The sequence below is a fragment of the Lolium rigidum genome, chromosome 6 (genome assembly GCF_022539505.1).
Source record: "Lolium rigidum isolate FL_2022 chromosome 6, APGP_CSIRO_Lrig_0.1, whole genome shotgun sequence".
Taxonomy (NCBI): domain Eukaryota; kingdom Viridiplantae; phylum Streptophyta; class Magnoliopsida; order Poales; family Poaceae; genus Lolium; species Lolium rigidum.
The window spans coordinates 85,943,357-86,015,445 of NC_061513.1; the positions used below are offsets into that span (position 1 = coordinate 85,943,357).

Consider the following 72,089-nt stretch of genomic DNA (forward strand, 5'->3'; position numbering starts at 1 on the left):
GGATTGGGCCACTCGCTGCAATTATTTCTCTCGCATTTTACTTACTCGTACTTTATTTATTTGCTATATCAAAACCCCCTGAATACTTGTCTGTGAGCATTTACGGTGAATCCTTCATCGAAACTGCTTGTCAACACCTTCTGCTCCTCGTTGGGTTCGACACTCTTATTTATCGAAAGTACTATGATACACCCCCTATACTTGTGGGTCATCAGACCCTCCCCTACATGCCTCCACCGGCGGCACCACCAGCGCTCTCAGTCTCGGCGAAGAAGGCCGGGAGCACTGGCCGTCGATGGGAGGGGGCCGTGGTGGTGAAGAACCCCCTCCAAACTCCTTCTCGGAGGTGTAGATACCCTCCCCCGGCGTGCGACCCTGCTAAACTGCATCCGAAGGAGCAACATCAGCGTCGTGGGTCACTGGAGGGAGGGCGCTCGGGGGCGCCACAACATCCACTCCACCCAGGGACGCGTCAGGCCCGGCGGTGCCGACCCGCATCACCAACCGGGGGGGCGAGGTGGAAGAAGAGCCCCCTCGACCGACGGAGATGGTGGTAGCCACCACCTCCACCTCCTCCCGAGGTAGCGTAGGTGACGGGGACGAAGGCTGTCGAGGGGGTTGGGGCGAGAAGACCCCCTCACCCAGCCATATCCCCGCCAGTGTGCCGCTGTGGAAGAGGTGAAGACGAAACCATCGAAGGAGTCGCAGCCCTCCTAGCTGCCGCGGGTGAGATGCGGCCCATGGTCCAAATCCGCCCTCGCGCCGGTCTATCCGACCTAGAGTGCTCAGCAACCGCAGAAACACGAGGAGAAGGTAAAGCCGAAGACTGGCCCTCCAGCGCGGGGCTAATCGCCCGCAACTTCTTCACTGCCTCAATATCATGTGGAGTCTGCGGGTTGGGATTAAAAGGCGTAACCGCATAAACTGATGCCACCGTGCTAGTTGTGCCTGGCGCCAAGGTGCTAGGTCCTGCCTGCTGTGACTGACTAGACACGGTGTCCTGTCCCAACCTAGTCTCAGAAGTATCCATCACATCATCATCACCCTCAGCCACACCATCCCTTCCCTCACCAGAAACATCCTTCCTCACCCAGATCAGAGGTACAAAATCAGGCTCAGGTACATAATCTCCTGGCTCCCTGCGAAAACGAAACTCGAAGACCTTGAACTTGACCACAACATCTGCTTTAGCAATGGGACGTGTCTCATCAGATGGGTCTCCAAGAACCCCGGCCTGCAACATAGCCACCTGAATCCGTACAGTCGCCCTGCGCCTCAGACTCGTCAGATCAAGATCCACTGTCTTGCCCACGAGAGAGCCAATTGCCCAAAGCCCAAGAAAGTGTCGGAGGGTATGCGGGACACCTTCTACATGCAGCCATACCTTTTCTAACTCTGCCTTATGGGGTATCTCGCTCTCTTTTTTAGACTACTGATTTTGTGAATGTTAGATCGGCTTTCGTAAACCAGGCGCCTGTATTCTACGTTTTTAGCAAAATTTCACAAAATAAATTCTACCAGAAATACAAAAACAATCGACCCATAAACCCCTCATGGACTATCCGATCATGATCAAAAAACCAGCCCAACCTAGATACCCCATACCGCATAGCAGTAGTCCCCAACCAGCGATGCACGCCTCATACCGGCCCACCGTGTTCGTCGCTCAGAGCTACGGCGATACTCACAGCCAGCAACGCCAACCATCACCATAGTGAGCGGTAAGGACGCTCATGACTTTCACTAGTACCTAATAGTTTACCGCTCGCGTGCGGATTTTAGCTACTAGTCGTGTGTGCGGATCCGCTAGTGATACCTCGTCAGTGGTAACTAGTAAGGGTTACTTGTCGCGTCCAAACATGGCAAGTGGCTAGTAGGCTACTTACCGGTCACGTGCTGTCATGGCACGCTGACGATAAGTTCAGTGGCAGCACGTTGCCCGCACACTGCCAGCGCAGTGCCCGCATGTTGCCAGTACTTCTTAAACTGCCCAACTATACGGCTACCTACGATCAAACAGTACCAAATATACATAACCATGATGATACAATTATACCAGTGACCAAACCATTATTTGATCTCAAATGTTAGAACAGAAGATCACAAGCTAGTTACTAATCTAAACTAAAATCACATAGATGAGAAATGCAGCCACGATGAGCAGCATGAGGACGAAGGTGGTTTTCATCCGGTTCGTCCTCATCTCTCTCCTCTCTCCAGCAGTTGGCGTGTTGTGGTGTGGCCTACAGATGGCGGTGATGTTCGTGGGTGGCGGCACAGCGAGGAGAGTGCTCAGAGTCTTTCTCCCCAACCGTGACTTCCGGTATCCATGCGTGCTCGAAGCGTTCTACTCCGACAGGTCTGTCGCCCTTCGATTCAGGGCGAGAAAGCAGGGAGCTTTCTTTGGAGGTGAAAGGAATGGTGCTTGAGTATTTTGCTTGGTCTCGGAAGGTTGAAGATGGCCCGAGTCACTCAATAGCAGTCTTCTTCACCAACTTCGATGCCTTCTCAGACGGATCGCAAGGCTCGAAAACAGAAACAAAGGTTAAGCTGTGTTTCATTTCTTCTCCTATATGCTTGTTGTTTTTCGTCTCCTGTTAAACTTGTCGTTAATGATCTTATTAATTTAAGACAGAGCTACGACCTTGTGTTTAAAACCAGCAGTCCCTGATATTTAGCTTTTTTTTAGAGTACCCGACATTTTGATTTTTTTTAGGGATACACGACATTTAGTGTGTTCGATAATAATCCTACAAAGAAAAAAAAAAGTCTTTTAACTCTGGAGTCAGACATATCTGATTGGTCTGGCCCATATAAATGCCCAAGCGGACAAGCCCAACTAGCCGCGGCTACCTTGATCCCCAAATACGGCCAAACCATGGTGCTGCCGTGTCTCGAGTTCCCCTAGAATCCCAAATCTCCTAAGTTCCCACGGCGGGGCAGGGCGAGGCGCAGCTGGAGCGACGATCCACGTGGGAGGTCTCACCGGCAGGTGGCGTGCTGCGTGCATCAGCTCGGTTTCTCACCTGGATTCTGTTTCTTCTTCGCCAAGCAGCTCAAATTGTCATCTTTCTGAATTCCCACGGCGGCGCAGGGCGAGGCGAAGTGACAGTCCGCGCCGGAGGGGCGGCGGCGTGTTGCGTGTATCTCATCTTGATTCTGTTAGTTCTTCGCCAACCATCTCAATTTGTCATATTTGCTGCACCATCTACGAATGGACGATGCATCCCGTTGGGCGTGTCTCTACCCAGACTTGGTTCGGCTGATTGGGTGGCGGGTGCTGGCCGGAGATCTGCTCGATTACGTGCGCTTCCGCGCCGTCTGTCCACTCTGGCGCTCCAGCACCGTCTGCCCACTTGGCCGCGGCCTCGTCGACGAGCGCTTCCACCCGCGGCTGTGGGTGCTGCTGCCCGAGGGCCGCGCGCTCTTCCCCGGCCACAGCGAGCTCCACGGGTACGTCCGCTTCTTCAACCTCTCCACGGGCCTCTCCGTGCGCGCACGCCTCCCGCTGTTCGAGGACCACCGCATTCTCGACTCGGTTGACGGCCTCGTCCTCCTGCTACAGGAACGAGACGGCGCCATCCGCCTTCTCCACCCCTTCACCGGCGACATCGCCGAGCTCCCGCCTCTCTCAACCCTCGTCAGTGACTTTGCGGCCAAGTCTAAGCTGTCTTCCATATGGGATCTGTCGGATTTCAGGAAAATCAGTGCTACCTCCGTCAGCGTGAGCTCGGATGGACTCATCACGGTCATGATTCTTCTTTCAATGATGGGCCACGTGGCCTTTGCTACCACCTCCGGCGGCATTGACCGGCAATGGAGTGTCTCAAGCTGGAGCCTTTCACCCATGTGGAGGTCAGTGTCGTTCCAAGGAAGGCTGTACATATTGCAGCGTTCCGGTTATAACAGTAGTAACCCACAGATTCTCCAGATCGACCCTCCACACCATGATAAGGAAATCCTATCGCCACCAAAGTTGATTGCCACATGCCCAGGCAAAATCCAGCCTCCATACCACCTGGTACAATGTGACTCGGATGTTCTGGCTATCGGTTGTAGTGACAAACCTAATTCTTTGCACCTGTTAGTTTACAGATTAGCTGACCTTATCCTAAACAAATTTACCCCAGTAGAGAGCATTGGGGGAAATGTTCTATTTGCCAATATCGAAAGGAGTCTGAGTGTGAGCGCTAGGGCGCTCCCTACCATTGTTGGCGACACCATTGTAAAACTCAAACCCAGGGACATACATCTTGGGGAGTACCACCTCAAGGGTGGCACATGGTTGAGGACAACCGATGAATCTACTTGTGGTCTTGAACCGTCCCCTGGTAACCTCATTCATCGTATCTTCTGGTGCCATCATAATCGGTGAGCTAATTGTTCTTTCTAACCTGCTTGTTTCTAAATAAAGACTATTGTGTTGCTTGATGAAACAATTATTTCCCCACTTATGGCTGCAGGGACAACAAACAAACTTATTTTCTAGGGGACTCTACCCCTAGGTTAGTGAGGAGAAACTGGAGAGATGAGGTACATAGTCCCTTGTAACAACCAATATATGCAATAAAGAGACAACTTGCACTCATGAGGATAGCACTCATTTTTTGAACTCTTATAAAAATAATTGCATTTGTGAGGGAAACTTAACAATCTAAAATGGACATATTTCTCTTTATTCTGAATGTCCTAAAAAATGTATTTAAGCAAAATTCAAACACAAATGTTTATATTTTACTAGTAAAATGCCCGTGCGTTGCCACGGGTGACAAAACAGATTATGAAGCAGAACAATGGTTGAAATTTAAATAAATCATTATTGCAATTATTCATGCCAATTCTACCTCTGTAGCACAAACAAATAACATTCTGCCACCAAAGATTGGTACTTCCTTCATCCTAAAATAGATAACTTAGTTTTGTCTTCATAGGTACTCCCTCCATTCTAAAATAAATTACTTAGTTTTATCTATACTCAAAAATATATATACATATTTTAGTTATACATATGTATATCTATATAAATTGAGTTACTTATTTCAGGACAAAGGGAGTACATAATATTTCCGAACCCACTAAATTTATTCTTACGATAGATTTCACTTTGTGTCAAGTTGGATGGTGAAAACCAGTGAGATCATATATATAGTAGGACAAGTGACCTCACATAAATAGAATGAATGGAATTACAACACTGTGTTTAGACATTAGCACTCTATTCAAAATATTCATATTTATATAGTACTATACATATATCATACATGTTAAAGGACATGTAAATATCTTGTCCAGTAGAAGCATTCCCCCATCACCCCAGTCGCTCCTCCCTTAAGATTCAAGCTTCAAGCCTTCGAAGCCCCTTTAGCCAGCATCTCGCCTGCCTCGAGAATGCAGTTCTAAAGATGCGTAGAGTCAGAGTTGCTTGCCTTCCTTTTAGAAAATGATTATATACTATAACTGAATAAAAACATTGCTCATAAGTTCATAAATAAAACACCACTTGAAAGCATACACATTATTCCTAAGACACTATCAAAAAACTTGCGGACTATAGCAAATCCAATACCATGTGAAAGAAGACACTACTATTCTCTACATAATTAAATTCGTTTCAGCAATCTAAATGGTTGGAATAGAGAAATCTGATAGTTATACTGTACAAATTATCAACAATGTCATCCAAGCGCCTCATCACTTCCGTGTACATCTCCAGCTTGTCACGGGACAACAAGGCATGTAAAAGATCATTTGACTTCATTTGACTTTGATGCACATTGCAAGTAGAATAGGAGTTTTTTTCACAAACAGCAATGCAATTTCTAGTGTCAAATTCCTATCAAATGCTTCATTCAGTGGTACAGGACCATCATGCGCTTTATTTTCTCAGGGCAGGAGGGAATCAAAGGTGTAAGCAGTATATAAAATACATGCTTCCTCCTAAAAAAATTTCATGCTTCCTCTAACCTTCTAGCATGTTCATGTATGCAGTATATAAAGTACATTCTTGCTGCAATTTTGTAGACAAAAGCACATGCAATTTTGTGGCTCATGTGGAGCTCTACAGAGCATTTGCTATCATCGAAAGCAGTACCACACTTAGCTAGTTCATCAGCCACATTGATAAATAAGGTCCACTAAATAAGCTAACCAAAGTAGCAAATTACTAATGCATCTGCCATGCAAATGCATAACTGAATGAGCATTATCCCATGCTTCCCAATTATAACAGAAGAGATATATATATATGCTATTCTAAACTGAAGTCACTAAAGTGGGCAAAATAAGAGCTAGAAAATAGTGTACTATCTAAAATAGGTACTGAAAGTAGCTAAACATTTGCTAGATTGATAAAAGTGCAGATGTAACATCAACGATCTGGACTAAGCATTTGAGATAAATTGCATATTTATATGAGTAATTTATCTAGATCATAGATTCAAGGATACAAAGTTTCTTGCCTGGTGAGGGACTTTAGTGACATGCATATCGCTAGGACGGTAGTGCGCTGCCGCCGCTGCATTAGTCTCACGGGACATCCCCTCCTATATTGTTACAGATCCAAGTTCACCTGTTTTAGTATCACGATTAGGTGACCATGATAGCAAGTTAACAACCATGCACTCCACAAAAGTGGATAAGATGTAGCATTACGACAATATAAATGTGCAGGGAGGCTAGTACATCATTTGGAAAGCAAAAAAAAGAAGAACAAACTCATGTCAGTGTGGAGGTCTTAAATTGTGTACAAATGTTTCAAGCTTCAGTTGACAGACATAATATACAATTATTAAAGGTTATTAAGGGTTATCGGAAAGTTTCCGCTTCGCTGCACATCATATCTTGATCCTGGTACTTTAGATTGCATAAGACACATATACAATTAATTGAATAACAAATACTAATATTATCCATCTTATTGCGGAGAAAAAGAAGAATATCCTTCAAAGTTAAACAAGTATCACTTCATTGATGCTCACCAAATTAACTAAAGTTCACCCCGGCTAAAATATTACTGTCAGACGATGGATGAGAGAACCCAAGGACGACAAAAAATCTTGACGTATTGGTTTACGTGAGGAGGAACATATTTATTCTTTTTAAGTAGTGTAGAAGACATTTTTAGCAGTTGCCTGCTATCCCCCCTCCACCCTCATCCATAGCATATATAATTTAAAGAGTAGATGCACAAGATTTTGTGCACTGACCACCAGTAAACATTTTGAATAGCCACACTCCTAACTTAGCTCACTTAATAGCACTCAACATATGAAGTGATCAGAGACAACAAACCTTTGAGAATCATTCTTGTGTTGTTATGGTTGTGGCTTCCACATGCATGTTCACTATCCGAAGAATTGACAAAACCGCCCCAGAGCTGCCCCTTCCGTTCATGTGCCACCCGTTGTGTCGCATGCGCCTTGTATCCCCTTTTGTACTTGCTCGCACCTTTTCAGAAGATTTGTACTCTAAATAACAATAGGAAAGAGATCTGAAGATCTAAAGTACACTAATTGGAAGGATAAAGAAATATTTACTTCAAATCAAATTAGCTAGCTAAGGCTACAACAATCACGATCTAGCATGGATCTAACAACCAGCAAAGAACATTTGAGGAAAGGAAAATTGAGAAGCTGGCAAGCTGCAGACCACTTACTCGCTAGTGATGAAAGAGACAACTATGAAACAGTCAAACACACCCGCATGATCTCCATAAATCATTGTTATCTGCCTATCTATGTGATGGTACAAAGGAAGCATGGTAACTGTACAGAATATGAGTAATCATATGCTATTTAGAGTTTCTGTCAACATACATCCATGCTTATTCTACTGAATGTGCTGAAATGGATGATTTGGTTCCAAAACACCGAATCAACAACAATGTTTCATTACTGCCATAGTATGCTATACTTTTGAAAGACCGAACCATGTTTATCCGCATGAAGAATAATGTATTAACAAAACTCAAGCAATACATATTTGTGTGACACAATCTCATCTCACGCTAATGATATATTTGATCATGGTTACACTATATTACACAAAGAGGAGGCTGAATCTAGAGCTGAGTTGGCTCTCTCGTAGGTCAAAGCTTATGGTCCATAGCCTTCCAAGCTTCAAGCATTACATCCCTTTTCCCCTTCCCCAATGCTCCTACATCCATCCCGGCGTGTAACACAGATATATCAGTCCACTGAATGATATCGGCACCCGCAGCACCAACTCCCTAGCACCGCCCATCCAAGAATCGTTGCCAGGAATTTAAAGTTTTAAACGCACGTGTTTTAGTGCTTTTGCGTTCCCTAATTAGGGTGTGGTTTTGATATGTATTTAGCTGGTCATGACCAAACCACTGAATGATCCCATGTATCCGTTTAGTTCCCATGTGCTAATTCCTGCCACTACTTCTCATCTTCTTTTAATTATTCCACCTGATCAACCAGTCTATCCATCTATTCTAGCACTACGCCCCATAGTGCTTGCTTCCCATCCAATCTATTCCTTCTAAATGCATACATCACATCTACTTGCAATGGAAAAGGCCAACAAACTTCAATGTGTCAATTCATCAAATAGCCACAAGTAAACAATAATAAATCTATTATGCATATATGGAACAGGATCAACATGATTTGCGATGTATATACTGAAAATTGCAAGCAATTTTTTAGGAGATGGCTACCTTGTGAGAAGAGAATTTATGGAAACAGGAGCAGATCCTGGATGGAACTGCAGAGAAGACGACCACGCATCCAGGTTGCCTGCGTGTAGCCAGATCGGCACGCCGGCTGCAACGACTTCTTCGTCGTCAGTACCATCGCCACTGTCCCGATGGTGGTGACCAAATCGGCATCCCACACCAAGATCAATCCTTCCGTTGCCCTAGTATTTCACCGTGAGGAGGAGGTATGTACCGCTGATGCATGGGCTTGTCCATGGTGGTGGCTGGGCCTGGATCCATGGCGGTGGAGAGCTAGGACCTGGGATCCATGGTGGTGGCTGGACCTGGATCCATGGCGGTGGAGAGCTGGGACATGGGATGCATGGTGGCGGCTGGCCGCGGATCCATGGAGGCAGGAAGCATGGGTGGTTGCATCGGGGATTCCCGCCGGCGACCGCTGCGTCTTGCAGCAGCCGAGGATTAAGGCGAGCCGATCCGAACGAGCGGTGAAGACACGAGCTCGAGGAACCCAGGCAGTCCACGACCGAGGAACAGGAGGCGGCTGCGGGAAGTTGGCGATCGGGGATGGCTCGGGCGTTCTCGGACACGGCAGTCCTGTTCCACCGGCCGGATGAGGTGGCCGGAGATCGACGCAGTGGCGGGTGGAGGGGTTGAGGCGTGATGTAGCCCCGCCGCCAATGTCATGATGTTACGGGGAGAGATCAAAGAACCGCAGGTTTCATTGGGCCTGGCCCATGTGGACGACGGACGAGGAAGCGCAATGAACGACGAAGCAATTGACGTATTGCGGTGGATGGCAGAATAAGGAACCAGTTTAGTCTTTTTAAGTAGTATATATACTAGGACATTTGCCCGTGCGTTGCCACGGGATAACAAGAATAAGACATTAATCGCATAAAAAAGACATTGATCAGAACAGATGATCGAAACTGAAAAGACCGAGACCGAACCCGAAAAGACCGAGACCAAAATGACCAATAAAGAAATTGGGTAGAAAAAGACATTGGTGGACAAAACAACCGAAGACCGAAACCGAAAAGACCGTGACCGAACCTGAAAAGACCGAGGCCAAAATGACCAATAAAGAAATTGGTTAGAAAATTTTATAGACCGAATTTAGTTTGGTCAATTCGGTCATTTCTTCCAAGTAACCTAATAGACTGAATTTTACGTGAGACTATCCCGATCTTTACAATTGTGTGATGTGCGTGAGATATGATATTCTTGAATGTTGATCAAACTTCTCTAAGATTGTTACATTTTTTAAGATTGTTCAACATTTATTCCCGCCAATTGATGATAATATATGCAATTAAAAACATCAAAAATACATCTAAAATGTTGCCAACTTCTTACTAAATAATATCTAATATTTATGTTGACAACATTGACTATGATGTTCCGTCATGACCGAACCCGAACCCGAATTATTGGGTACCCGAATTTGTCGGGTAGTAAAACAAGCAAGTATATTTCGGTCTTCATTTTTTATGACCGAACTCAAAATAGACCGAAATACGAATACCGAATTGTCGATCATGACCGAATGCCCACCCCTAAGGGATAAGGAGGCGATGTTGTGATGAACAAATTCCTTCCTAATTTTGCATACGTTTTGGGTTGTTTGAAATAATGAAAACATACGTCTAAATTTTGAAAAAACAATTGTGAGTACCCGCTGCAAGTTTTTTTTGGAACAAACACATGGACTTTATGATTCATCGTACGAAAATGTATGTGTGTTGCTACGGGTCTAAATCCTGAGCCTGACTTGTTCTTCCTACCCTTCACGCCCATTCAACAACGGGTCTAAATCCCAAGCCCGACTTCGCATATTGTAATACTGTCCCTAAACTCTTTGAAAATGTCTTATTCATGTATTTAAAACTAATAGTAATAAATATTATAATCCACTGCAAAGATAAATCTAATGAAAAGGCTTTAATGAAGTACAAGAAGAATTTCATGTTGACACCTATTATCAACCAGAGGCGGGCATATTGTATGGCACAAAAATAGTAAACAGTAGTAATGAAACTATATATTACCTATGTTTCAAAAATGTATGCCTTTTTAGGAATCCAGCTTCCTAAAAGGTTTACATTTCAAAAGGAGGTAGTATAGTGCTTACTAATGTAGTATGATGCTCTCGAATTAAAAAAATAAGTTGGCAATCATCACCGCGCCGACAACTCGCTCCCAACCTCCCGGCAGCACCGGAGGCCGCGCCGGCAGACACCACAGCTCTCCCCCAACCTCCTGGCAGCACCGGAGGCCACACCAGCAGTTCGTCCCCAATATCTCGGCTGCATAGGTCGATAAGGAGAGCTCTAGCAACTCATCCCCAACCACCCAGGCTATGCATCGCCTTTCTGATCAACGACATCACCTTCTTGCCGCCTCCTAGCGAGCCGTGATCTCCAGCAAGCACCACCACGGCGACCTATATCTCCAATAGCAGTAAAATGACCTAGCTTCCCTAGCAGCAACTCAAAATCGTCAGCAAGAATTGCACAATCATTCTTTGACTTCAACTCTGCACACCTTAAAGCCAAACCATCAACACCTTGGCACCAGGATTCATTGTTGGATCAGGGCAACGGAATTAAACCCTTTCGGGCAAGACAACATAAATCAAGTAAAAAATAATTAGAATGGTGGAACTGGCTTGTTGACTAAAACAACATAAGGAATCGAAGATTTTCAGATCATTAAATGCATACCTTGTCAACCTTAATACCAAGCATGATATTCTGGTCCTTCAAGTAGTCAACAAATGTCTTGCCATCTGTAGTTCACTGGTAAAGAATCTCCTCATCAATTGCTAGGATCCCAAGCCCAGAGGAAGCAACAGTGCTGCAAGTGGTGAAGATTTAGATTTGCAGTCATAGACCCAAAAAAAGGCATGGTTCATTTACTTTCAGATAGCAACAACAATACTCCATTTACTTTCAATACAGTAGACCTTGATTTTATTCTACCACCAAATATATATCTCATGTTGTAAAAGTGCAGGCTGAACTACTAAAATTGCAGGGAGTACTAAAAAATGGCTACAGTAAAAAACAAGTATATAACTGAACCTCGCTTCGTAAATTGTGGAAGCATGGCTCATAGTTACTCGCTCAAGCAGTTGCCTTCCACTTGATTCAATGGCTACACCATTGGAAGCTGCATCCCAAAGCAAATCAGTCAATGAATTCTTGAAACGAGTATTAAATATTATTGAGTTAAATAAGTGCAGAGAACAAACACAGAGTAAAAGTAATTGCAGGCTGGCATAACTGAATAATGAAAATCAACCATGACAAGACAAGTACAGACAACAAAAATGTTACTCCATTCCGAAAAAGATTTTTCTATCATAGGAACACATTTGCAGTTTAATCTTCAGGTCCAATGGTATTTCACAATCTAATAGAGAAATTTTTATGAAAAATGAGAATGGGTTCAGAAAACAACAGTAACAACACTCGTTAGCAGTTAAGTAGTGTAACTTTATTCCACAAAAGAGGGCTGCCCTAGCTTTATTGCTGGTTCGAATAGCGATTAGCTTGAATAAATATGCATGGTTTCTTTTGCTAAACAGGTGTAGTACTGGACATAATCAGTAAAAGGTGGAGATGAAATTGCTGATACACACGTCGACAAGAAGAACTCTTCTTCTTGAGCTTCTCCTGCTACTCCTGGTCCTCCGCCGCGTAACTCCAATCTAATGAAGCAGTCATCAGGACGCATCAATCATAACATACCACACAAAGGGAAAAGACGGAGGGAATTTTGGGAAGCAGCGTAGCACTGAGGATGGAATCGGAACCGTACCAGATCGACCACCTTGAAGACAGCCTTGTCGTACTTGTCCTTGGCCTCATCCGACAGCGCCTGCGATAGCAACAAGCTTAGGTTTGTTCCGCGCAACAGATGAGCGAGCAAGCAGAGCAGGCGGCGAGAGGGTGAGAAGAGTACCTTGGCGAATACCTTGGCGGTGCCGATCTGCGTGCCGAAGAAGTGCACGACCCATTGGAGGCCGTTTTGGTAGTCCCCGCCGGCCACAACCATGATTGGAGCTTGTCCCTAACGTTGGATCGACAGATCAAGCCCTTACGCAGCAGATCCGGCCGCCGGAGGAGCAAAAGATGCCATTTTGATCTCAACCTCCATGCGCAGACGACGCGGCAGATTTGCTGGCCAGCACAGACGACACAAGCAGGCGAGTTAGCGCCGTCATGTGGCGTGCGAGGGAGAGGGCGCCATCGTCGTGAGAAAGAGTGCGCCGTCGCGAGGGAGGGAGAGGGCATCGTCGTCGTCGCGAAGGAGGAGTTGGTGCAGCAGGTGGAGTGCGTGGAGTCGGTGGATCGTGCGTGGAGGGAGGAGCAGAAACGGAAACACATGAAATTTCGTAGCCTCTAAAAAATTGACCAATCACGCTGTAGCGAGATTTGTGGAGGGGCAAAAATTACTAATCAAGGAATTGCTGATTTTGTGGAGGGGCAAAAATCACATTGCATACGTCCTGGCTGATTTATTACTTTCCTTTATATGTCCGTTTCAGCAGGCTGATTCCTTCTGCAAAAGATCTATCGCGGATTGATTGGGACTGATTGATTTCTGGATTAAACGCAACATGATTGATTTCTGGTTAACTTTTCCTGTTTCGATGGACGGACGGACGACCAAAAAGTTGGAACGGACGAAAATGGGGAGAATAGGGATTACGTTTAGTCTTTTTAAGTAGTAGGGATAGAGAAGAGATTGGTGAGTGTTTGTTCTTTTTAATAGTGTAGATAGATTTGTGAGAAAGTGATATTCCATTAATGTGGAGATTCCTGATGGTTCCTAAAACGGCCCGGGCTGATTAATTGCGCGAGTTGATATTCTGGAAGAATAGGGAATAGGAATAAGTAGTAGAGATTGATTTATTTTCTTCGGATTTCCTTGGCTGTCCCACCTGATTGATATTGACTTTCCTTGTTTTGGTGGGAGGGACGACCAAAAGGACGACGAAAGTAGGGGGAGAAGGGGGAACATGTTCGTTCTTTTTAAGTAGTAGAGATATAGAGATACACAAAAGAGGTAAATGGTAAAATATTCCTTCCCTGTACTATTTATTCTAGTGTCTCCAAATTTTAAAACGGTCCTAGAATCAATAGTCATAACCAAGTCAAATTGTTTACCACTACCTATGCTTGAAGGGACTACAATTGTTAACCACTAGATTTAGATGTGCGCCTTGGCGCACGATCCCATAAAATTAACGACGATTTAAATTTTGTATAACGATGATAAAAATCAGCTTATTTCTTTTTTAAAAAAAGAACAAGATGAGAAAATAATGGTACATTTTTTAGGTTTTACAAAATAAATATGATAGGATGGAATTAGGATAAAGCACACAAAATTACGAACAGAGTAGCACACGATATGGTTGGTGTCTTATATTCCTGGATAATACCTTATTTAAGTTTTACAGAAGAAAATCGATATGATGAAATTAGGAGTACTTAGATACATGTCTTGGAAGCTAAAACGGAGCCATCAACAACAGAAATCATTAAACACCAAAGATCTTCTCATCAATGTAATAGTAGATTTGAATATTCCAGACCTATACATAGCTTGCTCTTTAAAGGTGCCTCTAATATTTCGTAAAACTAAGACAGAAGGTTGTGACCCATGTGCTTTTTGTGCTTTTGCGAAAGCTGAAAATCATTCCTTCTCTGTTGTGTGTTAAGAAATGAAACTTGCTACAATACAAACCCTCAACTTTGCTAATTGTTTCGAAATGCTAGCTTTTTTCGGTTCTTGCCTCATTTCTTGGTCAAAATATTCCGCGAGTCATCTCGCTCGACTCCCCAGCGCCTAGCTCATCCATCACCGTGATTCCACCTCCTACTCAACGGCTCCGCTATGGTTGCGCTAGTCAGCGGCATCACTCGCTGCTAGCTCATCTGTTGTCGCTCACTGCATCATTCAGCTCCTCCCCTGCCCCTCTTGTTCTCATCGTCGTGGGCGCCTATCCGCCGCATCACCTCTGGCCGAAGACAGAGTCAGACAGAGGATAAAGCCACAGAGTAGCTGGCACTATGGAAGAGGAAGTCGGTAGGCAGCATGCTCTGTGACTACAAATTATGACTCATTAGCTAGAGCTAACAGCGAGAAAGAAATATGTGGAGTTATGTATCTTATTTTAGTTTGCTAGCATTTTCATCAGAAAGCGAAGTGTAATCATCAATCTGTGTAGTTGTGTTGCATATTAGAGTTGCAATTGTATCAATGCAATGTGAGCTCCCTTATAGAACTGAACTGAAATGTATGTTTTCAGACTTCCCCTTCTAGACCTGAACTGAAATGTTTGTTTTCAGACTTGAAATTGAACTGCTGAAAAACATAATGATTATTGGCATTGTATAGAAAACTGGGACTTTCTCAGTGCGGACAGCTTATAATGCAGAATGGGATGCCAAATTGGACCCAAAGTATGTGGTGGTGCACTTGCAGATACAATGAATCCACACCCGATGTGGGATACAATCTGGAGATTAAAATGTCCAGCTAAGATGAAAATTTATCTGTGACGTTTGATGCAGGAAACAATACCCTGTGGGGCGGTTTTGGCAAATAGGCATGCGAATGTAAGTGCACAATGCCCCTTATGTGAGCTTGGAGCAGAAGACACCAAGCATATGCTATTTCAATGATCCCGAGCCAAACTGATATTGAGGAAGTTGGGACTAGAAGAAATGATCGCCATAGCTTCCATGACTGAAGCCATACTTGAATCCCTTCTAGCTGCCCAACACCAAACATCGACGGTCCTAGGGCAGTCAAAAACCTCTGAGACGGTGGCAATCACGTGTTGGTATTTATGGTGGGAAAGAAGGCAATCATAGCATGGAGAAAAAGTGAAAGTGGCGCCATCGGCAATGGCCATTGTCGCCTTATATTCTAATTTCGTTGCAGCCTGTTCCCCCAAACCCAAGATTCGTAAGATGAGCTGGACGAAACCCTTACATGATTTTGTCAAGTTGAATGTAGATGCCTCGTTTGATGAGGACCAGCTACGAGGTGCTACCGGGGCTGTAATTTAGGACTGCAATGGATCTTTCGTAGCTGCTAGTAGCAGTAAATTAGAGTTTGTTCATGATGTTTTATAAGCTGAGATCAATGCACTGAAGCAGGGACTCATGTTGGATCAAACTGTTGGTTGTAACAGAGTTATTTGCTGCTCTGATAACCTGGATGTGATACAAGAAATGCAAGAGGGAGGCTACTCAAATGGAGCGGCAGCGGAGACTTTAGATGAATGTTACCACCTGGCAAAATTTTCAAAAATTCAGTTCAAGCACAATTTCCGTGAAGCAAATATGAACTAGCGAGACTAGCTTGGAGATAGGACCAGCATGTGTGGCTCGATGAGCCACCTGATTTTATCGTAAAGAGCTATGTTTATGTCAAAAAAAGGTCTCCGTAGTGTAAATCATTTGTTGTACAACGTTGGAAGGTACGTATAGTGACAACAGTACTGGGTCTTCCAAATACATTTGGTGTTTGTCAATATTTTTACATTAGGTGCGTTATGGACTTATAGTGTTTGCTCTTCAAGCCAAAGTTCATGAATTGAACCTATATCTTTTTGCACTATTCCACAAGTTCACTATTACTCAGATTTCATAATGTGGATGTTGGTGCTTTACCAAAGTGTATCACTGAGTTGTAACTTCATTTGACTGCTTACGACGGATGCAGTTTCACATCCTTGCTTACCTTCGGTCCATGCATCAGTACTTTATTTTTGATGACTTTAGCATCGTTGTCTTACATCAACTTCAATAAAAAAAAGTTGTGTGCATCACTTTAATGTAGAGGCCGGGAATTTTAACCTCCTTTAAAAAAAAGAACATCACATGCACAAGGGCTTATCTGATTAAGTTATGGTAATAATAGATGGATTTTCACCATACTTGGAGCCACATGGACTATGTACTTGCAATCGGCATAGTAATTCAGCACCCATTCAGCCATTCTCCAACTTAATCAATGATGTATTGCTATGTGATGACTATAAGCATCATTTTTTTCAGGAGTAAATTCATGTTTTTACCCCCTAGTTTAATATTTTTGCAACTAATTGAGATGGAACCCGGCGACATGTGAACCCGCGTCAACTCGGGTGTTGATTGGTCCAGCAATCGTGTACAAGATCCACTGCCGCATGTGTGTTATTTCGTATACGAATACATATGTGTGGACCTGCCGAAATGAATGAGCTTGCTGCCGCTACCATTGCAGGCGCAGCGCAGCAGAGCATAAAGTTGCAGCGCACCATGGCAGAGCATGTGTGTGGACCTGCCGAAGTGAATGAACATGCTGGCCTGCACCGGCGTGAACCCGGCAGACTCGAACACGGCTCGCCACGGCCGGCAGCTTCTGCGCCTTATCGACAGACGCGCGGTGGCGCCCGACGACGCACTGCTCGACAGCCGGCTGGACCAGAAACTGGCTGGAAGACGGTGGACTGGAACGCCTGGAACAGGTGCGCAGCGAAGGGGAGCTCCGTGTGGTCGCAGCCGCGGTCGACGACAACGATGACCTTGGCGCCGAGTCGCTTGACGAGGCGGAGGATGGCTGGCATTGCGGCCGCGTGTGCTGCGCCGACGGGGATGTGGACGGCGATGGCCACGAGGTCCGCGAGGTTGAGGGTGTCGATGTTGAAGACGGTGAACTGGAAGAAGACACTGAGGTCAGCGGCGAAGCTGGAGAGGTTCTCGTGGATGAGCTGCACTCCATGATCACACAAGCTCGAGCGGGTGGTACGACGCTGGCGAGACGAATGCGGTGACCTTGAGCGCCGTGGCCGGGCGGAGCTGCACGAGCTCCTGCATGAGAGACGCCTACTGCTCGCCCATGGCGATGTAGAGGTCGAGGACGTCGATGCAGCCGGTGCCGCGGAGGTGGTCGAGCACCGCCTGGACGCAGGTGATGTGCGCGAACTGGAGCACCGGGGACATCTCCGAGAAGGCCTTGGTAGGCGCCGAGCTTGAGGACGACGTCGTACGGCGTGGACGCCGGTGTCGCGGGGGCCTCTCTGGTGGGGGAGAGCGCAAGGCGCCTCTGCCCACAGCTGCTCCTCTCCCGGGCCGCCCCCCTAGCTCGCCCGACCGCGTCCTGCTGCAGCGGCGACAGACATCCTGACACATCGCAGCGACACAGCGATGGCAAGCACCTGGCACATCACAGCCGGGCAACACTACATACGACGGACGGGACATAATCAGCCGGCTGGGCGCTGAGCCACTGGGCGAGAGGAGAATCGTGGGAGACAACGGTGCGGATGGCCACCGGCGGTGCCGCAGAGGCACCATGAGAGCGGACGGGGAGCAGGCGAATAGCATGTACTCCCGAGCTTGTGGAAATTTCAATCCTGCACCGCGAAGGCACCTTTGGGAGAGGACGAGGAGTAGACGAAGAACAGACGAGGAGCGTGAGCATGCTCTAGTCTAGCACCTCCGGCGAGCCCGCGGTGGACCTTACATGCAGCAGCGGCCTGGTTCACAGTCTCGCCTGGTTCATGTCGGCAGCTGCACGGAGCACCGCATACGCCATGAACCTGTCCGGGATCTCGCTGCACACCGCACGATCGCTGGGGCTGGAAGAGGAATAGAGGAAGGCGGCGCCGACCGGAGACGAGAGGGGCGCTGTGGCGGAGCAATTCTTTCCCAACGAGATCGCTCTCCAGTTCCCCACGTGATTGTATTGATTACGGGTCCACCCTGTGGTATTCTCATTCGTATTTGAGCTGTATGAAAAAAAGATCTGTTTCTCCCGTATGCCCCACAATCTACCTGGACCAATAGAAGAGGGATTTCCGCCGGGTGCAGATGCCGCCCGGTTCAACCATGTGTTTTCTCAACTAATTACCCTATTTATCTAGTTTTCATTCTAATTACCACATTTAGCGAAAGTTTTATCAATTTTTAACCCATGCCAACGAACTACTGACTGCAAAAAGCATTCACTGATATCGTACCAACAAGATGCACGCAATGAACCATGATGGCTTAATCTACACATGACGAGGGCAATGTATGTCATGTCCACCAAGCTGCTACGCTTGTGTGTGATCTAGCCATACCGCACATATCTCTCAGTCTATGAGGGTATTAAGCAACTCTGCACGCGTGGGTGCTACGTGTAGTTTGATTAAGAACTGAGTTATTGGCTTTTGTTCAGTACATCAATGGATCGGGAGTGGAGTTAAGTTTGACGTAGCATAGTTTGGATCGGCTTAATCAAGACACTAGTTATTCTTTCTTTGAGAGAAGGCAATACCTGTCCTTCGTGGTAGAATACATCTGCGTGTCTATGGGAGTAGTTGCACTTGATAGTGGTAAATTATTTTAAACACTTAACTTTGTATAGCAGCGTTGTTATTTGTTTGATTTGCTTTTACCTGCAATTTGTTTTACATGATTAAACAAATTGGCACGTGATTTTACCTGACACTAGGGGTCCGTTGATAAAAATCCTCACAAAATTTTATATGGGGTAAAAATTGGAACAGCTTTTGCTAAATAGGGTAATTATGATGAAAAAATTCTAAATAGGGTAATTAGTGTCAAAAATTTCAAAGTAGCGGCTAAAAACTGGAATTCACTCTTTTTTCAGAGTCCAATGTCCTATTAGTTCTTCACAGTTAATGGAGAAGGACGGTACGCCGTAATACCTTGTATTCATTCAACCATTCCTGGTGTGCACCGACTTAGACATGGATTCTAGATGAAAATTTCTTAGAAAACAAGCAGAAATCAACAAGCACGCTGCATTCCCTCAACAACAAAAAAAAAGCCAACAACCACGCTGCAGGTATGCAAAACACAGCAAGTATGGACTGCAGTTCAAGGAAAACATGAAAACGCAGATGACTAATCATCAACCGATTCGAGATTATGAAGTCCTCAATCAATCAGTATATCACCCAGCAAGACGAGAGAAGCCAACAGTGGCCAATTCCTTGTACGCATCAACAGTTAGCTAGCTATGAACGCATCGATAGGCGATAGCCCATCTGCACACGGTGAAACAGAAACATGGTGGCAATCAGGTCCGCCGGTCCGGCAACAGCATGCCCCCGTGCTGCTAAGCCAGCGCACCTGCTTCACCAGATTAGACTGTGCTCAGCAATGAAATCACAGACTGATTGACAGTCATGAATTTAGATGTGGAAACAGGAACGCACCTGATGCTACTGCGGCGAGAACTGCTGCAAAAACTTCGAGCGCTACCAGGACGTGCAATGCCATAGCCAAAAAATGGCCTGCAGGCATCGAAGATCTTCAACTTAGAGCTGGCCATGCTTGGAGACAACAGCTTAGAATTTGCCATGATCTTGCAAGAATTACAAGGAGAACAAGTACTCACTCCGCCATGTCGCCACGAGCTGCGGCTTAACCAACGTCTCCACTCGCAGGAAGCAGCTGTACCCGACGACGTCCGCCACGCGCACGTGCGCGCCGTCGAGGCCCCAGGAGCACGGCGGCACCTGCCTCGCCGCGTCGCCCAGGCACCGCGCGCACTCCGCCGCGCCGGCGCGGTCCCGCGCGCACTGCGCCAGCACGCGCACCCTGGTGTCCCCCCTGGCGACGTCCGGAAACACGCGCACCGTGTCCTGCGCGGCGGCGACGCTCCTCCTCGCTAGTGCGGCCGCGTCCCTGAACACATGCGCGCCCAAGACCTTCGCGGCGCGGCGCCGCGCCATGGACCGCGCGAGCGCGACGAGCTTCCGCGTGTCGAAGCAGTTGGGGTCTCCTCCCGGGTCTTCGCCGGAGAAGACCACGTCACGGAAGGCGTCCTCCCGCGCGGAGGAGGTGTTCGTGTCGGCGTAGGCCACGAAGCAGCTGTCGCTCTTCCAAGCTCCGCCGCGGCGGCTCGCGCCAAGGCAGCTGCGGGTGAGGTTCTCGGTGGCTGCGGCGAGGCACGCGTGGCAGCTGCTGGTGTGGTCGAAGCCGAGGCAGATGCCGCGGACGAAGACGCCGTGGTCGTCGGAGTGAAGGGAGGCGAATCCATGCGGTGCGGCGGCGGCAGGCAGGGCGATCAGGAGCGGGAGGAGGCTTTCGCGGAAGGCGCTGCTGTTTCTTGCGGCCGGTGATGGCGGCGGCGGCGGGGCACAGTCGACCAAAGCATAGCTGGTCGTGACGCGTATCTGGACGGTGCCCTTGTCGATGAAAAAGCTCAGCACCATGACGACGATTGAGGCGAACCAGGCGACCACGGCGACGGAGCACAACGCGTAAGCAGTCGCCATGGAGACGGTAGAATGTGTTCTTTTGGTTTTTCCGTGATCACAAGCTACATCCGTCCAACGGCCAGTGATGAACGCTGCACCGATCTAGTACGAAAGGTGATCGGAGATTCAGTGAGCTCGCTAGACCGTTCCTTTCTCTATTTCTTTGGACGAAGCTAAATTGAGGAGCATTCCTTTTCCATGCTACAAGACTTTTTTTTTTGCGAATTTCCATGCTACAAGACTGTGGAGCGACCCACACCGCATCTCATGAGCGAGACCTAAAATCGTGTCTGAGTGGAAACGGGCTCTCCTCATAAGCATCCACGCAACTTCTGTCCGCCACTTCCTGCATTTCGCCACAATTTTGTTTCCCGTCGTAAACCTGATAAACTCTTCTTCCACGTACGTGTGCCAGCCACTGTTTGCAGCATTTACATGTTAAACCTCCTGTGAAATCCTTCCAGTGCCACTTTTTTTTTTTGTCATCGCCGACAAATAAGTTGATAAGAAAAAGATAATTGGTACGATGAGATTTGACAACCATCAAAACATTCCATGCTTGTCTTTTTTTTTATATCGGTGTACTAGTTCTCGGTCGGCTCAGAAATTTTAGAGCTCGGTCAACTACAGAATGAAAATCGTTGAGTTTATGTCGAGTTTATGTCGTGATTTGTGTGTGTGAAGTGTTATAAGTGGGTTGCAACTGAGTGTTTTCTAGTTGAAAGTGGGTTGCAACTCATTATTTTTTAACTATAAGTGAGTTGCAACTGATGAGAAATTTTTTAAACCGTTAGATCTAAATCATGGTTTGTGCTGCATGTGGATTGCAAATGGGTTGCAATTATCCGAGAATTAGCCCTCGAGTATCCAGATCCCATAAAAAGGACAAGATACCAGCTCCTGGTCCGCCTCTCACAGTCTATGGAGAAGGCCGGACAAGATACCTAGGTTCTAGTAACGTTCAAACAACGAAGTTTTCCCTCCTAATTTGTGCGTTAATATTTGTGCAATACACATTATATCAAGAAACAGAGGAGATATTTGCCATAATCTACCCTCTTGCATTTCATCATAATTTTGTTTCCATCCGTAAACCGGATAAATACAAACCAGACATATAATTTCTTCCTATACACGCATATAATTTCTTCCTATACATGCATAGTAAACATAGTAAGAGATGTAAAGTACTTGAAACTGCAATGGGAAAAAGGGTTCCCAGAGAGTTTCACACTCACCACTACCATAGCTATATGATTAGCATATATGGTGTCTTTAGTATGTGTGTACGGGCAGAGTCCCATATAAAGGTGCACTTACTTGCGCTAATATGCACCCCCACATAACCACAGCTAGTACTTCTATACGAAGTAACATAAGTACACTAGTAGTTAATGTTCTCCCCATGGTTATGGATATACACTCTTGGATCCCCGTGTGACGTGGGCATACCTTATTGGGTACCCATTGTTAACATACCAGGGTACGGTCTAAGCAGAACTCCCAGGAAGCCCATGACACGACAAGCAATCAAAGCCCAAGAACCTGACGTGCAACACAAGGACAAACCCATACAGGGGTAGTCGAACATGTAACCGACCCGGAGTCCTGAGACAAGGCCTCGTATATAAGGACTAGGACATATCGACTGGAAGGACGATTCCACAACACATGATTTAGAGAACACCATAGCCGACACACCAACCTTGTAACCCTAATCATCTTCAATCAAGAGAACACAAGCAACACGTAGGATTTTCCCTCCGGGGGCCTAATGATGGGTAAATCGTGTCCTGGGTATTGTCTTGTTTGCGCGCAGAAGAATTTACCAGCACATCCTCTTCCTCAAAAAACCAAGTCCATAATCCAAGGGCATTGTCGTGCTACCCCCACGTCACCGTGTTCCCTCATTAATACATAATTTAAGGAGGCGATGAATGATATCACGTACCGACGCACACATACCACCAAGGCGGAGGCAGTAGGGGACCAACAACCCCCCATCCTCTTTCTCGAAAAACCAAGTCCATAATCCAAGGGCATTGTCATGCTACCCCCACGTCACCATGTTCCCTCATTAATACATAATTTAAGGAGGCGATGAATGATATCACGTACCGACGCACACATACCACAAAGGCGGAGGCAGTAGGGGACCAACAACACATGCAACCAATTTTTTAGTACCCACTAAACTATGTTGACTTGCTGGTTTTTTCTTCCTGTAAAAAAAGTTTGGAAGAGGAAAACAAGGTTTCTAGGAGGCCAGGCCCATCTGGCGTCCTCTTCTCCTGGACTGCTCGCTCGCGACTTGCGAGGCGAGACTGCGCGGCCACGAAGCCCCTACTCACCTTCCTCGAGTTCCCTGCTTGGCCCCTTCCCTTCGACCTTCCCAGAATCGCCCCCTCCGATCTTCCCAACCAGTTGGCCCTCCCATCGAGTTCCCAGGCAGGTGGTAAGGAGCAGCTCGGCTTTTCCCCTTCTGAATCTAGGATTGTAGGTTCCTCTAGATCTAGGACTTGTTTTGTATGAACCAATGTAGTGTAATTGTTGATTGTATTACCAATTTCTCTTTTAGATTTTGCATTTGAGTATATGGTGTCTATGGCTCAGTTGACTGAGATTTTCTTAAGTCTCAGTCACCTCAGAAAGTTCAACTATGGTTCGAAAAAAATGCAACTCGATCCAGTTGCATATCAAGTCTAACATTTTTTTTGTAAGTGACTTAGAATTAAGAAAATCTCAGTTGACTGAGATATAGCAAAATTGATGAAATTATGATACATAGTTGTTAGCCTGATGGTGTTTAATTTCATCTTTCTAGGGTAAAAGTACTAACTCTTTTTAATGGACAAATTGGTTCGCCTTGTTCAACAGAATTGTTCTATGAGTTGATTTAATCATTGCTAAAGTACTAACTCTTTTTAATGAATCTTTTTAATGGACAAATTGGTTCGCCTTGTTCTTAATTTATCGGTCTCAACCGCAACTACTGAAGGAACGTTTTCTGCAATGAAACTTGTGAAAACAAGGCTTCAAAATAAAATGGAAGATGGATTCCTAAGAGAATGCTTGGTAACATACATTGAAAAGGATATTGTTGTTGGAATATCAACGGATGCAATTATAGATGAGTTCGATGAAGCACCTCCTCGAGTGGAATTTAATTAATAAGTGTTAGTTGCTCTATCTCATGTTATCTAGATTACTAGTAATATATGAAATTGTACATCCTTTTATCATCAGCAATTATTCAGTGAATAATTGTATAATCAATGAAAAAAATATCGCTATCACTTCTTGCCCTTATTTTGGTCATCCGTGAGTTGTGTTCTTTGGTCCCCCCCCCCCCCCCTCAAACTTTTTCTGCCTCCGCCGTTGATAACGATGATTTCCTCTAGTGTCCCCAAGGGGAAAATATTGTTCAATCGACATTCACACAACATCATTGAAATAAGATCACCACATGCATAATTCAAATGGATACAACATAATATTCTTTACAGTTCATGATATTGCTAGTGTTTCTTCATGTCCCCAAGAACAAATGGAGCTACTCACACATGGAGGCAAACAACATCATCATAGTGGTACAAATGGTTATGAAGGATCAAATACTAAACGTGCAAATTCACACTAGGGTTTCAATGATATGGATGAGGATGGTGATGATGAAGATCAATGCCAAGGCCTCTAAAATCCAAGCAATAGTATCATATGTTAATTATATTTAATAATTTGTAGAATCTCAATACAAAAGCGTGTACAAGGTTTGTTTGGCATTAGGGCATCTCCAATGGCCCGACGCAAACGGTTGCAGAGCGATTAAAAAATGCGTCTGCACCGAGATCCAGCGGCCCAACGCATAGTGGCCAGCCTATCCTTGGAGACGCAAACGCGGCCCAAATATGCTCCGCGTTTGCGTCTGCGCTAACGTTGCGCGGTCGCGCCGAACATCAGTTTCCCATTAACTATTGATGGGCCAAAATTACCATCTTTACAGAGATGGTTAGTTGAGTTAATATAAAACTACTACGGCCGTACCTACTCGCTGTCGTGCTGCCTACTATGGCTGGGGTTACACGCAGTCGCGCTGCCTACTAATGGCCGCCAACGTTAGCTGAGTGGCCGATGCCGTCGTCGAAGCGAATCCAGGCAGCGACCGCATTGCACCACTCACGTCGCCGGAACTCCCTAGAGGCTTCCTCCTCCCGACGGCAGCATTCGATGGTCTCGACCAGAGAGGAGTCCCATTGGACTCTCTGTGCTGCCGCCATCGCCTCCTGCCGCCACCTCCGCGGCCTTCACGCACGTGGGAACCACCGCCCACACGCGGGAAGCGGCAATCGCCGTTCGTAGGGCTCCACAGGGCGTTAAACCTTCATTACCGAGCTTGACGCTATATGGAAAAAAAATTGCGTCCCCGACGCAAACGGACCCTGAGGCCCTATAGAACCGATTTGGTGTCTGCGGACCGACACAAACGGACGTGTGCGGACACTTTTAGCGTCCGTTTTGCGTCGGTCCATTGGAGATGCCAGTAATTTTTCTTATTCTATGTGCTATGATACGGTATCTGTCTACGATATCACTATCATCTCTCTCATCATTAATTGACATGACACATCAACTTTTTTTGCATGCATGTAGTACTAGCTATGATACTACAAAAAAACGTGTATATCTAGAAATATTTATAATAAATGGCCTCATTAATTTATTTCGTGGTAAATACACAATAAATAGACATAAATGTACAATACTTATTATTGCATTCATATATATTTGTTTATGGCGAAAATAGAAATCCATAATAAATGACCAATCTAATAAGATATTTTTCATATCTCAATCTTTACTCCAAAGAGTATATAAACCCAACCAACACGCTCAAACTCTGCACCGAAATCACACAAGTAGTGTATCAAAATAATTTACATTGGCAGCAACCATGGTGAAACTCTCGGGTTTCTTCATCCTCCTCACCTTGGCAATGGTCGCAGTGGCCAATGCGTCGGCGACAGCTATAGGCACAAAGGATGCTTGTGTCGGTGACATATTCGCCCTAATCCCAAAGTGCATACTCTACGTGATCGGCCCGCCGGGCACGAAGACTAAGCCATCGCAAGGATGCTGCGACACATGGCAGAAGGTGGATATACCATGTTTGTGCTCCAAGGTGGACGCTGACGTCGAATCGATTATAGACATGGAGGAAGTTGTGTACGTCGCTGACTACTGCAAGCGACCACTCACGCCTGGCTCCAAGTGTGGAAGTAAGTGCTCGTAGATGTTTCTCTCGCCCGACACATGAGGTTCTTAATTTACTTTGTTTTTACGGTTAGTTGTTAATTTACATGTGGTTGTTGTTGGCTATTCTTTTTTGCAGCTTACACTGTCCCCTCTGCCGGCGGATAAATCAAGCGAGAAGTACTGGTGACCGCTTCGTGTGCTATGGTCTCTACCTTCAAAATTCACTTGACTTGCATCCTGAACTCAGACAAGTGATTCTCTAAGGTGCATGTCATGTCATCAAGGAATGCACGAGCGGACAACAAAGACATGCTATGATCTTTGTTTTGTAGGGAGCACCCAAGCTATGTCCAATTTGTTTTACAAAATCGATGATATGAAGTTCTATTACCTTTATTGAATGATTTTTCATCAATACTCTCTCCATTTAAATTAATTGACGCGGATTTCTCTAGATACCCATGTATCTAGATATTTTTTTAGTGCCCATATAAGTACGAATTTAAATAAATTTGCTTCAGTTAATTTGAAATGGGGGAGTATAAGTCAATCGCTCAGTATACAGAAATAGAGAAAACTCCAATTCTAAATCCCTCTCGTTCTCGATGATCATATTGTAAAAAACCACACATGCAACCATGGTGTTCTTGAGGGTTTTTTTTTTCAGAAACGAGCAAGACCTTAGACAATAGCAATCCTAGCTTCTAAAACACCGAAAACTCTCCGAGTGTCCTTTCAGCATTCCTCTTGTTCATTGCAAAATTCAGCTTGCTTGTTGTTGGATTTGGGATGATCTTCACAAATATAGACTACGACAAATAAATGTCATCGGCAAGATAATAGCCCATAGTGTAGGCATGTCCATGGACAGTGTAGTTGCAAGTCGGAGCATCCGCAAGTCTAGCAAAAAGATAAGACCTCTACAAGACATTGATGTCATTGAGAAAACCCCGTAGTCAAAAGAAACAATGCTAAATCCATAAGTCCTTTGATGCGATCGAAACCGTTCACCTCGAGCGCTCCCGCGGGCGCTCGGGCGAACCCTAAATCCTCCCCCGCCTAAGTCCTTCCCCTCCTTTCCCCGCCCCGCCGCCGGCTGGAGCCGTCGGGCAAAGCCCGGCCGGTGCTGGCGACGGCGGACCTTCCTCTCCTCGCTTCTGGTCATAGGCGCGGGTGGCGTGGCCGGAAGCACAGTCTTCCGCGCGGATCTCAGCGCATCCGGGGTAGGCTGGCCGGCGGCCGGCGGCCGCCGAGGTTCGTGCGTCTCGAGGCGGCCTAGGGGTGCGGTGCAGACGCCTTCTCCGTGTGGGGCGGAGGCCGACGGCTCGTGTGCCTCCCCCGACGTGGTCTGACCCAGCGGCGGTCGGCCCTCCCGGCGATGGTGACTGGAGACGACGACGCAGACGCCTTGGTGCAGCATGCTGGTATGGTGGGGCGCGAGGGTGCGGGTGGGCGGCTGATACGTCTCCGACGTATCGATAATTTCTTATGTTCCATGCCACATTATTGATGATATCTACATGTTTTATGCACACTTTATATCGTTTTTATGCGTTTTCCGGAACTAACCTATTGACGAGATGCCGAAAGGCCAGTTGCTGTTTTCTGCTGTTTTTGGTTTCAGAAATCCTAGTAAGGAAATATTCTCGGAATCGGACGAAATCAACGCCCAGCATCTTAGAATCCCCGGAAGCATCCAGAACACCCGAGAGCCGCCAGAGGGGGGCCACAGGGGCCCCAGATGATAGGCCGGCGCGGCCCACCCCCTGGCCGCGCGGCCCTATGGTGTCGTCGCCTCGTTGACCTTCTGACGCCGCCTCTTCGCCTATTTAAGCCCCCTCGACCTAAAACTTCGATACGGAAAAGCCACGGTACGAGAAACCATCCAGAGCCGCCGCCATCGCGAAGCCAAGATCCGGGGGACAGAGTCTCCGTTCCGGCACACCGCCGGACGGGAAGTGCCCCGGAAGGCTCCTCCATCGACACCACCGCCATCTTCATCACCGCTGTCTGTCTCCCATGAGGAGGGAGTAGTTCTCCATCGAGGCTCGGGGCTGTACCGGTAGCTATGTGGTTCATCTCTCTCCTATGTACTTCAATACAATAATCTCATGAGCTGCCTTACATGATTGAGATTCATATGATGATGCTTGTAATCTAGATGTCGTTATGCTAGTCAAGTGAATTTTACTTATGTGATCTCCGGAGACTCCTTGTCCCACGTGTGTAAAGGTGACGAGTGTGTGCACCGTGTGGGTCTCTTAGGCTATATTTCACAGAATACTTATTCACCGTTATGAATGGCATAGTGAAGTGCTTATTTATATCTCTTTATGATTGCAATGTGTTTTGTATCACAATTTATCTATGTGCTACTCTAGTGATGTTATTAAAGTAGTTTATTCCTCCTGCACGGTGTAATGGTGACAGTGTGTGCATCCGTGTTAGTACTTGGCGTAGGCTATGATTATGATCTCTTGTAGATTATGAAGTTAACTATTGCTATGATAGTATTGATGTGATCTATTCCTCCTTTCGTAGCGTGAAGGTGACAGTGTGCATGCTACGTTAGTACTTGGTTTAGTTGTGTTGATCTGTCATGCACTCTAAGGTTATTTAAATATGAACATTGAATTGTGGAGCTTGTTAACTCCGGCATTGAGGGTTCGTGTAATCCTACGCAATGGTGTTCATCATCCAACAAAAGAGTGTAGAGTATGCATTTATCTATTCTGTTATGTGATCAATGTTGAGAGTGTTGATACGTCTCCGACGTATCGATAATTTCTTGTGTTCCATGCCACATTATTGATGTTATCTACATGTTTTATGCACACTTTATGTCATATTCGTGCATTTTCTGGAACTAACCTATTAACAAGATGCCGAAGTGCCGATTGTTGTTTTCTCGCTGTTTTGGTTTCAGAAATCCTAGTAAAAAAATATTCTCGGAATTGGACGAAATCAACGCCCAGGGTCCTATTTTGCCACGAAGCTTCCAGAAGACCGAAGAGGAGACGAAGTGGGGCCACGAGGTGGCCACACCCTAGGGCGGTGATACGTCTCCAACGTATCTATAATTTCTGATGTTCCATGCTTGTTTTATGACAATACCTACATGTTTTGCTTGCACTTTATATCATATTATGGCATTTATTGGACTAACCTATTAACAAGATGCCACGAGTGCCGTTTCGTTTATTATGTCCGTTTATTGCGTAAAAGGCCCAAAAACCAAAGTGCTCGGAAAAATCCAGAAAAATTACAGAAATTCTATTTCGCTGGAAGACTCACGGAGCCAGAAGGGCAAGCCAGGGGGAGGCCCAGGGCCTCCTCACCATAGGCCGGCGCGGCCTGGAGGGTGGTCACCCCACCCTATGGTGTCGTCGCCTCGGGACTCTTCCGACTCCGACTCTTCGCCTATTTAAGCCGTCGTGACCTAAAACTTCGACACCGCTTGACGAAACTCCAGAAAGACTCCAGGGGCGCCGCCACATCGCGAAACTCCAATTCGGGGGACAGAAGTCTCTGTTCCGGCACCCTGCCGGGACGGGGAATTGCCCCCGGAGCCATCTCCACCGCCGTCTTCACCGCCATCGCTGCCTCCATGATGAGGAGGGAGTAATTCACCCCCGGGGCTGAGGGCTCCGCTGTAGCTATGTGGTTCATCTCTCTCTCTTTGTGATCAAGTTGAATATTATCTATGTGCTACTCTAGTGATGTTATTAAAGTAGTTTACTCCTCCTCCATGATGTAATGTTGGCGAGTGTGTGCATCATGAAGTACTTGGTTTATGCTATGATTGTGATCTCTTGTAGATTATGAAGTTAACTATTACTATGATGGTATTGATGCGATCTATTCCTCCTTTCATAGTGTGAAGGTTACGGTGTGCATGCTATGTTAGTACTTGGTTTGGTTGTGTTGATCTATCTTGCACTCTAAGGTTATTTAAATATGAACATTGAATATTGTGGAGCTTGTTAACTCCGGCATTGAGGGTTCGTGTAATCCTACACAATGATGTTCATCATCCAACAAGAGGGTGTAGAGTAGTCCTATTATGTGATCATTGTTGAGAGTGTCCACTAGTGAAAGCAGGATCCCTGGGCCTTGCTTCCAAGCATCGAATCTCCGTTTGTCTACTGTTTTGTTGAATGTTTGCTCGCTGCCATATTTCATTCAGATTGCTATTACCACTCACACTCATCCATATTACTTGTATCTCACTATCTCTTCGCCGAACTAGTGCACCTATTGTATTAGGTGTGTTGGGGACACAAGAGACTTCTTGCTTTGTGGTTGCAGGGTTGCTTGAGAGGGATATCTTTGACCTCTTCCTCCCTGAGATCGATAAACCTTGGGTGATCCACTTAAGGGAAACTTGCTCGCTGTTCTACAAACCTCTCGCTCTTGGAGGCCCAACACTGTCTACAAGAATAGAAGCTCCCGTAGACATCAAGCACTTTTCTGGCGCCATTGCCGGGGAGGAAAGGTAAAAGGCACTCATACTCCGGTTCCAGGTAACAGTACCTTTCTGGCGCCATTGTGTTTGTGCTCAAAGCTATTTCCTTTAGATCCTGCAATTGCATCTTTTTGTTTCTTGTTTTACACTAGTTAGGCATAATGGACAACAATGAGCTTCTTATTTTATTTCCTGAGTTAAGACATGAATTGTGTGATGCGAAAATTAAAGAACCTATGGAACCTCATTTGCATGCTAGTAGCAATGTTATTGGTATGAACGCAATCACTTCTAATGCTATGGATAAGTCTAAGCTTGGGGAAGCTAGTTTATATAAAAATAATCTTTTTTGCTCCTCGGCTTTGGAAGAAATATTTCGCTCTGATAATGCTTTATCTCCCATATGCGATAACTCTAATGATGCTTCTGATATTTTAAATCCACCTGCTGAAAGTATTCCGAATAAAATACCCACGAAGATTATTGAACGTGTTATGGATAACCGCTATGAAGGGGATGGAACTGTCCATCCTGGAGATCATTTACTGTTTTTGCATGAATTATGCGGGTTATTCAAGTGTGCAGGTATCTCTATGGATGAAGTAAGGAAGAAGCTATTCTCTTTTTCACTGTCTGGTAAAGAAGCGCATTGGTATAAATTGTTGAAGAATAGTCATTCTCTTGGTTGGGAGGAAATTGCATCTCTCTTTTACTCTAAATTTTATCCTCCTTATGAAGTGCATATTGATAGGAATTATATTTATAACTTTTATCCTCGTGATGGAGAGAGTATTTCTCAAGCGTGGGGAGATTAAAGTCACTAATGCTCAAATGTCCCATTCATGAGCTCCCCGTAATGTTATTGTTAATAATTTTTATGCGAGGCTTTCAGGACAACACAAGGACTATCCGGATGCCTCGTTCGGAGGGATCTTTCACAAGCAAGGAGGTTGAAGCTAGGTGGGATCTTCTCGATCGGATTGAGGAGAACGCTGAAGGATGGGAGAACGACAAAGGTAAAGAGTCGGTATAAATTATGATTATGAATGCATTGAAGCTTTTATGGATACCGATAAATTTCGAAATATGAGTGCTACTTATGGTCTTGACTCTCAAGTTGCTGCAAATCTTTATAAAGCCTTTGCTTCTCATTTTGAATTGCCTAAAAAGAATTTTGATAAGTATCATGAACCTTTTAAAGAGGCTTGCATGAAGAATGAAATTGTTGTTAATTATTGCAATAAGCATGCTCAAACTCCTAAGAATGCTATTTCCTATAAGCGTGTTAATTTTTGTGGAATACATAGACCTTGTGGAATTAATCAAATCAAAGATGAATATTGTATCCATCATGCTAATGAAAAAACTAGAAAGTGGCTTAGGGCTCTAGATGATCTTGGTAAAAAAGTTTGTGCCCTCTATCCTTTTATTTGTGAAGTTTGCCATGAAGTGGGTCATTTTAATTTTCAATGCTCCTCCAATGATAATTTGAACCCAATGAGTGCTGCAAATTTGTATTGTGATGATGTAATTACTCCTAATCAGCATGATGAACTTACTTTATTTTTGGGGTGTGAAGAATTGTCGAGAAAAATCTCTTTGTTACATATGAGTGATCTTGATATTGATGATGTCCTGCATGGGTGTTTTTCTTATTGCATTGATAATAGCCATACAAATACTTACATACAAAATATTTTAGAAGATGACACCTTACCAAAATATGATAGGACCGCTGTGTGTTTTCAACTAATTAATGAAAAGGAGGGATCCTCCCAAGTTTCTTCTATTGTTTCTGAAAGTAAATCAGGTTATGCGGACAAGCCACCCTTCAAGCCTCTTCCTCCTAAGGAAAGGAACGAGGAGAAGGAAGAGAAGAAGAAGAAGGGAACGAAGAAGAAGAAGAAGAAGAAGAAGAAGAAGAAGGAGAATAAAAAGAAAGAGGTAACGGTGTATCCCCGCGTGAATGAGATAACGCTAGGTAACCGTAAGTATGTTGCTCCTAATGATTATTGTGATAATGAATCTGAATACGATGATCTTCCTATGCCCTTTACATACATTAGCGATCATGATTTGAATGGGCACACTACTTTTGATATTACAAATCTCTGGGAAACTAATTCTGAAGATGATAATAATTGCCATAGTGTCAGTGCTATCCATGCTTCCTCCCATAATGATATAGAAAGCTCTAAGCTTGGGGAAGAGGTGTTTGAAAATCCTTTTGCTACTGGTCATTATGTTCTTGATACATCTCCTTCTAATAACAATGATGGTGTGGACACGGATAAACCGACCGTGAAAGATAACTATTCTATTTCTTATGATGACACTGTGCCTCCGATCTTTGATGATTATTATAAAGAGTGCTATGATATAGGTTATAACTATCCTTATGAAACTTGTCATAGTCATGATTGGATTACCAAAAACAATTCCCTTAATATGCAACTTGTTTACCATGTTCAAATTCTTGATAATGATCTTGCTCCAGTTACTATTAGTGAGAAGAACTCTTCTTATGCCAAAATTAATGATACTTCTATGCATATGAACCATGATAAGAATGTTTTAAGTGATGGGTATATTGTGGATTTCATCAATGATGCTACTGAAAGTTATTATGAGAGAGGGAAACATGGTTATATGCATCTTAATAATATTAAGTTTCCCCTCTTTATGTTGAGAATCTTGAATTTACTCGTGTTCTATCCTCTTATGCTTGTCACTTTGTTCTTCATGAATTCATTTGTGTACAAGATTCCTTTGCATAGGAAGTGGGTTAGACTTAAATGTGTTTTGAATTGCCTCTTGATACTCTCTTTTTGCTTCAAATACTATTTCCTGCGAGTGGATCATTAAAACTGCTGAGCCCATCTTAATGGCTATAAAGAAAGAACTTCTTGGGAGATAACCCATGTGTTATTTTGCTACAGTACTTTGTTTTATATTTGTGTCTTGGAAGTTGTTTACTACTGTAGCAACCTCTCCTTATCTTAGTTTTGTGTTTTGTTGTGCCAAGTAAAGTCTTTGATAGCAAGGTTGATACTAGATTTGGATTACTGCGCAGAAACAGATTTCTTTGCTCTCACGAATCTGGGCAAAATTCTCTGTAGGTAACTCAGAAAATTATGCCAATTTACGTGAGTGATCCTCAGATATGTACGCAACTTTCATTCAATTTGAGCATTTTCATTTGAGCAAGTCTAGTGCCTCAATAAAATTCGTCTTTACGGACTGTTCTGTTTTGACAGATTCTGCCTTTTATTTCGCATTGCCTCTTTTGCTATGTGGGATGGATTTCTTTGTTCCATTGACTTTCAGTAGCTTTGGGCAATGTCCAGAAGTGTTAAGAATGATTGTGTCACCTCTGAACATGTGAATTTTTGATTATGCACTAACCCTCTAATGAGTTGTTTTGAGTTTGGTGTGAAGGAAGTTTTCAAGGGTCAAGAGAGGAGGATGATACAATGTGATCAAGAAGAGTGAAAAGTCTAAGCTTGGGGATGCCCCGGTGGTTCATCCCTGCATATTTCAAGAAGACCCAAGCATCTAAGCTTGGGGATGCCCAAGGCATCCCCTTCTTCATCGACAAATTATCAGGTTCCTTCTCTTGAAACTATATTTTTATTCGGTCACATCTTATGTACTTTACTTGGAGCGTCTGTATGTTTCTTGTTTGAATAAATGCTTGTGTGGGAGAGAGACACGCTCCGCTGGTTCGTATGAACACATGTGTTCTTAGCTTTTAATGTTCATGGCGAAGGTTGAAACTGTTTCGTTAATTGTTATATGGTTGGAAACAGAAAATGCTACATGTAGTAATTGGTATGATGTCTTGAATAACTTGATACTTGGCAATTGTTGTGCTCTTGTTTAAGCTCTTGCATCATATACTTTGCACCTATTAGTGAAGAAATACATAGAGCTTGTTAAAATTTGGTTTGCATGAGTGATTTCTCTAGAGTCTAGATATTTTCTAATGAGGTGTTTGAACAACAAGGAAGACGATGTATAGTCTTATAATGCTTGTAATATGTCTTTTATGTAAGTTTTGATGTACTAGTTTATGCTTGTGTTTGCTTCAAACAACCTTGCTAGCCTAAGCCTTGTATCGAGAGGGAATACTTCTCATGCATCCAAAATACTTGAGCCAACCACTATGCCATTTGTGTCCACCATACCTACCTACTACATGGTATTTCTCCGCCATTCCAAAGTAAATTGCTTGAAGTGCTACCTTTAAATTTCTATCCTCTACCTTTGCAATATATAGCTCATGGGACAAATAGCTTAAAAACTATTGTGGTATTGAATATGTACTTATGCACTTTATCTCTTATTAAGTTGCTTGTTGTGCGATAACCATGTTCCCGGGGACGCCATCAACTATTCTTTGTTGAATATCATGTGAGTTGCTATGCATGTTCGTCTTGTCCGAAGTAAGGGCGATCTACCACCTTATGGTTAGAGCGTGCATATTGTTAGAGAAGAACATTGGGCCGCTAACTAAAGCCATGATCCATGGTGGAAGTTTCAGTTTTGGACATATATCCTCAATCTCATATGAGAAAATTAATTGTTGCTACATGCTTATGCATAAAAGAGGAGTCCATTATCTCGATGTCTATGTTGTCCCGGTATGGATGTCTAAGTTGAGAATAATCAATAGCGAGAAATCCAATGCGAGCTTTCTCCTTAGACCTTTGTACAGGGCGGCATAGAGGTACCCCTTTGTGACACTTGGTTAAAACATGTGCATTGCGATAATTCCGGTAGTCCAAGCTAATTAGGACAAGGTGCGGGCACTATTAGTATACTATGCATGAGGCTTGCAACTTGTAAGATATAATTTACATGATACACATGCTTTATTACTACCGTTGACAAAATTGTTTCTTGTTTTCAAAATAAAAGCTCTAGCACAAATATAGCAATCAATGCTTCCCTCTGCGAAGGGCCTTTCTTCTACTTTTATGTTGAGTCAGTTTACCCATTTCTCTCTATCTTAGAAGCAAACACTTGTATTAACTGTGCATTGATTCTTACATACTTGCTTATTGCACTTGTTATATCGCTTTGCATTGACAACTATCCATAAGATATACATGTTACAAGTTGAAAGCAACCGCTGAAACTTAATCTTCCATTGTGTTGCTTCAATGTCTTTACTAAGAATTTATTGCTTTATGAGTAACTCTTATGCAAGACTCATTGATGCTTGTCTTGAAAGTACTATTCATGAAAAGTCTTTGCTATATGATTAATTGTTTACTCATTGCATTAACATTGCTTCGAATCGCTGCATTCATCTCATATGATTTACAATAGTATGATCAAGATTATGTTGGTAGCATGTCACTTCAGAAATTATCTTTTTATCGTTTACCTACTCGAGGACGAGTAGGAACTAAGCTTAGGGATGCCGATACGTCTCCAACGTATCTATAATTTCCGATGTTCCATGCTTGTTTTATGACAATACCTACATGTTTTGCTTGCACTTTATATCATATTATGGCATTTATTGGACTAACCTATTAACAAGATGCCACAGTGCCGGTTTCGTTTATTATGTCTCGTTTATTGCGTGAAAAGGCCCAAAAACCAAAGTGCTCGGAAAAATCCAGAAAAATTACAGTAAATTCTATTTCGTCGGAAGACTCACGGAGCCGTAAGGGCAAGCCGGGGGAGGCCCAGGGCCTCCTCACCATAGGCCGGCGCGCTCGGAGGGTGGTCACCCCACCCTATGGTGTCGTCGCCTCGGGACTCTTCCGACTCCGACTCTTCGCCTATTTAAGCCGTCGTGACCTAAAACTTCGACACCGCTTGACGAAACTCCGGAAAGACTCCGGGGCGCCGCCACATCGCGAAACTCCAATCCGGGGACGAAGTCTCTGTTCCGGCACCTCGCCGGACGGGGAATTGCCCCCGGAGCCATCTCCACCGCCGTCTTCACCGCCATCGCTGCCTCCATGATGAGGAGGGAGTAATTCACCCCTGGGCTGAGGGCTCCGCCGTAGCTATGTGGTTCATCTCTCTCTCTTTGTGATCAAGTTGAATATTATCTATGTGCTACTCTAGTGATGTTATTAAAGTAGTTTACTCCTCCTCCATGATGTAATGTTGGCAGTGTGTGCATCATGAAGTACTTGGTTTATGCTATGATTGTGATCTCTTGTAGATTATGAAGTTAACTATTACTATGATGGTATTGATGCGATCTATTCCTCCTTTCATAGTGTGAAGGTTACGGTGTGCATGCTATGTTAGTACTTGGTTTGGTTGTGTTGATCTATCTTGCACTCTAAGGTTATTTAAATATGAACATTGAATATTGTGGAGCTTGTTAACTCCGGCATTGAGGGTTCGTGTAATCCTACACAATGATGTTCATCATCCAACAAGAGGGTGTAGAGTAGTCCTATTATGTGATCATTGTTGAGAGTGTCCACTAGTGAAAGCAGGATCCCCGGGCCTTGCTTCCAAGCATCGAATCTCCGTTTGTCTACTTGTTTTGTTGAATGTTTGCTCGCTGCCATATTTCATTCAGATTGCTATTACCACTCACACTCATCCATATTACTTGTATCTCACTATCTCTTCGCCGAACTAGTGCACCTATTGTATTAGGTGTGTTGGGGACACAAGAGACTTCTTGCTTTGTGGTTGCGGGGTTGCTTGAGAGGGATATCTTTGACCTCTTCCTCCCTGAGATCGATAAACCTTGGGTGATCCACTTAAGGGAAACTTGCTGCTGTTCTACAAACCTCTGCTCTTGGAGGCCCAACACTGTCTACAAGAATAGAAGCTCCCGTAGACATCAGGCGGCGCGGCCTGGCCCTTGGCCGCGCCGACCTGTGGTGTGGAGCCCTCGTGTGGCCCCCTGACCTGCCCTTCTGCCTACTTAAAGCCTCCGTCGCGAAACCCCCAGTACCGAGAGCCACGATACGGAAAACCTTCCAGAGACGCCGCCGCCGCCAATCCCATCTCGGGGGATTCAGGAGATCGCCTCCGGCACCTCCGCCGGAGAGGGGATTCATCTCCCGGAGGACTCTTCACCGCCATGGTCGCCTCCGGAGTGATGAGTGAGTAGTTCACCCCTGGACTATGGGTCCATAGCAGTAGCTAGATGGTTGTCTTCTCCCCATTGTGCTTAATTGTCGGGTCTTGTGAGCTGCCTAACATGATCAAGATCATCTATCTGTAATTCTATATGTTGCGTTTGTTGGGATCCGATGAATAGAGAATACTATGTTATGTTGATTATCAAAGTTATGTCTATGTGTTGTTTATGATCTTGCATGCTCTCCGTTACTAGTAGATGCTCGGCCAAGTAGATGCTTGTAACTCCAAGAGGGAGTATTTATGCTCGATAGTGGGTTCACGTCTCCATGAATGCGGGAAGTGACGTAAATCTCTAAGATTATGGATGTGTCTGTTGCCACTAGGGATAAAACATTGGTGCTATGTTCAAGGATGTAGTTACTGATTACATTACGCGCAATACTTAATGCAATTGTCCGTTGTTAGCAACTTAATACTCGGAGGGGTTCGGATGATAACTCGAAGGTGGACTTTTTAGGCATAGATGCATGCTCGGATAGCGGTCTATGTACTTTGTCGTAATGCCCAATTAAATCTCACAATACTCATCATAATATGTATGTGCATTGTTATGCCCTCTCTATTTGTCAATTGCCCAACCGTAATTTGTTCACCCAACATGCTCGTTTATCTTATGGGAGAGACACCTCTAGTGAACTCGTGGACCCCGGTCCAATTCTCTATACCGAAATACAATCTCATCGCAATACTGTTCTACCTGTTTTCTCGCAAACAATCATCTTCCACACTATACATCTAATCCTTTGTTACAGCAAGCCGGTGAGATTGACAACCTCGCTGTTTCGTTGGGGCAAAGTACTTTGGTTGTGTTGTGCGAGTTCCACGTTGGCGCCGGAATCTCCGGTGTTGCGCCGCACTACATCCCGCCGCCATCAACCTTCAACGTGCTTCTTGACTCCTACTGGTTCGATTAAACCTTGGTTTCTTACCGAGGGAAACTTGCCGCTGTGCGCATCACACCTTCCTCTTGGGGTTCCCAACGGACGTGTCAACTACACGCATCAAGCAAATTTCTGGCGCCGTTGCCGGGGAAATCAAGACACGCTGCAAGGGGAGTCTCCACATCCCAATCTCTTTACTTTGTTTTTGTCTTGCTTAGTTTTATTTACTACTTTGTTTGCTGCACTAAATCAAAATACAAAAAATTAGTTGCTAGCTTTACTTTATTTACTGTCTTGCACTCTATATCAAAAACACACAAAAATTAGTTACTCGCATTTACTTTATCTAGTTTGCTTTATTTACTACTGCTAAAATGGCCACCCCTGAAAATACTAAGTTGTGTGACTTCACAACCACAAATAATAATGATTTCTTATGCACACCTATTGCTCCACCTGCTACTACAACAGAATTCTTTGAAATTAAACCTGCTTTACTAAATCTTGTTATACGAGAGCAATTTTCTGGTGTTAGTTCTGATGATGCTGCTGCCCATCTCAATAATTTTGTTGAATTGTGTGAAATGCAAAAATATAAAGATGTAGATGGTGACATTATAAAATTAAAATTGTTCCCTTTCTCATTAAGAGGAAGAGCTAAAGATTGGTTGCTATCTCTGCCTAAGAATAGTATTGATTCATGGACTAAATGCAAGGATGCTTTTATTGGTAGATATTATCCCCCTGCTAAAATTATATCTTTGAGGAGTAGCATAATGAATTTTAAACAATTAGATAGTGAACATGTTGCTCAAGCTTGGGAAAGAATGAAATCTTTGGTTAAAAATTGCCCAACCCATGGATCGACTACTTGGATGATCATCCAAACCTTCTATGCAGGACTAAATTTTTCTTCGCGGAATTTATTGGATTCAGCTGCTGGAGGTACCTTTATGTCCATCACTCTTGGTGAAGCAACAAAGTTTCTTGATAATATGATGATCAACTACTCTGAATGGCACACGGAAAGAGCTCCACAAGGTAAGAAGGTAAATTCTGTCGAAGAAACATCTTCCTTGAGTGATAAGATTGATGCTATTATGTCTATGCTTGTGAATGATAGGACTAATATTGATCCTAATAATGTTCCATTAGCTTGATTGGTTGCACAAGAAGAACATGTTGATGTAAACTTCATTAAAAATAATAATTTCAACAACAATGCTTATCGGAACAATTCTAGTAATAACTATAGGCCTTATCCTTATAATAATGGTAACGGTTATGCTAATTCTTATGGGAATTCTTACAACAATAATAGGAATTCACCCCTTGGATTTGAAGCCATGCTTAAAGAATTTATTAGTACACAAACTGCTTTTAACAAATATGTTGAAGAAAAGCTTGGAAAAATTGATATTCTCGCTTCTAAGGTTGATAGTCTTGTCTCTGATGTTGATCTTTTGAAATCGAAAGTTATGCCTAATAGGGATATTGAAAATAAAATTGTTACTACAGCAAATGCCATCCAAGTTAGAATTAATGAGAATATAAGATTAATGGCCGAATTGCGTGCTAGGTGGGATAGAGAAGAAAATGAAAAACTAGCTAAAGAGAAGAATGTAGCTAAAGTTTGGACTATTACCACCACAAGTAATGTTGATTCTTCACATGTTGCTGGACCTCCTACTATTAATGGTAAAATAATTGGTGTTGGCAATGTTTCTACTCCTAGTGCAAAGCGTACAAAATTGCCTGAAATTGCTAAAACTGCTCGAAACCGCTCTGTGATAAAGCTGCTGAAATTTTTTCCAACCTTGGGGATGATGATCCCATTGTTGTAGCTCATAATGATTTAGATTTTGATGATTGCCACATCTCTGAAGTTATAAAGTTCTTACAAAAACTTGCTAAGAGTCCCAATGCTAGCGCTGTAAACTTGGCTTTCACAAAACATATTACAAATGCTCTCATAAAAGCTAGAGAAGAGAAACTAAAACTTGAAACTTCTATTCCTAGAAAGCTAGAGGATGGTTGGGAACCCATCATTAAAATGAGGGTCAATGATTTTGATTGTAATGCTTTATGTGATCTTGGTGCAAGTATTTCTGTTATGCCTAAGAAAGTCTATGATATGCTTGACTTGCCACCATTGAAAAATTGTTATTTGGATGTTAATCTCGCTGATAATGCTAAAAAGAAACCTTTGGGGAGAGTTGATAATGTACATATTATGGTTAACAATAACCTTGTCCCCGTTGATTTTGTTGTCTTGGAAGTTGTTTACTACTGTAGCAACCTCTCCTTATCTTAGTTTAGTGTTTTGTTGTGCCAAGTAAAGTCGTTGATAGTAAAGTTCATACTAGATTTGGATTACTGCGCAGAAACAGATTTCTTTGCTGTCACGAATCTGGGCTGTTTTCCCTGTAGGTAACTCAGAAAATTATGCCAATTTACGTGAGTGATCCTCAGATATGTACGCAACTTTCATTCAATTTGAGCATTTTCATTTGAGCAAGTCTGGTGCCTCGATAAAATTCGTCAATACGAACTGTTCTGTTTTGACAGATTCTGCCTTTTATTTCGCATTGCCAGTTTTGTTATGTTCGATGGATATTTCGATTTCATTGACTTTCAGTAGCTTTGTGCAATGTCCAGAAGTGTTAAGAATGATTATGTCACCTCTGAACATGTATATTTTGATTGTGCACTAACCCTCTAATGAGTTGTTCTAAGTTTGGTGTGGAGGAAGTTTTCAAGGATCAAGAGAGGAGTATGATGCAATATGATCAAGGAGAGTGAAAGATCTAAGCTTGGGGATGCCCCAGTGGTTCACCCCTGCATATTCTAAGAAGACTCAAGCGTCTAAGCTTGGGGATGCCCAAGGCATCCCCTTCTTAATCAACAACATTATCAGGTTCCTCCCCTGAAACTATATTTTTATTCCATCACATCTTATGTGCTTTTCTTGGAGCGTCGGTTTGTTTTTGTTTGAATAAAATGGATCCTAGCATTCATTTTGTGGGAGAGAGACATGCTCCGCTGTTGCATATGGACAAGTATGTCCTTAGGCTCTACTCATAATATTCATGGCGAAGTTTCTTCTTCGTTAAATTGTTATATGGTTGGAATTGGAAAATGATACATGTAGTAATTGCTATAATGTCTTGGATAATGTGATACTTGGCAATTGTTGTGCTCATGTTTAAGCTCTTGCATCATATGCTTTGCACCCATTAATGAAGAAATACATAGAGCATGCTAAAATTTGGTTTGCATATTTGGTCTCTCTAAAGTCTAGATAATTTCTAGTATTGAGTTTTGAACAACAAGGAAGACGGTGTAGATTCTTATAATGTTTACAATATGTCTTTTATGTGAGTTTTGCTGCACCGTTCATCCTTGTGTTTGTTTCAAATAACCTTGCTAGCCTAAACCTTGTATCGAGAGGGAATACTTCTCATGCATCCAAAATCCTTGAGCCAACCACTATGCCATTTGTGTCCACCATACCTACCTACTACATGGTATTTCTCCGCCATTCCAAAGTAAATTGCTTGAGTGCTACCTTTAAATTCCATCATTCACCTTTACAATATATAGCTCATGGGACAAATAGCTTAAAAACTATTGTGGTATTGAATATGTACTTATGCACTTTATCTCTTATTAAGTTGCTTGTTGTGCGATAACCATGTTTTCTGGGGACGCCATCAACTATTCTTTGTTGAATATCATGTGAGTTGCTATGCATGTCCGTTTTGTCTGAAGTAAGAGAGATCTACCACCTTATGGTTGGAGCATGCATATTGTTAGAGAAGAACATTGGGCCGCTAACTAAAGCCATGATTCATGGTGGAAGTTTCAGTTTTGGACATATATCCTCAATCTCATATGAGAATAATAATTGTTGCCACATGCTTATGCATTAAAGAGGAGTCCATTATCTGTTGTCCATGTTGTCCCGAGTATGGATGTCTAAGTTGAGAATAATCAAAAGCGAGAAATCCAAAATGCGAGCTTTCTCCTTAGACCTTTGTACAGAGCGGCATGGAGGTACCCCATTGTGACACTTGGTTAAAACATGTGTATTGCGATGATCCAGGTAGTCCAAGCTAATTAGGACAAGGTGCGGGCACTATTAGTATACTATGCATGAGGCTTGCAACTTGTAAGATATAATTTACATAACTCATATGCTTTATTACTACCGTTGACAAAATTGTTTCATGTTTTCAAAATAAAAACTCTAGCACAAATATAGCAATCGATGCTTTCCTCTTTGAAGGACCATTCTTTTTTACTTTTATGTTGAGTCGGTTCACCTATTTCTCTCCACCTCAAGAAGCAAACACTTGTGTGAACTGTGCATTGATTCCTACATACTTGCATATTGCACTTGTTATATTACTCTATGTTGACAATATCCATGAGATATACATGTTATAAGTTGAAAGCAACCGCTGAAACATAATCTTCCTTTGTGTTGCTTCAATACCTTTACTTTGATTTATTGCTTTATGAGTTAACTCTTATGCAAGACTTATTGATGCTTGTCTTGAAGTACTATTCATGAAAAGTCTTTGCTATATGATTCACTTGTTTACTCATGTCATTACCATTGTTTTGATCGCTGCATTCATTACATATGTTTACAAATAGTATGATCAAGGTTATGATGGCATGTCACTCCGAAATTATCTTTGTTATCGTTTTACCTGCTCGGGACGAGCGAGAACTAAGCTTGGGGATGCTGATACGTCTCCGACGTATCGATAATTTCTTGTGTTCCATGCCACATTATTGATGTTATCTACATGTTTTATGCACACTTTATGTCATATTCGTGCATTTTCCGGAACTAACCTATTAACAAGATGCCGAAGTGCCGATTCGTTTTCTAGCTGTTTTTGGTTTCAGAAATCCTAGTAAAGAAATATTCTCGGAATTGGACGAAATCAACGCCCGGGTCCTATTTTGCCACGAAGCTTCCGGAAGACCGAAGAGGAGACGAAGTGGGGCCACGAGGTGGCCACACCCTAGGGCGGCGCGGCCCGGCCCTTGGCCGCGCCGACCCGTGGTGTGGGGCCCTCGTGTGGCCCCCCGACCTGCTCCTTCGCCTACTTAAAGCCTCCGTCGCGAAACCCCCGCACCGAGAGCCACGATACGGAAAACCTTCCGGAGACGCCGCCGCCGCCAATCCCATCTCGGGGGATTCAGGAGATCGCCTCCGGCACCCCGCCGGAGAGGGGATTCATCTCCCGGAGGACTCTTCACCGCCATGGTCGCCTCCGGAGTGATGAGTGAGTAGTTCACCCCCGGACTATGGGTCCATAGCAGTAGCTAGATGGTTGTCTTCTCCCCATTGTGCTTAATTGTCGGGTCTTGTGAGCTGCCTAACATGATCAAGATCATCTATCTGTAATTCTATATGTTGCGTTTGTTGGGATCCGATGAATAGAGAATACTATGTTATGTTGATTATCAAAGTTATGTCTATGTGTTGTTTATGATCTTGCATGCTCTCCGTTACTAGTAGATGCTCCGGCCAAGTAGATGCTTGTAACTCCAAGAGGGAGTATTTATGCTCGATAGTGGGTTCATGTCTCCGTGAATCTGGGAAGTGACGTAAATCTCTAAGATTATGGATGTGCTGTTGCCACTAGGGATAAAACATTGGTGCTATGTTCAAGGATGTAGTTACTCGATTACATTACGCGCAATACTTAATGCAATTGTCTGTTGTTAGCAACTTAATACCGGAGGGGTTCGGATGATAACTCGAAGGTGGACTTTTTAGGCATAGATGCATGTCGGATAGCGGTCTATGTACTTTGTCGTAATGCCCAATTAAATCTCACAATACTCATCATAATATGTATGTGCATTGTTATGCCCTCTTTATTTGTCAATTGCCCAACTGTAATTTGTTCACCCAACATGTCGTTTATCTTATGGGAGAGACACCTCTAGTGAACCGTGGACCCCGGTCCAATTCTCTATACTCGAAATACAATCTACTCGCAATACTCGTTCTACCGTTTTCCGCAAACAATCATCTTCCACACTATACATCTAATCCTTTGTTACAGCAAGCTCGGTGAGATTGACAACCTCGCTCGTTTCGTTGGGGCAAAGTACTTTGGTTGTGTTGTGCAGGTTCCACGTTGGCGCCGAATCTTCGGTGTTGCGCCGCACTACATCCCGCCGTCATCAACCTTCAACGTGCTTCTTGACTCGTACTGGTTCGATTAAACCTTGGTTTCTTACTGAGGGAAACTTGCCGCTGTGCGCATCACACCTTCCTCTTGGGGTTCCCAACGGACGTGTCAACTACACGCATCAAGTGTCCACTAGTGAAAGTATGATCCCTAGGCCTTGTTCCTAAATACTGCTATCGGTGCTTGTTTACTGTCCTGGGCAAAGCACTTTTCTGGTGCCGTTGCTGTTTATTCATACCACCTGTATTTCACTATCTCTTCGCCGAACTAGTGCACCTATTAGGTGTGTTGGGGACACAAGAGACTTCTTGCTTTGTGGTTGCAGGGTTGCTTGAGAGGGATATCTTTGACCTCTTCCTCCCCGAGTTCGATAAACCTTGGGTGATCCACTTAAGGGAAAACTTGCTGCTGTTCTACAAACCTCTCGCTCTTGGAGGCCCAACACCGTCTACAGGAAAAGGAGGGGGCGTAGACATCAAGCTATTTTCCGGCGCCGTTGCCGGGAGGAAAGGTAAAAGGCACTCATACTTCGGTTCCGAGTAACCGTACTTTTCTCGGCGCCATTGTGTGTGTGCTCGAAGCTATTTCCTTTAGATCCTGCAATTGCATCTTTTTGTTTCTTGTTTACACTAGTTAGGCATAATGGAAAACAACAAAAATATGAGAGATCTTTATGAACTTTATCTTGAATTAGGACATGATGTGTTTGAAGAGAGAATTAAAAAACCCATGGAACTTTATATGCATGCTAATGGGAATGTTATTAATATGAATACTTTGAACACTATTGTTGCTAATGCTATGGAAAATTCTAAGCTTGGGGAAGCTGGTTTTGATGAGCATAATCTTTTTAGTCCCCCGGGCATTGAGGAGGAAATTTTCTTTGATGATACTTTGCCTCCTATTTATGATGATTATAATGATGATAGTCTTTTGTTACCACCTGTTATGGAGGATGAATTTGATTATGAATACAATATGCCTCCTATATTTGATGATGAGAATAATAATGATAGCTACTTTGTTGAATTTGCTCCCACTACAACTAATAAAATTGATTATACTTATGTGGAGAGTAATAATTTTATGCATGAGACTCATGATAAGAATGCTTTATGTGATAGTTATATTGTTGAGTTTGCTCATGATGCTACTGAAAGTTATTATGAGAGAGGAAAATATGGTGGTAGAAATTTTCATGTTACTAAAACACCTCTCTATGTGCTGAAATTTTTAAAGCTATACTTGTTTTATCTTCCTATGCTTGTCACTTTGCTCTTCATGAACTTGTTTATTTACAAGATTCCTATGCATAGGAAGCATGTTAGACTTAAATGTGTTTTGAATTTGCCTCTGGATGCTCTCTTTTGCTTCAAATACTATTTCTTGCGAGTGCATCATTAAAACTGCTGAGCCCATCTTAATGGCTATAAAGAAAGAACTTCTTGCGAGATAACCCATGTGTTTATTTTGCTACAGTACTTTGTTTTATATTTGTGTCTTGGAAGTTGTTTACTACTGTAGCAACCTCTCCTTATCTTAGTTTAGTGTTTTGTTGTGCCAAGTAAAGTCGTTGATAGTAAAGTTCATACTAGATTTGGATTACTGCGCAGAAACAGATTTCTTTGCTGTCACGAATCTGGGCAAAATTCTCTGTAGGTAACTCAGAAAATTATGCCAATTTACGTGAGTGATCCTCAGATACGTACGCAACTTTCATTCAATTTGAGCATTTTCATTTGAGCAAGTCTGGTGCCTCAATAAAATTCGTCAATACGAACTGTTCTGTTTTGACAGATTCTGCCTTTTATTTCGCATTGCCTCTTTTGCTATGTTGGATGGATTTCTTTGTTCCATTAACTTTCAGAAGCTTTGAGCAATGTCCAGAAGTGTTAAGAATGATTGTGTCACCTCTGAACATGTGAATTTTTAATTATGCACTAACCCTCTAATGAGTTTGTTTCGAGTTTGGTGTGGAGTAAGTTTTCAAGGATCAAGAGAGGAGGATGATATACTATGATCAAGTAGAGTGAAAGCTCTAAGCTTGGGGGTGCCCCGGTGGTTCATCCCTGCATATTTCAAGAAGACTCAAGCATCTAAGCTTGGGGATGCCCAATGCATCCCCCTTCTTCATCGACAAATTATCAGGTTCCTTCTCTTGAAACTATATTTTTATTCGGTCACATCTTATGTACTTTACTTGGAGCGTCTGTATGTTTCTTGTTTTTGTTTTTGTTTGAATAAATACTTGTGTGGGAGAGAGACACGCTCCGCTGGTTCGTATGAACACATGTGTTCTTAGCTCTTAATGTTCATGGCGAAGGTTGAAACTGCTTCGTTAATTGTTATATGGTTGGAAACGGAAAATGCTACATGTAGTAATTGGTATGATGTCCTGAATAACTTGATACTTGGCAATTGTTGTGCTCATGTTTAAGCTCTTGCATCATATACTTTGCACCTATTAGTGAAGAAATACATAGAGCTTGTTAAAATTTGGATTGCATGAGTGGTTTCTCTAGAGTCTAGATATTTTCTAGTGAGGTGTTTGAACAACAAGGAAGACGATGTATAGTCTTATAATGCTTGTAATATGTCTTTTATGTAAGTTTTGATGTACTAGTTTATGCTTGTGTTTGCTTCAAACAACCTTGCTAGCCTAAGCCTTGTATCGAGAGGGATCACTTCTCATGCATCCGAAACCCTTGAGCCAACCACTATGCCATTCGAGTCCACCATACCTACCTACTACATGGTATTTCTCCGCCATTCCAAAGTAAATTGCTTGAAGTGCTACCTTTAAATTTCTATCCTCTACCTTTGCAATATATAGCTCATGGGACAAATAGCTTAAAAACTATTGTGGTATTGAATATGTACTTATGCATTTTATTTCTTATAAGTTGCTTGTTGTGCGATAACCATGTTCCTGGGGACGCCATCAACTACCCTTTGTTGAATATCATGTGAGTTGCTATGCATGTTCGTCTTGTCTGAAGTAAGGGCGATTTACCACCTTATGGTTAGAGCGTGCATATTGTTAGAGAAGAACATTGGGCCGCTAACTAAAGCCATGATCCATGGTGGAAGTTTCAGTTTTGGACATATATCCTCAATCTCATATGAGAAAATTAATTGTTGCTACATGCTTATGCATAAAAGAGGAGTCCATTATCTCGTTGTCTATGTTGTCCTGGTATGGATGTCTAAGTTGAGAATAATCAATAGCGAGAAATCCAATGCGAGCTTTCTCCTTAGACCTTTGTACAAGCGGCATAGAGGTACCCCTTTGTGACACTTGGTTAAAACATGTGCATTGCGATAATCCCAGTAATCCAAGCTAATTAGGACAAGGTGCGGGCACTATTAGTATACTATGCATGAGACTTGCAACTTGTAGGATATAATTTACATGATACATATGCTTTATTACTACCGTTGACAAAATTGTTTCTTGCTTTCAAAACCAAAGCTCTAGCACAAATATAGCAATCAATGCTTCCCTCTGCGAAGGGCCTTTTCTTTTACTTTTATGTTGAGTCAGTTTACCCATTTCTCTCTATCTTAGAAGCAAACACTTGTGTGAACTGTGCATTGATTCCTACATACTTGCATATTGCACTTGTTATATTGCTTTGCATTGACAACTATCCATGAGATATACATGTTACAAGTTGAAAGCAATCGCTGAAACTTCATCTTCCTTTGTGTTGCTTCAATGCCTTTACTTTGAATTATTGCTTTATGAGTTAACTCTTATGCAAGACTTATTGATGCTTGTCTTGAAGTACTATTCATGAAAAGTCTTTGCTATATGATTCAGTTGTTTACTCATGTCATTACCATTGTTTTGATCGCTGCATTCATTACACATGCTTACAATAGTATGATCAAGTTTATGATGGCATGTCACTCCAGAAATTATCTTTGTTATCGTTTACCTGCTCGGGACGAGCGTAAACTAAGCTTGGGGATGCTGATACGTCTCCGACGTATCGATAATTTCTTATGTTCCATGCCACATTATTGATGATATCTACATGTTTTATGCACACTTTATATCGTTTTTATGCGTTTTCCGGAACTAACCTATTGACGAGATGCCGAAAGGCCAGTTCTTGTTTTCTCGCTGTTTTTGGTTTCGAAATCCTAGTAAGGAAATATTCTCGGAATCGGACGAAATCAACGCCCAAGATCTTAGAATCCCTGGAAGCATCCAGAACACCCGAGAGCCGCCGGAGGGGGCCACGGGGCCCCGGATGATAGGCCGGCGCGGCCCACCCCTCGGCCGCGCGGCCCTATGGTGTCGTCGCCTCGTTGACCTTCTGACGCCGCCTCTTCGCCTATTTAAGCCCCCTCGACCTAAAACTTCGATACGGAAAAGCCACGGTACGAGAAACCATCCAGAGCCGCCGCCATCGCGAAGCCAAGATCTGGGGGACAGGAGTCTCTGTTTCGGCACGCCGCCGGGACAGGAAGTGCCCCGTAAGGCTCCTCCATCGACACCACCGCCATCTTCATCACCGCTGCTGTCTCCCATGAGGAGGGAGTAGTTCTCCATCGAGGCTCGGGGCTGTACCGGTAGCTATGTGGTTCATCTCTCTCCTATGTACTTCAATACAATAATCTCATGAGCTGCCTTACATGATTGAGATTCATATGATGATGCTTGTAATCTAGATGTCGTTATGCTAGTCAAGTGAATTTTACTTATGTGATCTCCGGAGACTCCTTGTCCCACGTGTGTAAAGGTGACAGTGTGTGCACCGTGTGGGTCTCTTAGGCTATATTTCACGGAATACTTATTCACCGTTATGAATGGCATAGTGAAGTGCTTATTTATATCTCTTTATGATTGCAATGTGTTTTGTATCACAATTTATCTATGTGCTACTCTAGTGATGTTATTAAAGTAGTTTATTCCTCCTGCACGGTGTAATGGTGATAGTGTGTGCATCCGTGTTAGTACTTGGCGTAGGCTATGATTATGATCTCTTGTAGATTATGAAGTTAACTATTGCTATGATAGTATTGATGTGATCTATTCCTCCTTTCGTAGCGTGAAGGTGACAGTGTGCATGCTACGTTAGTACTTGGTTTAAGTTGTGTTGATCTGTCATGCACTCTAAGGTTATTTAAATATGAACATTGAATTGTGGAGCTTGTTAACTCCGGCATTGAGGGTTCGTGTAATCCTACGCAATGGTGTTCATCATCCAACAAAAGAGTGTAGAGTATGCATTTATCTATTCTCGTTATGTGATCAATGTTGAGAGTGTCCACTAGTGAAAGTATGATCCCTAGGCCTTGTTCCTAAATATCGCTATCGCTGCTTGTTTACCGTCCTGGGCAAAGCACTTTTCTGGTGCCGTTGCTGTTTATTCATACCACCTGTATTTCACTATCTATTCGCCGAACTAGTGCACCTATTAGGTGTGTTGGGGACACAAGAGACTTCTTGCTTTGTGGTTGCAGGGTTGCTTGAGAGGGATATCTTTGACCTCTTCCTCCCTGAGTTCGATAAACCATGGTGATCCACTTAAGGGAAAACTTGGTGCTGTTCTACAAACCTCTGCTCTTGGAGGCCCAACACTGTCTACAGGAAAAGGAGGGGGCGTAGACATCAGCGACCGCGCCGGCTGGATCTAGGCCAGGGGGGGCGATCTGGGTCTGGCTGCCCTGCTCCGCTCCGCACCTTCCCGGAGGTTGCCATGCCATCCCAGGGGGATCTGCTGGCACGCTGGGCCGGCGACACGGAGGGTTGCGTCTGTCGGAGTGTCGTTCCCCTGCTGTCTACTGGCCTCGGCCATCTTCGGGTGTGTCTCAAGTCCTATCAAGGTGGTGCCTTTCTCTGCGCGGTTGCAAGATCATGGATGCCAGGGCGGCGGCCCTGGAAGGTGGGAACCTTATGGGTTGGCGGGTGAGCCCGAGGTTCTGGTGCTGGCTGGGGCCATGGACAGGGGCTGCCATGGTTCTTAATTGGCTGCATTTTGTGGGGGCGTGGTGGCTGCCACCTCGGTGGCGTCCCTTGCCATGATTGGGTGGTGGAGAGATCATGCCGAGAGGAAGCTCTTGACCTGGATCTTCTAGGGCCACGACGGCAGCGTCCATGGACGTCGCTTCCTTCTTGAAGGCGTTGTTGTGGCTTCTCCCTTCCCCCTTTCGTGCTCCGGGTGAAAACCCAAGATCCCCGGATCGAGAGGTGGCGGCACTCCGGTGTCGTGCTCTTCTTGAAGACACCGTGTTGGAGCCCACAACTCGAGGCTCTCCGATGGTTGTGTCGGAGGTGATTCTTCGACGATCTTCGGCAAGGCATGCTCTGTGTCCTTCCCTTGTTGAGCTTGCTTGGTGCTGCTTCTCGGTCTGTGAGCAACGTGGGTTGGTCCCCGGTGGTGGTCGGCTTCCGATGGCGTTTCTGGGACGGAGGGGTGTTGTCGACGGCACGCGTGAAAAATGGCTCGCTCTCAAGTGAGCTCCGGCCCGACACTGTAGCTTTCAGCTCTGCTCCAAGTTCTCGTAGGCGTTTTGTGAGCCTGTTGATCGCGCTTCCGGTTGTAGCTTCTTTGGTAGTTCGTGTGGGTGTATGGTCTCGATGTGTAAGCTGGGTTTAGCACTTCGTATCGTTTTCGCCGTTGATGGCTTTGTTAATTCAAAGTTGGGAACTAGTGCCTTCTATCTAAAAAAAGTCCTTTGATGCCATGGTCTCAAGAACTACTGTATGTGCCATGCATCTAGGAAAGTTCTTCCATCTTCAATGCAAACAATTTATGCTCCCTACATTTTCGGCCAACCACTTTTCTCGTTGAGCATCATCAATATCTTTGTATCGTTTTCATTGGAAGCTCAAAGATCCTCCGCACCAAACACACGAGTGATCACGGTAGGAAACACACACTGTCGAGAGTAGTATCTTCGCCGATGTGAAGATACTCGTCGGTGTAGTCCACCGAAATAGCATATGCAATCATTCACGTAGATGTGGAGATCTTAACATTGTAGATGTGGAGATCTTAACACGAGTGGTTATTAACATTGTAGCGGATATGTTGACGATACTCATAGAGCGGGCCAAGTCTTATGGTCAAATTGAAGGTGTGATCCCACATCTGGTTGATGGGGGTTTATCTATCCTTCAATATGCCGATGATACAATTCTATTTATGGATCATGATCTCGAAAAAGCTCGTAATCTGAAATTAATTTTGGCGGCTTTCGAGCAGTTGTCGGGATTGAAAATCAATTTCCATCAAAGTGAATTGTTCTCTTTCGGCGATGCCCAAAATGATATGACTCTATATACATATTTGTTTGGTTGTGGGCAAGGCGCTTTCCTATTCGCTATTTGGGTATTCCGATTCATTATCGGAGACTTACAATGGCTGAATGGAAAATTGTGGAAGAAAGATTACAAAAACGCCTGAGTAGTTGGAAAGGTAAATTGGTGTCCCTGGGAGAAAGTTTGGTACTCATTAATTCGGTACTGACAAATATGGTATTGTATATGTTATCATTCTTTCTGCTGCCGAAAGGAATTTTGCATAAACTCGATTATTATCGATCCCGATTCTTTTGGCAAGGGGATAGCGAGAAAAAGAAATACCGTCTGGTTAAATGGAGTATAGTTTGTAGTCCCAAAGATCAAGACGAACTTGGAGTTCACGACCTGGAGGTCAAGAATTTAGCTCTTATAGGTAAATGGCTTTTTAAGCTTCTTACCAAGGATGGGATTTGGCAAACTATTCTTCGGAGAAAGTATATTGGCTCGAAGACGCCATCCCAAGTGGTTTGAAAACCTGGGGATTCTCACTTCTGGGCTGGTCTCATGGCGATAAAGAATATCTTATTTTGCCATGGTACTTTCTCCATTAAAGAATGGAGCACAGATACGGTTTTGGGAAGATGTTTGGTTAGACAATGCTCCCTTAAGTGAACAGTATCCTGCTTTGTATAGTATTGTTCGTCGCAAAGGTGATACCATTGCCACAATAATGGCTACCTCACCCCCGAATGTGACGTTCAGACTGGTTTTGCTTGGACAAAGGCTACTGGCATGGAATGCTCTAATTCAACGATTGGGAGATATTCATTTATCGCCTGAACCGGATGAATTTAGATGGAATCTTCATGTAGATGACACTTTCTCAGTAAAATCTTTATACAATGCAATCTTTCATTCTGATATACCAGTTGATAAAAATAAAAAAATTTGGAAGATGAAGATACCATTAAAAATTAATTTTTTTTGGATGGTACCTTCGTCGAGGAGTTATTCTTACCAAAGATAATCTTGTTAAGCGGAATTGGCACGGAAGTTCACGGTGTGTTTTCTGTCATCGTGATGAAACCATCAAACACCTTTTCTTCCAGTGCAATTTTGCGACATCTATATGGTCAGTCATCCAAGTAGTGTCTACCATGTATCCCCCGACTAGTGTGGCAAATGCCTTTGGCAATTGGCTTCACGGTATTGATTCAAGGTTTAAGTTTCTTCTTAGGGTGGGGGCGCTATCAGTTATCTGGGCGCTTTGGCTGAGTAGAAATGACAAGATTTTTAACGATAAAAATTATTCTTTGTTGCATGCCATCTACAGATGTATATGTATTCTCCGTTCGTGGTTACCTCTTCAGCGGGTGGAGAACCGAGACCTATTTACGGAGGTATGTACACGGTTGGAGGTTACGGCGAGGGATACTTTTTTCCTACATGGGTGACAACATAGTCCACGGATTGATGCTCCACCCTCTCCCTAGGAGTTATATGATTCATCATTTCGACATGTATTTCGCCTAGTTTTATATACTTTGGCTCCAGACACTTGAACGGTTGTGTGCATCCTGGTTATGCAGAGACTGGATGTAATTGCTTTCCAAAAATAATAAAGCATCCTTTATCGAAATTTTTTTTGAAGATCTTTTGACATAGACTAAAACCAATTAGCCCAGCCAAATCCCTTTGGTGTGTAAAAGGGATAATTGGCCTCACAAGAGCATTTAAAGATTCCTCAGAGCTTGCATTTTAGTATATTATTATTTTCTTTACTTTCACAAATAATACAAGTTTTTAGGAACTTTTAAAATTAATACAGTGTCGTTCTGACCAAAGACGACCATCACTTGTCATCCACAGAAGACGATAAGTGCTTAGTCGTCTTCAGCCAAGACGACGCTATATTATTTTAGAAAATTTCTAAAAACGTATTATTTCCGAAATTAAAAGAAAAAAAATAATATTTTAGAAAATTAGCCGGGTCGGGTCGGGTCGGGAACGGAAAATTAATTGGTACGGTACTCAATATAGCTCCACGTGTCTAGCAGCGTCCCGCTCTCGTGTGCGCTTTCTGTGCGCGGGACGCGTGGTCCCGTTCTCGCTGCAACGCCACGCTCTGTCCGACGGCAGCTCCCGGCGCGGCGCGCGCAAGAGGCCATCTCGGCACGCTCTGTCCCTCGCCGCCACGCGCCCCGCTCACGGCGCGCCACACCACCAGCCCGCTACCACGTGCTCCGCTCACGCCCACACACCGCCCAGCGTCTCTCCCAATGGCGATCTCCTCCAACATGCATACGCACGCCGCCGGCCGATATAAACAAGCGCCCGCACTTACGTGCACGGACCGATCTCCGCCCAGAAAAACTCGACGACGATAACCACAGCAGCGACCATACGCGCTACGGCGGAGCGACGACGACAATGCCGGCACGGCCATCGCCGTCCCAGGCGCCTCCGTGGGAGGCGCTCTCCCTCGTGGCCAGCTTCCTCGACGCCGGTTCCCTCGCCGCGGCGTCCTGCGTCTCCACCTCCTGGCACGCCGCCTTCGCCGCCGACCACCTCTGGGCGCGCCTCTGCCGCTCCCACTACCCGTCCGCCATCGCCCTCCTCCCCTTACACTCCGGCAGCGACGGCAATGCCGCCGGCCGACGCGCCTGCCCGCACCGCGGCCTCTACGCGCTCTTCCACGCCGCATCCTCCCGTGGCCGCTCGCTCCCGGCGCCCCGCCTCGCCCTCGCGGACGTCGCCTTCTGCATCGACCTCTTCGCGGCGAGCGGCGAGGCCACGCTCTCCTTCGCTGTCGCCGCGTCAGACGCCGGCGTCTGGAAGGCCCCCGGCGGCGTGTTCCAGTTCGGCGTGGACGTCAGCGGTCGGAACGCGGCCGCCGGGCCGGGGGAGCACTGGAGCGTGCGGTGGACGGCCGTGCGGACGGGGCTCGCGCCTGCGGCGGCGATCGTGATGATGGACGCCAAGGTGCCGGCGTCCAGGGCGGGCGCGCTCGGGAGCGGCGAGAGGGGCGAGGCGTGGGCCACGGAGAGGATGCCCGCGCCAGGATGCGGCGGCGGGAAGCTGGAGGCGGAGGTCGTGGTCGGGGTGACCGGGGAGGAGAGGCTGGTGGAGACGGTGAGGCTCGGGGTGTTGCTGGACTGCCGATACGTCAGCGTCGACGAGGGGCTCAGATACTTGCAGCATTTCCTCTTGTAATGTACGGCAGGAATACACTACTGTACATGTACATGTACTTTGAGCGACCGAGTACAGTTCTTCAGATCTGCCATGATCAGTGCGGTGACCTGCATCGTCTTGTGCTGCTTATCTGGGCAGCATCCTGTGCTCATGTAAATCGTTCGAGTTACTGGAATTCCAAATTTCGAATCCTCCGGGGACAACCTTAGAGAGCAACTGGTAAATAACCAAACGTACGTTGTGGCGCGGGTTCCCTTTATTTGTCAAGTGAATATGTGAACTCATCAAAATGATCTCTTCTTAAATGTTTTTGGCATTAATAATGATCCAAATTACAATAATAGTCTAAATTTAAAAAGTAATCCTGAATGCAACAAATGGTCAAATCATCATACTACTAATTTTTATGCGTTTTTGTATTTGATTAGAAAGAACTAGAAAATAAAGATTAAAAATAAGATAAATAAAATACTTGTAAAATTTAAAAGAGAAAAGAGAGCTCACAATTTTTTAACATGAAATATATTATCATTATAGCTCATAGTACAAGATATCTCGGCGACATAGCGTCGAGCTCGGACCAAAGGTGCCTAAGAGCATCTCCACCGACGGCCTCTAAATAGTCGCCGGCAGTGCATCCTCTATTTGGGACGTTGTTTCCACACCGGCGCCTCTCAAACGGCGGCCCCAAAGCTTTTTTCTTACAATATTTTGAAATAACATATCAATCACATTTTATTCACAGAATCACACAAATAGAATTAAATTATTCATACAATCAATCAAACAATAGTACTTAAATTATTCGTACTATCCAACAAACAAATAATACTTAAATTATTTATCCAGGCAAACAAATAAAAATAAAATCATGCATTGTTGGATGCTCCTCTCCTCACTCATGCGCAGCTAGATCCATCTTCAACTGTGCATGGACACCTGCACTCGAATTTCATTATGCATATGGAGAAAAACAGCAAATTCTTGGGGCACATGCTTTACCTCAGCTAGTGGCCCTTGATAATCAAATGGATGATCATCCTGCACAGGTGCGTCGCGCTCGCTTTCAATGATCATGTTGTGGATGATCACACAGGCGTTCATCACCTCCCACATCTGTGCCTCAGACCAAGTAAGGGCAAGGTACCTAACAATGGTGAAACGCTGCTGAAACACCCCAAAAGCACGCTCAACATCCTTGCGTGCTGCTTCCTGGCATGTTGCAAAATAGGCTTCCATCTCGTTTGATGAAGAGGAAATTGTCTTCACAAATGTAGCATACGTCGGGTAGATACCATCAGCTAAATAGTACCCCTTGTTGTATGCGTGACCATTTACCTCAAAGTTCACGCCAGGAGCTTGTCCCTCAGCTAGCCTGGCAAACACCGGAGAGCGCTGCAGCATGTTGATATCATTGTTTGTTCATGACATGCAAAAAAATGCATGCCAAATCCAAAGCTCATGGTCTGCCACCGCCTCAAGAATGACACTGCACTCACCAGTATGGTCCTTGTAGATCCCCTGCCAAGCAAAAGGGCAATTCTTTCAGCCCCAATGCATACAGTCAATGCTTCCGAGCATCTCAGGAAACCCTCTTGCTGCATTCTTCTGCAGGATCCGAGCTGTATCATCTGCTCTTGGTGCTCTCAAATAGTCTTTACCAAACACCGCTATGACGGCTCGGCAGAACCTGTAGAGAGTCTCTGTGCATGTCGACTCTGTCATCTGTAGGTAGTCATTGGCTGTATCTGGATGAGCTCCGTATGCAAGACAGTGCATTGCAGCAGTGCACTTCTGAATTAAGGTGAAGCCCCACAAACCTGTGCAATATTTCTTGGCCATGAAGTACGTGTCGTACTCCCTGACGCCGTGGACGATCTTCAAGAACAGGTCCTTGTTCATCCTAAACCGGCGCCGAAATTCCTTCGGCGAATGAGTCGCATCGTCGTTGAAGTAGTCGGCGTCAAGCAGCATTGCGCCGACTTCACGATGCCGGTTGATGTTCCTCCTCTTGCCTGGCTTTGAGCCGCCTCGCCGAGGCACAACGAAGAAAGGCTGGCGAACGCGCAACATGTTCGTCATAATCAGCTGCTACTGTTGCCGCCGAACAGCCTAAACGTTCTGCTCCTCCGTGAACAGCTGCACCATCATCACGTCGTCGATGTCCATCGCGGAAATCGGACGAACACCTTGTAGGCGGGGCGATACTATCGCGGTGGCGGCTAGCTCTGTTCCGGGCGAAACAGCGGCCACCGCTCGAGGGGGTGGCGTCCGTGTCGATGGACGGCGGTTCCTAGATAGTCGACGGTGTCTATAGCAAGCAGGGTGGGCGCGGCGACGACGGCGACAGTGGCGATCTAGAGGGGTGGGAGTCGGCTCGGACGTGTGTAGGAGGTGGGAAAACGGTGTGTCTGGCTGCCAGGCGGAGCCCACACTCGTTTTCAGACGTGCCGCGAGGTGCCGGCGCGCCCGATTCGCGACCTTGGTGAAGGGGCCGGCACTGGGTTGCCGGCGATTCTATTGGGCTCCAAAATTGGCCGGCGCCGTTTGGGGCGCACCGGTGCGAGCCCATTTTCACTGCCGGCCCCCAAAATGCTATCGGGGCCGCTATCGGGAGAGCCGGTGGAGATGCTCTAAACGCAAAATATGAAAGAAAGATGAACTAAACACTTGCAGTTGATACAGAAGATCGCCTATGAAGCCAAACAACGATCGTTCATCCGTCGGCAACACAGGCTCGATATTGCTGCATCTGCAATCTTCAAGGGCCTCCATCGTGCTCCATACCAGTTGATGCCCCGTGGGTGGCTCTCCCAATGGTCTATCCGGTGTATGCACTCGAGGCTGAGGAGGATTGAGCTGAAGATTTTGGGGAACCATCACCGAGCTCAATCTCAGAGGGCCCCCGCCGTTGAATCTAGGGATCAACAACAGAGGTGTTGTCGTCCACCTCTGGTGACACAGCCCGAACGATGAAAGGAAAGCATCTTCTACAAGGTGATCATGTGGCAAGTAAAACATTGTGTCTGCTGAAATTATGAAGAAACTATACCGCACCTCTATATCATTGCATCTTCTGATAATCTTGCAAGCACACACACAACTCCAAGATTTTCGCTGCCCATGACTCTCACGTGTTGTGTGTGAGCATAACTGATGTTTGAAAATTGTGGATGTCATGTTACCTTTGCTCCAAAAGCCCACACTGAGTATATTAATCCACCTCTGACATTTCAAACCTTGAGCAGCAAAAACCATAGGCTGTAAGCATAAATTTGAAATCTTGACTGCCAAAACACCACTAATTCTTAACATATTCAACTCCATATTGACTGAGACACCACTTCTGAATAGATTGGCAGGAAGCAAAATGGTAAATTTGAACATCATCTCCAGCCAGAAATGCCTCAAAACTGTAACTATGGTGATGCTCCACCTTTCAAACATTCCACAGGTGTACCAATACCACGCTTGTAGCAACAAAAATCGGTTTCCATGAATTGCTGCAAGCTTGCTACTAGGATTATTACTTGTAAGAGATGAGCCAGCATACCCAAAAGTAGTGGCAGTAGTCCAGGGAAATGAATAGCACGACATGGATATATTATCCCAGAAAATCATTACTGTCACAAGCTAGCCTTGAATCTTTGCTTCAGAGACGAAGAGGACGACATCGTGCGAACAACACCCTCTTACCGGCCGCCCCGGCACACCTAGCAGCTGTGTTTTCTCCGGCACCTCCCACACACGGCACGCACCCGACCTCAGTGTGAGGATGTGCACAGAATCGAGCACGAACTCAGGATCGAAGGCCACCACCAGCCTGCCGATGGATCGACCGCCCAGACCCTCACTTGTTGGCTAGAATGAGCCACAATTTCGGGGAGAAACGCTAGCAGGAGCGCCAAAATGCCCATTGAGCAGGAGGACACCGGGTCTAGAGTCAAATATGAGCACATCCGGCATCTCCTTCCCCAAACCAGGCCACGGATCTGGCAGCATAACGCCGACAGAGGACCCATCACTAGGCCCTGACCACCGGACCACCACATCGCAATGGATTTCAGAGAGAAAGGGGGAAGACGGGCAACATACAGGAGTGAATTTGGAGATCAATTTATTGGGGAGAAACCTAGCTAGACTAAAAAGAAATACTAGAAAAGCTACAGGATCCTGGGCCCCTCCCACCTACCTCCGGCCACCGTGGCCGCCGGAGATGAGGGAGAGAGAGCCCGGGGAAGATCTCGTTGGGGAGGGATCAAGGAGAGCCTCACAGGGGAGGAAGTCGCCACAGGGGCAAGTCAAAGAAAGGTACAAAAGGACTAGAGTGCTAAGCTGCCTTCCCGGCACCACCACTATAATGAATGGCTCAAACAAATAGGAGATGAGAGAGCCCTTGATCCTTTCTAGAATAGAATATAAAGAGAAGCTTGTTATGCCCATCTGTCGGGGGGATGACCCCCGGTAGGTCAAGAGTGTGCCAAGCTTGGCTAAGTAAGATAGCCAGAAACCGGTTTACACAGGTAATCCGGATATGGTCGTTTCTAACCAAAGATAAAGATACCGGAAAACCGGCATGAGATACCGGTTTGAAGGTTGCCTGGGTTGAGCAATCCGGTATACCCAAGGAGTATACCAGTATACCCAAGGGGTATACCGGAAAAGGTGATACCGGCATAAACTAAACCGGATTAAAGAATAAACCAGATTATGATGGCTTAGTTTAACAGCGTTGGATAAAATAATCCGGTGTACCAGGAGGGGTATACCGGAGTAAAGGCAACCGGTGATATATAAGCCGGAGATATGCCCAAGAGGAGAAATTGAGATACAGAGGGTAAGAAGCCGGTCCTCACGGATAAAGATACTGGAAAACCGGCATAAGATACCAGAAAACCGGTATAAGATACCAGAGATCCGGCATAGGCTCAACTGTAGCCTGTCGGCACTCTAGTCAAAGATTCCCTCAAGGACTAAAGGACAAGATGAGCGAAGCACTTCAGCTTTAATCAAAGCCCTGACGCCAAAGGTGAAGATGACATAAAAGAAACAGGACGAGGTCATCAGCCTCTGATTAAAGACAGAAGCATCGTCACTGAGGCCAAAGAAGCTTTATAAAGTAGCTTAGGTCATCAAAGATGCCATTAGGGTTTCTTCCCTTGTAATCCACCTCTCCCCTATATAAGGAGAGAAGACACACCCCTGCGCGGGACAGATAGAGATCGATCTAGTAGCGAATAGAGGAAGGTTTTGTACCGTACATCTTCAACCTCTGGCCTTTGGCCAAGTTCATCAATACAATCCGGAGTCCAACCTCTCTATTTTCTTCTTAACCTTACCCTCACCCGGATCCTCAAGCGTACATTCAACCCCAACTTAAGCCATCCCATGGCATCTGCCATTCCACCACGACGACACCATCTATCTAGAGAATGAAAAGGAACTAATGCCACTGATAGGAAATACATAGACCGTTAGCATTAAGTCATCGGATAGTCATACAACATCCTTCTATCTAAGTGATTTCATCCCGAACAACTTCCCTACATCACCCTTCTAAGCTCCTTTGCCCTATGACAAAAGTCTACTTTGAATGATCATTTTACTATTCCTAGGTTCGATTTCTGCTGTCTTTACTTTCTGTCTTGCCTCTATGCCTTCCTGGTGGGTGACTGTGACCTGGAGATGGTTCGATGGTTGGTGACTCTAAGCCGAGTGAGGCAGAAAAACGTTTCGCGTGTTTGATAACCGAACCGTTTATTTACTTCGCGGTGGCAACGCCCTTAATTTCGATAAAACATCAAGGGTAATTAAAAAACGGACGAAAATTTAGGGGAGAAACCTTACTTCCTTTATTAGTAGGTAAAGAATTGTCCATTTTCGAAACAATAATCAAATGAATTCAAACGAACATTTTAACAATAATTCGCAATACGGTTCATATTTGGAGGGTGGGCTGAGAGGTGGTGCACGATGCAGCTATCACCTGCAACCTCCCTAAATTTGGATGTTTGATGCCAGAAAATCAGGGACGGAGCCAACAATGAAAGATTGGGGGACAGAAAGTATAAGCACAAAAATTGATCTCACATCACAGTAAAATTTAATAGGTCTACATAATAAAAATATGCATTTTTCCTGAAACATAAATAAATTACATATCTATCAATTTGAACTCGGCTTTACGAGCACAAAGATCAAAAGTCTCAATAATTTTTCAACACAAACTTTTCTGCTATTTCCCTCTCTATGTACACTATGAGACAATGACGAAGAAAATCACCTCCCAACTTAATGCGAAGGCATGTCTTGACTAGTTTCATAGCAGAAAAGGCTCGCTCTGCTGTTGCAGTTGACACCGGAAGAGTGATCACTAACCGTAACAACCTCTCAACCATTGGATAATCATATGATTTGCTAGTCTTAATTATTCCTTTTGTCAATTCAGCAAGTGATAATTTTTGATCTCTATCAAGCGGAAATGTGGAAGCTCTCACTCCAACCTATCCTTCTCTTGACTAGAAAAATCTGCAGGATAGATTTTTTCTACTAGTCTGCATATCTTGGACTTGTAAAAATTATCATATCTAGGATCCAAAGATGTACATAGATCTAGAAGCTCAGTTACTTGAGAACTAAATCGATGATTCAACTATGTCAGTTGTTGATCTATTGCATCATTGATACGTCTCCGACGTATCGATAATTTCTTATGTTCCATGCTTGTTTTATGACAATACCTACACATTTTGTTCACACTTTATATCATTTTTATGCGTTTTCCGGAACTAACCTATTGACGAGATGCCGAAAGGCCAGTTGCTGTTTTCTGCTGTTTTTGGTTCCAGAAAGGCTGTTCGGGCAATATTCTCGGAATTGGACGAAATCAACGCCAAAGATCTTATTTTTCCCGGGAGGCTCCAGAACACCGAAGGGGAGTCAGAGGGGAGGCCTGGGACCCCCACACCATAGGGCCACGCGGGCCAGCCCCTGGCCGCGCCAGCCTATGGGGAGGGCACCCCAGGCGCCCCCTTGCGCCGCCTCTTCGCCTATAAAACCCCTTTCGACCTAAAAACGCAGGACCGATTGACGAAACTCCAGAAAAGCTACTGTAACGCCGCCGCCATCGCGAAACTTCAATTCGGGGGACAGAAGTCTCTGTTCCGGCACCCTGCCGGGACGGGGAATTGCCCCCGGAGTCATCTCCACCGCCGTCTTCACCGCCATCTTCACCGCCATCGCTGCCTCCATGATGAGGAGGGAGTAATCCACCCCCGAGGCTAAGGGCTCCGCTGTAGCTATGTGGTTCATCTCTCTCTCTTTGTGATCTAGTTGAATATCATCTATGTGCTACTCTAGTGATGTTATTAAAGTAGTCAATTCCTCCTCCATGATGTAATGTTGACAGTGTGTGCATCATGAAGTACTTGGTATATGCTATGATTATGATCTCTTGTAGATTATGAAGTTAACTATTACTATGATGGTTTTGATGTGATCTATTCCCCCTATCATAGTCTGTCGGTGACGGTGTGCATGCTATGTTAGTACTCGGTATAATTGTGTCGATCTATCATGCACTCTAAGGTTATTTAAATATGAATATCGAATGTTGTGGAGCTTGTTAACTCCGGCATTGAGGTGCTCTTGTAGCCCTACACAAATAGCGGTGTTCATCATCCAACAAGAGAGTGTAGAGTGGTTTTATTATGTGATCAATATTGAGAGTGTCCACTAGTGAAAGCAGGATCCCTAGGCCTTGCTTCCAAGCATCGAATCACCGTTTGTTTACTGTTTTGTTGCATGTTTACTCGCAGCCATATTTTATTCAGATTGCTATTACCACTCATATACATCCATATTACTTGTATTTCACTATCTCTTCGCCGAACTAGTGCACCTATACATCTGACAAGTGTATTTGGTGTGTTCGGGACACAAGAGACTTCTTGCATTGTGATCGCAGGGTTGCTTGAGAGGGATATCTTTGACCTCTTCCTCCCTGAGATCGATAAACCTTGGGTGATCCACTTAAGGGAAACTTGCTGTTGTTCTACAAACCTCTGCTCTTGGAGGCCCAACACTCGTCTACAAGAATAGAAGCTCCCGTAGACATCAAGCACTTTTCCAGACGCCGTTGCCGGGGAGGAAAGGTAAAAGGCACTCACACTTCGGTTCCGGTGTAACGCATTCTTTTCGGCGCCATTGTGTTTGTGCTCGAAGCTATTTCCTTTAGATCCTGCAATTGCATCTTTTTGTTTCTTGTTTACACTAGTTAGGCATAATGGACAACAATGAGCTTCTTACTTTATTTCCAGATTTAAGACATGGATGGTTTGATCCGAAAATTAAAAAACCCATGGAACATGTTAGCATGAATACTTTGAACACCATTGTTGCTAATACTATGGATAAGTCTAAGCTTGGGGAAGCTAGTTTATATAAAAATAATCTTTTTTGCTCCTCAGCTTTGGAAGAACTATTTCACTCTGATAATGCTTTATCTCCCATATGCGATAACTCTAATGATGCCTCTGATATTTTAAATCCACCTGCTGAAAGTATTCCGTATAAAATACCTATGAAAATTATTGAACGCGTTATGGATAACCGTTATACAGGGGATGGAACTGTCCACCCTGGAGATCATTTATTGTTCTTGCAAGAATTATGCGGTTTATTCAAGTGTGCAGGTATTGCTATGGATGAAGTGAGGAAGAAACTATCTCTATGTCGCTGTCTGGTAAAGCGGCGCATTGGTATAAATTACTGGATAATGGGGATTCTCTTGAATGGAATGATATTGTGCCCCGGTTTTATTCTAAATTTTATCCTCCTCATGAAGTGCATATTGATAGGAATTATATTTATAACTTTTATCCTCGTGATGGAGAGAGTATTTCTCAAGCATGGGGGAGACTAAAGTCACTAATGCTCAAATGTCCCATTCATGAGCTCCCCTGTAATGTTATTGTTAACAATTTTTATGCGAGACTTTCAGGACAACACAAGGACTATCTGGACGCATGTTCGGAGGGATCTTTCACAAGCAAGGAGGTTGAAGCTAGGTGGGATCTTCTTGGTCGGATTGAGGACAACGCTGAAGGATGGGAGAACGACAAAGGTAAAGAGTCAGGTATAAATTATGATTATGAATGCATTGAAGCTTTTATGGATACCGATAAATTTCGAAATATGAGTGCTACTTATGGTCTTGACTCTCAAGTTGCTGCAAATCTTTATAAAGCCTTTGCTTCTCATTTTGAATTGCCTAAAAAGAATTTTGATAAGTATCATGAACCTTTTAAAGAGGCTTGCATGAAGAATTAAATTGTTGTTAATTATTGCAATAAGCATGCTCAAACTCCTAAGAATGCTATTTCCTATAAGCATGTTAATTTTTGTGGAATACATAGACCTTGTGGAATTAATCAAATAATAGATGAATATTGTATCCATCATGCTAATGAAAAAACTAGAAAGTGGTTTAGGGCTCTAGATGATCTTGGTAAAAAAGTTTGTGCCCTCTATCCTTTTATTTGTGAAGTTTGCCATGAAGTGGGTCATTTTAATTTTCAATGCTCCTCCAATGATAATTTGAACCCAATTAGTGCTGCAAATTTGTATTGTGATGATGAAATTACTCCTAATCAACATGATGAACTTACTTTATTTTTGGGGTGTGAAGAACTGTCGAGAAAAATCTCTTTGCTACATATGAGTGATCTTGATATTGATGATGTCCTGCATGGGTGTTTTTCTTATTGCATTGATAATAGCCATACAAATACTTACATACAAAATATTTTAGAAGATGACACCTTGCCAAAATATGATAGGACCGCTGTGTGTTTTCAACTAATTAATGAAAAGGAGGGATCCTCCCAAGTTTCCTCTATTGTTTCTGAAAGTAAATCAGGTTATGCGGACAAGCCACCCTTCAAGCCTCTTCCTCCTAAAGAAGGGAACGAGGAGAAGGAGGAGAAGAAGAAGAAGAAGAAGGGAACGAAGAAGAAGAAGAAGAAGAAGAAGGGGAATAAAAAGAAAGAGGTAACAGCGTATCCCCGCGTGAATGAGATAACGCTAGGTAACCGTAAGTATGTTGCTCCTAATGATTATTATGACAATGAATCTGAATATGATGATCTTCCTATGCCCTTTACATACATTAGTGATCATGATTTGAATGAGCACACTACTTTTGATATTGCAAATCTCTGGGAAACTAATTCTGAAAATGATGATGATAATAATTGTCATAGTATCAGTGCTATTCATGCTTCCTCCCATAATGATATAGAAAGCTATAAGCTGGGGGAAGAGGTGTTTGAAAATCCTTTTGCTACTGATCATTATGTGTTTAATACATCTCCTTCTAATAACAATGATGGTATGGTCACAGATAAACCAACTGTGAAAGATAACTATTCTATTTCTTATGATGATATTGTGCCTCCGACCTTTGATGATTATTATGAAGAATGCTATGATATAGGTTATAACTATCCTTATGAAACTTGTCATAGTCATGATTGGATTACCAAAAACAATTCCCTTAATATGCAACTTGTTTACCATGTTCAAATTCTTGATAATAATCTTGCTCCAATTACCGTTAATGAGAAGAACTCTTCTTATGCCAAAATTAATGATACTTCTATGCATATGAACCATGATAAGAATGTTTTAAGTGATGGGTATATTGTGGATTTCATCAATGATGCTACTGAAAGTTATTATGAGAGAGGGAAACATGGTTATATGCATCTTAATAATATTAAGTTTCCCCTCTTTATGTTGAGAATCTTGAAGTTACTCGTGTTTTATCCTCTTATGCTTGTCACTTTGTTCTTCATGAATTCATTTGTGTACAAGATTCCTTTGCATAGGAAGTGGGTTAGACTTAAATGTGTTTTGAATTTGCTTCTTGAAGCTCTCTTTTGCTTCAAATACTATTTCTTGCGAGTGGATCATTAAAACTGCTGAGCCCATCTTAATGGCTATAAAGAAAGAACTTCTTGGGAGATAACCCATGTGTTATTTTGCTACAGTAATTTGTTTTATATTTGTGTCTTGGAAGTTGTTTACTACTGTAGCAACCTCTCCTTATCTTAGTTTTGTGTTTTGTTGTGCCAAGTAAAGTCGTTGATGGTAAGGTTCATACTAAATTTGGATTACTGCGCAGAAACAGATTTCTTTGCTGTCACGAATCTGGGAAAAATTCTCTGTAGGTAACTCAGAAAATTATGCAAATTTACGTGAGTGATCCTCAGATATGTACGCAACTTTCATTCAATTTGAGCATTTTCATTTGAGCAAGTCTGGTGCCTCTTTAAAATTCGTCTTTACGGATCGTTCTGTTTTGACAGATTCTGCCTTTTATTTCGCATTGCTTCTTTCGCTGTGTTGGGTGGATTTCTTTGTTCCATTACCTTCCAGTAGCTTTGAGCAATGTCCAGAAGTGTTAAGAATGATTGTGTCACCTCTGAACATGTGAGTTTTTGATTATGTACTAACCCTCTAATGAGTTTGTTTCGAGTTTGGTGTGAAGGAAGTTTTCAAGGGTCAAGAGAGGAGGATGATATACTACGATCAAGAAGAGTGAAAAGTCTAAGCTTGGGGATGCCCCGGTGGTTCATCCCTGCATATTTCAAGAAGACTCAAGCATCTAAGCTTGGGGATGCCCAAGGCATCCCCTTCTTTATCGACAAATTATCGAGTTCCTTCTCTTGAAACTATATTTTTATTCGGTCACATCTTATGTACTTTACTTGGAGCGTCTGTATGTTTCTTGTTTTTGTTTTTGTTTGAATAAATACTTGTGTGGGAGAGAGACACGCTCCGCTAGTTCGTATGAACACGTGTGTTTTTAGCTTTTAATTTTCATGGCGAAGGTTGAAACTGCTTCGTTAATTGTTATATGGTTGGAAACGGGAAATGCTACATGTGGTAATTGGTATAATGTCTTGAATAATTTGATACTTGGCAATTTTTGTGCTCATATAGATCATGTTTAAGCTCTTGCATCATGTACCTTGTACCCATTAGTGAAGAACTACATAGAGCTTGTTAAAATTTGGTTTGCATGATTAGTTTCTCTAGAGTCTAGATATTTTCTGGTTAAGGTGTTTGAACAACAAGGAGACGATGTAAAGTCTTATAATGTTTGCAATATGTTCATATGTGAGTCTTGCTGCACCGTTTCATACTTGAGTTTGCTTCAAACAACCTTGCTAGCCTAGCCTTGTATTGAGAGGAATTCTTCTCGTGCATCCAAATCCTTGAGCCAATAACCATGCCATTTGTGTCCACCATACCTACTACTACATGGTATTTCTCCGCCATTCCAAAGTACATTACTTGAGTGCTACCTTTAAAATTTCTATTCTTTACCTTTGCAATATATAGCTCATGGGATAAAATAGCTTAAAAACTATCGTGGTGAAGAATATGTACTTATGTGTCTTATTTCTTAGTAAGTTGCTTGTTGAGCGGTAACCATGTTTTCCGGGGACGCCATCAACTCTTTTACCTTTGTTGAATATCATGTGAGTTGCTATGCATGTTCGTCTTGTCTGAAGTAAGGGAGGTTTTCACAATCAAATGGTTTGAGTATGCATACTGTTAGAGAAGAACATTGGGCCGCTAACTAAAGCCATGATTCATGGTGGAAGTTTCGAGTGTGGACAGCTAATCCTCAATCTCTTATGAGAATATTAATCGTTGTTGAATGCTTATGCATTAAAGAGGAGTCCATTATCTCGTTGTCTATGTTGTCCCGGTATGGATGTCTAAGTTGAGAATAATCAAAAGCGAGAAATCCAATGCGAGCTTTCTCCTTAGACCTTTGTACAAGGCGGCATAGAGGTACCCCTTTGTGACACTTGGTTGAAACATATGCTATGCAATGATAATCGGTGTTAACCCAAGCTAATTAGGACAAGGTGCGAGCACTATTAGTATACTATGCATGAGGCTTGCAACTTATAAGATGTCTTATACATAACTCATATGCTTTATTACTACCGTTGACAAAATTGTTTCTTGTTTTCAAAATGAAAAGCTCTAGCACAAAAACAGTAATCCATGTTTCCCTCTGCGAAGGGCCTATCTTTTACTTTATTGTTGAGTCAGTTTACCCATTCTTTCTATCTTAGAAGCAAACACTTGTATCAACTGTGTGCATTGATTCTTACATGTTCACCTATTGCACTTGTTATATTACTTTGTGTTGACAATTATCCATGAGATATACATGTTGAAGTTGAAAGCAACCGCTAAAACTTTATCTTCCTTTATTTTGCTTCAATACCTTTACTTCGAATTTATTGCTTTATGAGTAATTCTTATGCAAGTCTTATTGATGCTTGTCTTGAAAGTATTATTCATGAAAAGTCTTTGCTATATGATTCATTAGTTTACTCATTATCTTCATCATTGCTTCGAATCGCTGCATTCATCTCATATGCTTTACAATAGTATTGATCAAGATTATGATAGCATGTCACTTAAGAAATTATCTTTGTTTATCGTTTACTTGCTCGGGACGAGCAGAAACTAAGCTTGGGGATGCTGATACGTCTCCGACGTATCGATAATTTCTTATGTTCCATGCTTGTTTTATGACAATACCTACATGTTTTGTTCACACTTTATATCATTTTTATGCGTTTTCCGGAACTAACCTATTGACGAGATGCCGAAAGGCCAGTTGCTGTTTTCTGCTGTTTTTGGTTCCAGAAAGGCTGTTCGGGCAATATTCTCGGAATTGGACGAAATCAACGCCAAAGATCTTATTTTTCCCGGGAGGCTCCAGAACACCGAAGGGGAGTCAGAGGGGAGGCCTGGGGCCCCCACACCATAGGGCCGCGCGGGCCAGCCCCTGGCCGCGCCGGCCTATGGGGAGGGCACCCCAGGCGCCCCCTTGCGCCGCCTCTTCGCCTATAAAACCCCTTTCGACCTAAAAACGCAGGACCGATTGACGAAACTCCAGAAAAGCTACTGTAACGCTGCCGCCATCGCGAAACTCCAATTCGGAGGACAGAAGTCTCTGTTCCGGCACCCTGCCGGGACGGGGAATTGCCCCCGGAGTCATCTCCACCGCCGTCTTCACCGCCATCTTCACCGCCATCGCTGCCTCCATGATGAGGAGGGAGTAATCCACCCCCGAGGCTGAGGGCTTCGCTGTAGCTATGTGGTTCATCTCTCTCTCTTTGTGATCTAGTTGAATATCATCTATGTGCTACTCTAGTGATGTTATTAAAGTAGTCCATTCCTCCTCCATGATGTAATGTTGACAGTGTGTGCATCATGAAGTACTTGGTATATGCTATGATTATGATCTCTTGTAGATTATGAAGTTAACTATTACTATGATGGTATTGATGTGATCTATTCCCCCTATCATAGTCCTGTCGGTGACGGTGTGCATGCTATGTTAGTACTCGGTATAATTGTGTCGATCTATCATGCACTCTAAGGTTATTTAAATATGAATATCGAATGTTGTGGAGCTTGTTAACTCCGGCATTGAGGTGCTCTTGTAGCCCTACACAAATAGCGGTGTTCATCATCCAACAAGAGAGTGTAGAGTGGTTTTATTATGTGATCAATATTGAGAGTGTCCACTAGTGAAAGCAGGATCCCTAGGCCTTGCTTCCAAGCATCGAATCACTCGTTTGTTTACTCGTTTTGTTGCATGTTTACTCGCAGCCATATTTTATTCAGATTGCTATTACCACTCATATACATCCATATTACTTGTATTTCACTATCTCTTCGCCGAACTAGTGCACCTATACATCTGACAAGTGTATTTGGTGTGTTGGGGACACAAGCGACTTCTTGCATTGTGATCGCAGGGTTGCTTGAGAGGGATATCTTTGACCTCTTCCTCCCTGAGATCGATAAACCTTGGGTGATCCACTTAAGGGAAACTTGCTGCTGTTCTACAAACCTCTGCTCTTGGAGGCCCAACACTGTCTACAAAAATAGAAGCTCCCGTAGACATCAATCATTAAACACATCTACTTTGTAGTGATGGAACACTGTGGTGTTGTCATGCCTATTTTGAGATTTCTTCACATCAACATACCTAAAGTTGCAACAAATATCAAAAAATGTAAATCAATTTCACTATTTAGACACTAATGAGTACGTTTATAAATGGGTAAGTGACTAATGGAAAAGATACTTACTTTTGATTCATATCTGGTATATTAATCTCATGCTTCAAACAAAAGGCGCACACCTCTTCTATAAGACTATCCCATCCACATTCTCTCAATTCAGCAAGCAATAGCTTTGTGCTAGAAACAATATCCAGTGCATTTGCAATATCCAAAGTTTTATTTTGGAGTTTGACACACAAGACATCAGTGATCTTCATAATTTTCTCCATGAGGTGTAGAATGAAGAAAAAATCAAATGTAACCAGAAAATTAAGGGAACCCTCGGCATCTCCTCTTGGACCCCATGGAACTGAACGGTCATTTGCTACACCTCTTAGTACCAAAACTGATGGACAAAACAGCCTTAAAAAGCTCTTTACTGGCTTATAATGGTAACTCCATCTCGTGTCTCCGGCCCTTTGTAAAGATCCTATTTGATTTAACCCTCTTCCTGTGTCAAGCTCTCCTAGTTCAATCTCCTTTGCAATTTCAGTAGCTTAATTATCTAGCAGCTCATCATTGCATTTGTGAGATGCACTAACAGTATTTACAATAAAATTTTCATTTTGAAAGAAGTTGTGGACCTTAGGTACCTCTCTTGAAGCAGCAACAGGAGCCAATTGAAGTTGATGAGCAAGATAGTGAATATAGTACACATAAGGACATTCCTGGAGAATTAGAGCTTTAAGCCCATTTCACTCTCCTCTCATGTTACTTGCTCCATCATAGCCTTGCCCTCTGATATCTTTCACACTCAGCCCATTACCAACTAGCACATCAATAATTGGGTTCTTGAGAGTCAAAACACAAGTGTTACTAACATGAATAATGTGGGGACCCCGGACTAGCTGTCCGAAATTCCCTGTTATGTATATAGTTCACGATCCCATGATCAGTGCGTCGTGAACACATAACCGAACTGATATCAAATTACACCATCCATTACAAAGCGGAATAAGAAAATTACAATATGGTCACATGACCAGTACTTACATAATAACCTCGAAGGGCCTAACTAAAACAACAGAGTAGCATCATCACTTCAGCAGCGCAGTACCCAAGTCATCTGCCATAACCCTACAGGCAACTGACTGGGAAGACGTTCCTAGCTCGCATAGACGTCGCCAACTCCTTCTTCATCCGTCGTGTTCCTCCAAGTCTGGCCAAGTAAATAGCCAGGGACAAAGCCGTGAGTACATTGGAATTGTACTCACAAACCATCAAGAAAGGTGCTAACAAAGCTAACTAAAAGAGACAAGAGAGGAAGAATAGTTTCTCTTGTGGATATAGCATGCTGGCATCTCAAGTGATGCAGACACTAAGGTGTTTCAAGGACAACTAGCTAACCATCTAGGAGGAAAGGTAGCATGCCGCCATCTCAATTGATGGGGACACTTAGGAAGTCCTATGACATATCTATAACTTTATTGAGGATGAGGTAGCATAAGTCCATCTCAGTTGATGGGAATGCTAGTGAATTACTGTGACATACCTATATCTTTATTGAAGAAGATACTTCAAAAGATACCTATGACATCTCTATATCTTT

The 72,089-nt window shown here is 43.9% G+C and overlaps 3 protein-coding genes and 1 pseudogene across 3 annotated transcripts; 2 read left to right on the top strand and 2 right to left on the bottom strand.

The window, feature by feature from the left end:
• Positions 1 to 3,214: 3,214 nt before the first annotated feature.
• LOC124662888 lies at positions 3,215 to 4,375 on the top strand. The gene has a single exon (XM_047200670.1). It carries the CDS (start codon positions 3,215 to 3,217, stop codon positions 4,373 to 4,375), a length of 1,161 nt encoding a protein of 386 aa, XP_047056626.1.
• Positions 4,376 to 16,902: 12,527 nt separating this feature from the next.
• LOC124662889 lies at positions 16,903 to 17,589 on the bottom strand (annotated as a pseudogene).
• A 643-nt stretch (positions 17,590 to 18,232) lies between these two features.
• Positions 18,233 to 20,984, bottom strand: LOC124662890. The gene is made up of 3 exons (XM_047200672.1): positions 20,102 to 20,984; positions 19,920 to 19,997; positions 18,233 to 18,453 (listed from the first exon to the last, which is right to left on the bottom strand). Exons 1-3 carry the CDS (start codon positions 20,982 to 20,984, stop codon positions 18,233 to 18,235), a joined length of 1,182 nt encoding a protein of 393 aa, XP_047056628.1.
• Positions 20,985 to 54,605: 33,621 nt separating this feature from the next.
• On the top strand, positions 54,606 to 55,388 carry LOC124660983 (probable F-box protein At5g04010). The gene has a single exon (XM_047198839.1). The coding sequence runs from the start codon at positions 54,606 to 54,608 to the stop codon at positions 55,386 to 55,388; it is 783 nt and encodes a 260-aa protein (XP_047054795.1).
• The last annotated feature ends 16,701 nt before the right edge of the window (positions 55,389 to 72,089 follow it).

Coding starts and splice junctions, on each gene's coding strand:
- LOC124662888 (XM_047200670.1), top strand. CDS start 3,215: ATGGACGATGCATCCCGTTGGGCGTGTCTCTACCCAGACTTGGTTCGG.
- LOC124660983 (XM_047198839.1), top strand. CDS start 54,606: ATGCCGGCACGGCCATCGCCGTCCCAGGCGCCTCCGTGGGAGGCGCTC.
- LOC124662890 (XM_047200672.1), bottom strand. CDS start 20,984: ATGGCGACTGCTTACGCGTTGTGCTCCGTCGCCGTGGTCGCCTGGTTC. Junction 19,998..20,101: donor GCTCGTGGCGACATGGCGGA/GTGAGTACTTGT, acceptor CGATGCCTGCAG/GCCATTTTTTGGCTATGGCA. Junction 18,454..19,919: donor TCTCGCCGCAGTAGCATCAG/GTGCGTTCCTGT, acceptor AGAATACCACAG/GGTGGACCCGTAATCAATAC.